This window comes from Saccostrea cucullata, unplaced genomic scaffold (assembly GCF_032062105.1).
Source record: "Saccostrea cucullata isolate Sc308-1 unplaced genomic scaffold, CSIRO_AGI_Scuc_v1 ctg928, whole genome shotgun sequence".
Classification (NCBI taxonomy): Eukaryota; Metazoa; Mollusca; class Bivalvia; order Ostreida; family Ostreidae; genus Saccostrea; species Saccostrea cuccullata.
In genome coordinates, this window is record NW_026925141.1 from 79,726 (window position 1) to 151,814 (window position 72,089).

Genomic DNA, 72,089 nt, shown 5'->3' on the forward strand with positions numbered 1-72,089 from the left:
ATGAATAATAATGCAAAAATTACGTTTATAAACATCAATAAATTGTGTGTAAATGGCACGATTACATAGGTAAGTCGGGTTACCCGAACCCCCTAATTATGATGAAATGTTCAATTAAATCTTAAATACAATGACTGACGACGTTACAGTCTTTAAAAGTGTTGACAGTAGAAGTCAACATTGTGTGTACCTAATATTATGAGACCTTAGGTAGTGTCTTAGACACTTCTGTTCATAACGTACCTGATTTTAATTAATACATTTTCATTAACTAGAATTAACCCATCATTATTAATTAATTGTTAAATATGTATGTGTGTTTGTTTTTTTTGTGTTTTTTTTTTTTTTACAGTTTTTAATTTAATAAACATGTATCAAAATGACACGGTCAATAATTAACAATTTATATAAAAAAAGATACAAATTCAGTTATAAATAGTTTCCCAACTGTCGTTGTAATGGAATTTCCTTTGAGTTAATTATACCTTTGGCACACCTTTTTTAATCGATTTCAAAATGTGACGTTTGAAAGGAACATGCCAAGAATCGCAGTGGAAGTTTATTTTATGCAAATGAAGGGTGCCCTTGATTTTTTTTTTTGGGGGGGGGGGTTTAAAATCGTCAATAATGTATTTGTTTAAAACAAGATTTTTACAAATAATAAACGTTTTATCTTCAATACTGATAGGTTCTTATCACAGGGTTATTTTTCACGATGTAAGTTTTATCGATTTATAACTCATACTTATTCGAGCATATCTCTAATTTATTCCCTCATATGAAACAGTTTTACTTACATGTACATTTTTTTTCATTAAGGTAGTCCGATCCTCAGGTTTATAAAATTAGCAGTTTAGTAATCATAAATACTCATAAAAGTTTCTCTGAAATTTATCCACAGTATTTCTTTAAAGTAAAAGATTAAAGTTAATCATATTATTAAGGGGAAAATGTCATATCTCCAATATTTTTATACTTCCAGGATTTTTATACTTATTGGGTATCTCGATCTTCTATTTCCGTCATCTATTCTATAACACTTAGTGTACAAGGCTCTTCCTATCATTGCAAGACACCACAAATCACTTTTCATTTCATATCATGCTAATAAACATTGGTATGTAAGGCTAGATTCAAGAAAATCGTATTTCTCTAAAACTGTATTAATTTTCATTTTCCTTTTATAGGGTACAATTTTCAACTTTTATTAGACCTTTTCTAAGACTTCCAAAAACCTTTGAATCTTATAAAGATGAATAAAATGAAAATTGTTGCATGAAAAAAATTCATTTTCAAGCTTCATTTTGATGCATTTCAAATTAAACATCAATTTTTGGGTTACTCTTCCTGGCTGAGGATGGGAGATCCTTAAATGAATCGGATATTCAGAATAATAACACAACTAACATTTTGATAAAATAAGTTTATGTGTCATAGGCAATCTTTAAATAATTTTTTATTGGTCCTCTTCCGATCGATTGACTAAAATGGCCCAACTCAAAACTTTTTTTACATTCCATGACACACTAGTTTTTTTTCTTTATTTTAATTCCTCTTATCCCGTCAATAAATATGTACCCGGTATATTTTGGAAAAATTCCTCTTACTTACCGACCAAATTATTTTACCCCGAGTCAGTAAGGGGCAAGCAAAAGATGGACTTAAAACAAAAGGGATTGTAAGCATACTATCCTTTCGCCAAAATTAAATGAAGCGACACTGGAATGCAGTCCATAGATAAATCAATACACATGAATAGGTGGCAGTCTTTTAAATTATACAGTGAAAGATAAACACTACCAATAAAAAGGCATGTTCCCCAAGCTCGATGGAAATTTAAATAGGTCAACGGGTATATATATACAAACGATGTCATATTCTAAAAATAAAGCCTGGCATAAAAATCACTTTTAAATTTTACAGGAAAGTCCGACACCAGAGACATGGTTACCCTAGAAGTGACAACAGGCTTATTTTTTGTAGGAGCCTTTTTAATTCCACATGGTAAGTCAGAAGGGGTGTACTGAGCAGAAAATGTCTATTAAATAACGAATTCATTAATACTTTTATTCGGTGAATGTCCGTTGTAACTGTTAAATGATTCGTATTTGGGGCGTGTTAAGTTGAAGGACGGATGAAACAAACCAAAAATAGATGTGTGAATTGTTTTATTAATATGTGAATATATTTTTGACCTATTTAATTTTAAATTAAATGAATATAAATATCTAAAAAAAATAAAGAGATTTTTTATCTCTCTAATCTATGATACAAGTGTTCAATATTTCACCTATTCATAGTCATCGTTATCAGTCTATTCCCTTTTTTCACCTTAAATCGCCTTATTGTGAAACTTTTAAATAGAAACTAAAAGTGTATGCGGTTAAACTTATTCGTTTCCATTATATAGCATTAGTTGTTATTTTGATTTTTAGCTCACCTGAGCCGAAGGCTCAAGTGGGCTTTTCTGATCACATTTTGTCCGTCGTCCGTCCATCTGTCTGTCTTTCTGTAAACTTTTCACATTTTCGACTTCTTCAAATTGGTACAAAGCATCCCTGGGTAAAGAGGAATTGAAATCATTAAAATAAAGTGCCAAATTCCCTCATAAGGGTAATTAATCAAGAAAAGACAAAAATAGGGTGGGGTCATTCAAAAATCTTCTTCTCAAGAACCACTGGGTCAGAAAAGCTGAAACTTATGTGGAAGCATTCTAGGGTAATGTAGATTTTAAATTGTTCAAATCATGACCCCCAGAGGAAGGGCGGGGCCACAATGGGGAATCAAAGTTTTACATAGAAATATATAGGATCAATCTTTGAAAATCTTCTTCTCAAGAACCACTGGGTCAGAAAAGCTGAAACTTATGTGGAAGCATTCTAGGGTAATGTAGATTTTAAATTGTTCAAATCATGACCCCCAGAGGAAGGGCGGGGCCACAATGGGGAATCAAAGTTTTACATAGAAATATATAGGATCAATCTTTGAAAATCTTCTTCTCAAGAACCACTGAGCCAGAAAAGCTGAAACTTATGTGGAAACATCCTGGTATAGGGTAGATTTTACATTGTTCAAAACATGACCCCCCCCCATCCCCCGGGGAAGGGCGGGGCCACAATGGGGAATCAAAGTTTTACATAGAAATATATAGGAACAATCTTTGAAAATCTTTCTCTCAAGAACTATTGGGCCAGAAAAGCTGAAACTTATGTGGAAGCATCCTGGGGTAGCGTAGAGTCTAAATTGTAAAAATCATGACCCCCGGGGAAGGGCGGGGCCACAATTGGGAATAAAATTTTTACATAAAAATATATAGAAAAAATAATTGAAGATCTTCTTCTCAAGAACCACTGGGCCGGAAAAGCTGAAACTTATGTGGAAGCATCCTGGTATAGTGTAAATTCCCAATTGTTCAAATGATGACCCCCGGGAGAAGGGTGGGGCCAAAATGGGGAATCAAAGTTTTACATAGAAATATATTGGAAAAATCTTTGAAAATCTTCTTCTCAAGAACCACTGGGCCAGAAAAGCTGAAACTTATGTGCACATGGAAGGATCCTGGGGTAGTGTAGATTTCAAAATGTCTAAATTATGATCAGTGGGGTAGGGTGGGGATGCATTATGTATTAGTAGTGGGAATTCTGGTAAAGAACAGACTGGTCAAAGCGGTGAGCGATGTGGCCCATGGGCCTCTAGTTTAATGTAAGTTGCTTGTATCATCTGTCAGTATTCCTTTCTTCCATCGATATATATGCGCCAACAAATATCAAGGTGCATCTTGAATAATGATATTCAGAAAGAAGATAATTTTTTTTTCAATTAATGTTCATTTTAATAAAACTCTTTTCATTACCTTACGAACTTTTCTCTCCTTTCAAGGAATATCTGGAACAATTATTAATTCTGATGCACTATCTGAAGGGAATTGTCACTCGGAGGAATTGAGAATTTCGATTTCGTTGGAATGTGACATTATAAACATCGTTTTCAGCATACTTTCATATATTATAGCAGACTGTAGGCTCATAAATGACGAGCTACGTTGTCAAACCGGGAATTTAGTGAATTATTCTCACAACACCAGTGGGATTCTAACCATAACAACTCCATTTAACCACACTATACATGCAGGAAAAATACTGTGGGTGAATACTACATGTTCTAACAGCAGCGATGTGCAGCAAAATATTCTTCTTAAGCCTTGTCGTAAGTCAACTAACTTCTATTGATTTGTTTTTGTTATGAATGCATTTTGTTATTTTTTACGATACACAAAGTCGTCGCAAACTGCGGTCAAATCCCATTCTGGCCGTTACTCATAAAAATAGTGACCAATGCGAGTGAAGCATAGTCGGAAAATGAACTTTGACGCGACTTTTCAATACCCAATCGTAGTTAACGAAATAAAGTGTATGTTTGTTAGCTGATGATGTCAGTTGTTGATTTCAATAGCGATGGAAACAAATATCGTTATTGCCTACTCATAAGGTCACAGCACATTCAAAATTATGACAATTTATGTGATCAAGCAGCACGGATAGGAGATATAGCTCTAAGTGGATGCCAAACCGTGGCTTGAGAGACAATGTCATGTAGTAACAAAACATAGTAACTTTGTTTTATGATACACTAAATAGTTCTCTCACTGGTTAAATATTTCGAATTCTTTACCTATTCTTTTTTTAAATCATAAAGATTCAAATCTTTTGATTTATATTAATGTCATACAAAGATGATTTTATATATCTATTTAATAAAAGATACCACAGAGTCTGACATATCTGTTTCACATTTGGATATTTTACTCGAAAAAAGACATTAATAGTGATCTAACAACCAAGCTTTATGATAAACTTAATGGCCAACTTTAGAATCGTCAACTTCCCTTACCCATGCAACAATATACCTTTACGTGGAGGTTATATATCTCAGTTGATTCGATACGCTAGAGCATGCTTTACGAATGAACAATGTCTTAAACAAGGTAATTAAATTACTGACAAACAAGTTGATGAAACAAGAATATCAGCAGTTATCATTTCGTAAGTTCTATGGTGGATACAAAGACAGCAAATACAATTTATGATTGAGTCAAATGCTGACTAACATTTTTCATACTAATTGTTAGCCATTATTTGAACACTGAATTGACACTGAATTTCTCATAGAAAAAGGGACATGTGTTAAATACATGTACGATAGAAATGTCTGGAATAATTTTGTAAACACTTTGATCAAAAGATATAGTTATTATAAGGAACAAGGCACCATATCTGAGTAGTCTTTTTGCGCCATACTAATCATGCAATCATTCTTAGGTCTTAGAAAAAAAAAACTTTTCAGTCCCCGTTGGAATTTGTGTCAAAGAAGAGAGAGTTATAGCAAAAACCCCCAAATGAAAACAATAAAAGCCAAAATAATACACTACAAGATATCGAAACCTACTCCGAACTTCAAAAAGGGGGTGGGGGGTATTAAATATGTTTTACTCGTATAGCTGAAAAAAAAATAGCACACCGGTTCCTTCGAGTTTGTGTCATTGCTTAGTTAAAAAGTAATCAAGCATTCTTAAATACATTAACCTCAATAGCAAAAGGTTTAATCCGTGACGCTCTTCCTAAGTTGCAGAGCCGATGTTTGTTAACTACCCCTAGCGTAGAAAAACACAGAGAATTCTATTTTGTTACATGTAGTTAACATGTTTTTTACAAAAAAAGTTAATAGTTTATTCTACGAGGGAGCTTTTAGACACATGCAAAAAGAAGTTGATTTATAATATGCACTTTAACTAATTCTTTGAACACACAATACCTATTGATAAACACGAATAAAGTGCGCGTGTGTGCCTTCATCAATGAAAATATTCGTTGCAATGTTTACAAGCCTAAATACATTTCTTTTTTCAGTTTCTGGGTTTCAAACAATGGCGTACTATAACAAGACGCACTTTACTATTTCCTGTGAGCATACGTCCTTCAATTTTTCCCTGACGGGTATACGCCTTGTTAACGACAACGAATTGGCACATTGCAGGTGGAATAAAACGAACAAATGTCATGCCACTTATGGAGATGTTAAAGGTATACATATTTATATTCTCCTCTGTATTCAGAGGACTCCTTAGCAAAATCCTTACAAAAGGTCTTGTTTTCTTAAAGAGCGACAGAGTAAGGAGTTCACATGTATCCTTGGGTTGCAAATTCGAATGTTGTCAGTGAAGACAGAAGGTTAACAAAGGTTTTACAGTTTAAGCAGAAAAAGTATCATCCCTGATTTTTGTCCAGTGCTGCAGATTTCCTTATTATGTACTATCCACACTTTGCGGAATTCGGGAGTTAATGTTATGTTAATACCCAAAAGAGTTTTAGCTTACCTGGATTGTAAATGCCCAGTAGTATCTCGTTTTAAGATCACCTAAGCCAACGACTCAAATAAGCTTTTCAGATCAAATTTTGTCCATCTTCCGTCCGTCTGTAAATTTTTCACATTTTCGACTTCTTTTAAAGAGCCACAGGGCCAATTTTATCCAGACCTGGTACAAAGCATCCTTACATGTAGGTGAAGGGAGTTTAATTTTTAAAAAATGAATGCCCAGGTTCCCTTTCAAATGGAGTTTATCAAAAAAAAGACAAAATAGGATGTGTCATTAAAAATACCTTCTCAAGAACTACTGGGCTAGAATTTTGAATCTTATGTGGAAGTATCTTAGGTTAGTGTAGATTCTTAATTGTGCAATAGAAAATACTAGTTTTACATCGAAATATATAGAAAAAATCTTTAAAAATCTACTTCTCAAAAGCCATTAGGCCAGAAAAGCTAAAACGTTTGTTGAAGCATCCTTCGGTAGTGTAGATTCTTAATTGCTCAAATAATGACCCACGGGGATAGGGCGGGGCAGCAATAGGAAATCCAAGTTTTAACATTGAAATATATAGCAAAATCTTTAAAAATTTTCTGTTCAAGAACTACTGGGCCAGAAAAAGCATCCTGGGTTAGTGTAGATTCCAAATTTTACAATCCATGACCCCTGTAGCTGGGGATAGGACGGGGCCACAACAAATCCGTTTTGCTTTTATTGAATTTGACAAATCTTCTCAAGAAATACTGGGCCAGAGAAGCTGAAACTTAAGTGGAAGCAACCTTGGGTAGTCTAGATTCTAAATTGTCCTAATCAAGACCCCTTGGGGTAGGGTGGGGTCACAATAGGAATTACGGTGGAGGGGGTCTGGTAAGAATAGCAATGGCCAAATTGATTCGGGTGACCGATTTGTCCATGGGCCTCTTTGTTATCATCCAAAGTAATCACTACTGATTCATACAAATGGAAAATCGAAAGATTAAATTTTAAAAGTCGTATGTTGTTGTATTTTCCATTTATGGTACATAGCGCGCATAACTGAAGTTGTAAGTTTTTTAACTTTGGAAATATGCTTGGCACTCGTGTACATCGAGGAAGGAATGTTCTTTATCGTGCCAACACTTACTGTTCTTAAAATCACTTCTTTTGCCAAGAACGTAACGAAGGGCGTCTTCTAAACATAAGGTCTTAACTTCGACGCAATGCTTTGAATGACGTACGAAGTCAGGCCTCTCCATTACTTTGCAAATGCTGTAACTGGACTACCGTGACTGAATGTTCAATAATAAATCAAAGAGCTTATTCCTCATTGGGTTAAAAATCGTAATCAAATACAGTCAAGTATGGAGAATATACATGCAAGCCTTGCACAGCGATTGATTTTTTAAAAGGCATATCCATTGCAATTGGTAAGGGGGAATAATTTGGCAAATTTTTCAATGCAGCGTTGTGGAAAATTCATAACTGGTTTTTGTATATAACAGAACAAGGCTGGAACTAGGGTTGTATCAATATTCAAGAATAATATCGAAAAATTAACTCCCAATACGTATCGGACAGACAGTTTTTTCTAATTCTGTTAAAAAGATGGGAAATTCAATCACCAAAGAATATATATATATATATATATATATATATATTTTTTTTTAAATTAAAACTTTCAATAATTACATAATTTATAAGGATATAACAGTTTTTATAATTATTTCAAAATACAAAGATAATTTTATTTGAACGTTTATTGTACTGTCATTAAAGGTTTAAATTGAAGTGTTATTTGTAAGAACTTTAAAATGGGTTATAAAACACTTAATTGTTATGAAATTCATGCATTAAAATGATTTGGAAGCCTTTTCTGATGGACTTGTTTTAGAATCCAATATCTCGCATATCGCTTTAAAAAAATATTGTTTTGCATTGTATCGAAATTATTGGCTCAATACACAGGCCTATTCACAGTCATTTAAAGTTTGAATTTGAAATGTAATTTGTTATGACAGCGAGGCAAATATTTGAAAATTGGATTTTATAACAATCAGTTTTTATAAAATTGATGCATTAAATGAATTATAGGACTTTTTTTGATAGACTTGTTAAAGAATCTAATATATCGGATATCGCATTATAAAATACCGTATCGTATTGATTTTTTTGTCTCAACACAGCCCTAGTTGTAACTGTATAGGGTCCTGGACGACTTAATTGCATCGTAAGCAATTTGAATGTCTCTTTTAAAAAAGAAAAGAACTACATTTTCTTGTATCTAAAAGAACATGAATATTTTAAGAACATAATAACAGCGGCATTCTTCGTAATTTTACGTCAAAGACAGGTGAAAAAAGCTTTTTGTTAATTATTTACGTTAAATCGGGTATGTTAAATTTGTTTAGTCTGTACAGATTTGAGTACGGACTGACAATACTAGAACTTCTTATACAGTTTTACTTTGATTTTTTTTAGTATAATTTTTATATTTTTTTCTTTGAATATTACCCAATTTCTTCCTAATGAAAATTGCAGTAGTGGCTGAATGAAGTTTTTTAAGTATGAAGTATTCTAAAAAGCGCTAGTGAAATTGAATGAGAAATGATGACTTATTATTTCGTATAGCTCTTGACAATGGTATGAAGTATACTTCTCCATATACCCCGGGAATGAACTTTACATGTAAATTCGACGGGCTGTCAGTGGAAATTGTTCCTCAACTACAATCAACAATAAACACGACGCCTAGCACCACCAGAACACCCTGTACGACATGGTTTACATTCGTAATTTGAATAAATGATTCTTTTTAGATTATTAGAAATACATTCTGAACGAATCGTAACAATTGTGAATGGGGAAGAGCTGAAATGTAATAATGAAACTGAGCAATTGAACAAAATAACACGAAAATAATTTTTATCGATGCAAAAAGTAAATACAAAAAGAATATTTTCTTGTATTTGCAGCGAGTTCAACTTCATCACAGAGCCAAGAGAACGGATCCACGGCCCAAGATAACGGACAAACTAAAGTGACCAGTCCCTCTTTGATGATCCTTATTTTGTGTATCTTGTATTTTCTTCAAAGAGATGTATTCATTTGAAAATTGACCGATCAAAAAGATGGAGTTTTATACATCCCTCGTGATGTGTACGCCTAATGAATCCTCAGCTTGGGGTTTCAGTCATATCCTTCCGAAATGATTTGTGATGATAATCGTGGAATCATTGTGCTCTCGAACCCTTTTCAGTTGATTCAAGAGGTAAGCTGAGTAAGAAGAGGGGCAATCTGAATATGCAAGATTTCTCTTAGAGAAGCTGATGTGAACCTTGCCCGGAGAGAAGCGTCAATTCATCAGCTGATTATGGAGCATCAATATTACATGGAATTGATCGTGCCGTTCACTTGTAGCACCGATTTTGATTATACACTCTTTTCAAATAAAGATAATCTCTCTGGATTTATTTTTTTTTTAAATTTATTATGAGGTACGCTTATCCCTCGCGTGATGCAAATTACATAGTAAAGTCTTAGGACATATTTTCACGATGATTACTAAACTATTGTACATATTGCAAAGAGATAAATATTAGCAAGAAGAAATTTAGTAAAAATAGATATAAGATTATTCAATTTGTATGAGTTTTCTATTTGATAACGCTTTGAAAGTTGATTTCTTTTCTGTTCTTAATATTTCAACCGGCCTGCAAATTTCGCCAAGCGAAAGATCATGAGCTTACGTCAGTAGTTTGGGACTAATGCAATTTATATGTTTTTTTTATCTATTAGGCTTCATGAAACCAAAATTCACAATTTTAATGCACATTGTGAAAAAAAATTAAGGAACCAGTTTTTTTGTTTTGTTTGTTGTGTCTAGGATAATAACGATCGTTGAAAACGAGGGATAATTTATGAATTACTAACTTTGCCGTTTTCTTTTATTTGCTTTTCCGTCATATGTATTTGGAATTTATAATATTCCTCACATTGTTTGATTAACTATTATGATTAACAGTAAAGAAATGTGTATCCGATAAGCATCCTACATACCCCACTCCTTTTAGGTTAGACCTGGGCCTCAAATGCACTTAAGCAAAATATTTGTTCTTTTCTTTGGTTTTAGATACATGATATAATATTAGTTATCCAGGTTCAATCAAGGGTGTACGGAGATTTAAAATCCCCGTACACCCTTGATTGGACCTGGATAACGAATTTATTTCCTTTGTACCAATAAAAAAAGCTTCGTAAACATCAGTGTGTCTCAATCTATCGATTAGATAACTACGTACTGAGAATGTATGCATTGTGACGTCACGTTTTATTTACACCCGGCTCAAGTCGGGTGCACGAATATTTACACCCGACTTTGTAACCAATCAAAGCTCGTGTTACAAGCTAGGTAGGAAATAAACAACATCACACCACTGTTTTGATCTCGTCCCTGGTATCAGCCCTCGGGTGGTCTCGGCCCGCGCCCTCCGGGCTTGGGCGGATACCAACCGCTCGAGCTGATACCAGGGCCGAGATCATAAGAGCAGTGTGATATTCTATATATCAAAGACGCGTGACATCTGATCTGTGTTTACACGGTAGACATACATCGATAATTGATTTACTGACCAGATATACTGTGTATCCTTCAATTATAGATGTTCTATTTATCTCATACAACTTTAGTTTGAAAACTGAGACTTCCCCTGCAAAACTGCATGAATGATTGCCAATTCAAATTGATGACGTATAACTTGATGACGTAGCACCGTTGATGTTGAAAGAAAGTAGATCGTGTTCATAAGTTATTTTCCATCTGCGTCTTTGAAAACGTATGAGACAATTGCTGGATCTAAATTACATCAAACGAACTTCTGACTGAAAGTTGTGGGATCGTAAAAATTAACTCTTTGTACGGTGGCAGTACAAAACGTGCTAGGCAAGACTTTGTAGATTCATTGTTGATCCATGGTAAGTTAAAGTTACACCTACATTACATGTACTAGGTAGGCTTAAGTTGAATAATATAAGAAAGCATGATTGAAGATGTTAAGGAATCTCATAACAACAATTTAACTGCTAGTCTTTACCTTTTCCGAAAACGATTTAAAGGGGGGGGGTGTAACATCTGTCAGATCTATACAGGTTCTTGATAAAATAAGACACTTCTTTGACATATACTAGTCTTTTTCTTGCTTTTATCGATATTACTGCTCTTTGTCATGCATTTTATAAGGGCAATAATTTTCACAAATAAAAGTTTCAATAAAATAAAATCTTGAAAAGAAGGATCGTGTCAAAACCGGCTATTGATAAAGCATCTACCCGTTGATAAAGCATAAGTTTATCCAAAGGCCTGTATCACCCACACGTTTGAGATAAAATTTATAATTCGACAATAAAAAAATTTCAACAACAATAAAATTATCAAAAATTCAGGTTTATTCTAGTCAACACAATGAAAAAGTGTAAAAAAAAAATCAAATTAAACATGATTTTGATATATCATGTGAGCAATATTATAATATCTAATTGCTGAGCTTATCTAACACTTATACCAGTTGTACACACTGTACCGTTTGATGTTTTACAGTTCAAGGAATTCATTCATGTGGTACGGAGGTTTGCGAGTAATTACAAACCCGCCTTGTGGAAGCCAGTCTTAATAAATTCTTCTGTTTTGCCCATTTCTGTATGGGTGTCAATAATCTATTGGGTGTAAATTGGCTTAAGTTTAGAGTGGACGACGTACGTGCGCAAATCTACCGCTTCAAAATCACCATCGTTTTTTCCTGCTCTATACAATTGATCACATGATCCCAGTACCATAAATGGATCGAGGTCTTTTAGAAGATTCTTTGTAATCGTAATTTACTGATTTATCAAACTGTTTTAATCGGTCAGTGCACGCTGCTAGTACATATATGTGCTTAATATTGGTTTCCGTTAATAAATTAATCATTGCTTGTGTACGATGGGCCTTGTAAACATCAAATATCGCAATTGCCGTCTGATTTAAGCGGTCAAGGGGTAAAGTCTCTCAAACCTCCGTAACATAGGGAATAAAGATTTTTTCAACATTGTGAAGCAACATATCTTCAAAATATTTCAATCATCACTAGCGACATTTTCCTTAATCAATCAGACTTACAGAATAAAGAATGTAAACAAGAGACATCTTAAAAGATGGTTTCAGCAATTTTGGGCGGGTGATTGGTGTCTGAATGATTAGTAGAGGACAAAAAGACCGAAAGACAGAAGATCGGACAATGTACGGACACGTTCAATGGTGTCTGACGTTGTCAAAAGAGGCGGACGTATAGAGTGACATGTGAATTTTTAAGTTTTTCTTATGCTGCTGTTCAAAAAAAAAATTTACAGAGGGCTTAATTATGAAAAGAGTAAGTGTATAATGGTACCAAGAATTCTTAAAGAAAGTGGAATTGGTGAAAGTGTTTGCGAATCACAAAAAAAAAAATAATGAAATAAAGGGGAAACACTTAAAAGTATGACGGTGTGTATCCGTCATATGACGTTATATTTAGGTGCGGCGACTACCATAAACGCGCATTGTTTAAAATCCGATATTTTGAAAAGAATACATCATATTCTTTTGAATTTTTCAGGTCTGATTTGAAATAAATTAAGCGTCGATCATGTATAATTTTCTTGCTTTACGTCGATTTATAGCAATTTTATCAAAGTTGTGACATTACTTTTGGATCAACCCTCGTACGTCAGGAGATGCTGTGAAATAAGTAATAATCTATCGCTCAAATTTGACTCTCTTTCGCTGAAAATATTGAGGCAAACCATTTTCCCTAGGTAGAACATACCAAACATATTTTTTTTAAAAAAATGACCCGTTCCTTCGCCTCTCCCCACACAACTCGTTAGTAAAAGAGGGGGGGGTTCAGCCAGAAAAAAAATTTACCTTAAAAAAACTACACAACCAAATAAAAAAAAATATGGGGGGTGTCGAAACTCGAATCCAATTTCGCTGTTGGGGAGGGGGTAGGTTTAGTCTTCTTCAGTTTCTAATTTTCCTTATCAAACATAATGCACTGTCTCATTCTTTTGGCCTACAGTGCACAAATTTGACTATGCTGCAACAAAAAGTGTGTATGTGTGTGTGGAGGGGGAGGGGCTTCAATGTAAACCCATTTCCCATTCCAACCCCCGTTGCTACTTGCGTGCGACTGTAATGGCCAATATTTTCTTTAAAAGAAGAATTAGTTGTGTTTGTTTATTTAAACAATAAAATGTTTTCTTTGTTATTACTGGAATTAACGGAAGCAGCTGTTGCAGAAAAATATGTAATTTTTTCTGCAATAGCTGCGACCGTTAATTCCAGTAATAACAAACAAAGAAAGACATTTTATTGTTTATGTTTATATCTGTTTAAATAATTATCTAAAGTAAGATAAAAAAGATTTATTTAAATATTGTATTCATGATGCGAACTTCTTTATACGTTTCATTAATGGAACGGACACTGAATAAGAAATCTGTACAGGCGACATACCGACTGTAGTTCATGCAGTAATTAACGCAATGGGTTTTCTTAAGATATAAAGGAGAAAAAATTCAGCAGATGTAAATATTAATTACTTACCGTAGAGTCATGTTAGGATTATGATATAAAGTCTTATCTCGATTTCGACGGAACTTTAAGAAATAAATGTCTAAGAAATAAATGTCGAGATATACGGGGTATTTTGATACATGTATTGTTTAAGAGTTGAAGATCTCAACGCAAATTAAAGTGTGACTTTTTTATTTCACATCATGAATTCAATAGTCAGTGATATATATTTTACGCTCATTCAAGTTTTTAAAGATTTCAAACATTTTCATAACTTTTGATGATTGATTGTATACTGTTTAACGTCCCTCTCCAGAATATTTTACTGATATGGAGACGTCACCATTGCAGGTGAAGGGCTGCAAATTTAGGCCTTTGCTCGGCACTTATGGCCTTTGAGCAGGGAGGGATCTTTATCGTGCCACACCTCCTGTGACACGGGGCCTCGGTTTATACTGTCTCATCCGAAGAACCGCCCCATTTAGTCGCCTTTTACGACAAGCAAGGGGGTACTGAGGACCTATTCTAACCCGGATCCCCACGGGGCTCTTAACTTTTGAAATTACACCCATAACAATTTGTCAAATACTTATTGCTCTATCATTGATCGTTTTAATCGCTGATCCAGAGCTAGCATTGTGCATGTCTAATGCCCCGTATCAAGTTAAATACTTAAACCAAATGATGAATAAATTTACGTACTAAATTGTAATAATATCATATACTTATTAAAAAATGTCCGCACCAAGTTTCAAATTATTATTACACTTTGAAATTCAATTATTTCTTGTTTACAAAATGCAGTCAACAAAATTTACTTCCGTGTGTACAATACAGCGAATTTGATATCGTTTTCTGAGCATTGTGACGTCAAAAGATAAGGGCCTTATTCTCATGACAACAGTCAAATTTTTCCACACTTACTAATTAACTTTGTGAGAAGTAATGCATGTCTCTCCCATCTTCAGTGGTGTAACATAATAATAAATGTGATAAACTTAACCCCGATTGTTAATTGTCATTTATGTTTAACTCCAACCGACAGGTCGGGGATGGCCGTGGGTGCCCAAGACAGGTGCCCCCAGATTTGCAGGTCTGTCGCTGGTTATTGCTGCCCTGCAGCTCCAGAACAATGTGTTCTGGAACAACACAGCGTGTTGTGGCATAAGTGAGATGCAACAATGGATGCATCCAACTCATGGTAACGATGATGTAGCATGACACTGAGGCTATGCACATGCATCGTCTGCCACCTGTTCTTTATCGGATGCTTGTAGCATACAACACCATACTTGTTGTTGCTGTTTCTAGCCCCCGTCCAGATGCGACACTGACCATTCAATCCAGGGGCAGAGCCCGAGTTTACCTTGAGAACATACTTAGTAAAAAAGGCATTCATAGTTAATCTTCGAGAAATGAAGTCAAAGTTAGCAGACGAAAGTCGGAAAACTCCTAGACCGAGGCCAAAACTAACGTCAAACATATCACGCTGCATCTCATTTGCATAAATTAGGTCAAACAGTTAATGTAAAGGAAACAGCCCCCCCCCCTTTTCATATTTTTCTTCCAAATATTTTTCAAAATCAGAATTAAAAAAAAAATATTGTCATAATTTATCAATATTAATCCCATAGTATACAAAAATGGCCGTAAAGTTGATTATCGTGAGTTTTGACATTTGACCTGATAGGAGACGGACTACCAATTATTTTGCTGTACATTCCTTTTTAATATAAAAAATCATTTTTAAAAATTCAAACCTCAACTCACCTGAAATTTGGCACACAGCTAGATCAATCCAAGGCCAAAAATATTCTTAAATCTCAGAAAATTCCGTAGTCCACAAACCTTGCTATTGCACCGCAATTAACCCCTACCCTGCATATTTCCATTTCCCTTTGAGAAACAGGTAAACTATGGTCTCTTTACACCCTTCCTACTACGCACTTAATAGCAAAATTCCCATTATTCTTAACTTTATATTTTTTTCAGACACTCTCCTTTCCATCTATGCCCTAAAATAACCCCATTCCAACCAATATATACCCCCAAGAAAAAACCTTGTCCACTATTTTTAAACTGGTACTAATTGCGTGGTCAATAAAATAGGGGTAAAATTAGTATCCTGTAACCTAACAAAATAAACAGGGAGAACAACTTTCCAGAGGCTATCCAAGTCCAACTTGCCCTTCATTAATAAACATATTTTGTTTCTGTAATGATGGTTTTCACTAAGAGCAAGGAATTAATTAGGTGTAGTTTTTTGAAAATATAGGCATTTTAAGAAGAATTTTTCTCAATTAATATTTTTTCCGAGTATTTAATTATCAAGTGATTATTTCTATCTTTTGATCAATGAAAAATTTATAAACTGTAAAAGTTTTAACTTTATACCTCACAAAGTTTTGGGGCTTTTGTAAAAATGAATTTTTAAACATGTTTACCTTTGACGAAACCTTAAGGATTGTGGCTATTACCACAGATCTTTATATTGGAACGCGTTTTGACAAGGATATTTTAGAAAACTTTTTTTCCTGGCTTGTAAATGGAACAACGGAAATTGCCTTTCTGGTTGCTCATTCTGTTTCCGCACCTGCTAGAGGGCAAATGTGCTTTGCGTCTAATGTTATCGGCAGAAATTGGACACCTTCCACAATATACTGCAATGGTGTCTGATCGTCCAACGCTTCTTTTTGGCTGGTTATTTATTGCGTATTCGACCTCTGTAAGACATTTTACCAAGTTTGATCCGCTAGGTTTTGTAACTTTCTGGAAATGCAGTTTTCTTTTGAGCAAGGCATTACTACGCTCTATCTTTCCATGGCTTTGAGGATGATATTGACTACTGTGAAGAAGTTTTACTTGTATATTGTTAGTTAGAATAATCTAACTGCCTTGCTAAGAATAAAGGAATGTCTCCCTGAAATTCGTTTCCGTTGTCACATTGTACAATGGAGGCATATCCATGCTCAAAAAATATGCTCTGGACAGATTTCAGAACACTTCTAGGACTCTTATTTGAGAGTGGCCGCACAGATATAAATCTTGACAAGCAGTCCATTGCACTTAGAATGTATGAATATACATTACCGTTATAAACCACGGATTCATTCCTCAATTTGAAGCGTTTCAAAAACCTTCGTTGATATCATACTTTGAACAGGTGCTTTATTTGTAAATTTCGCATTAAAGAAAGAATAGCTCTAGCTTCTTGATAAGATTTTTCTTACACGCGCTTCGCTTCAACCTGTAATTTTCTTCTTCATTTTGTAGTGAACACTTCTTGCCCCTGCTCCCATTGTATACTTAGCTTCCTGAAGGACTGTTCTCTTAAAATTGAAGCGTTTTAAAACTTGCTTCCCCTTATGAAGAAGAATATCTTCGTTCTCTTTTTTCTCTAGTTTCAATTTGTTTCTTATCCACCAAAAGTGGAGAATTCCTCTCCTCTGCTCCATGCAATGGCCTTTCCTTTACAGGAACATTAAATCTACCTTGCAGCAATAGTACAAATACCTCTCTTCCGAAAGAGAAAGTCCTCTTGACTTCGGAGGAACCATCTGAAACAGGATTTTATCTGATTAAAAATGATACTTTATTCTGACCCAATAATAATGGACATGAAACAATGTACCCCTTTATTAGTAGAGTGTTTGGGAAAATGTATTTGAGCATGCATACCCTAATTCATTTAATCTAAAAATAAATAATTTCTGTACTGACAGAAATTCATGCATTCAAGAACTTTATTTGATATTGATGTCTTTTACATGCTTAAAATTTTCACAGACATTAAATCTATGATATTTAGGGGAAGCATTCTTTTAAATACCTTTATGATTGAAATGCATTTGTAGTCTGAAAAGTTTCTTGAAATTAGTCTTAATGTGACTAAGCTCTAAGTAATTGATATGAAATATGAATTCTAAGTTTACTTGTATATTTTAATTACTTTTTTCTGAAGAGAAAAGTGACAATTCAGGATCTGTTGGATACACATTTTTTATCTCCTTCTTTTCAAAGCGTCTTCTTTATGAATCCTGTAAGATATTATACATTTATTGCATGATAGTGAGGGAAATCTGAAGACTTATTCAGCCAAGAAAATTCATATCATATTTCTTGGCTGAATGAGTCTTCATGTTTCCCGAATATTTATGCAATGAATTGTTTATAATACCGAAACATGCAAAACCTTTGAAATAAACATAAACTTTCAAATTCGGCACCGCTCTCAAATTCACTTTAATATTTTAGGTAAAGTTACTATAAAACCCTTTGGTCAACACATTATCATCAGTTTCGTGACGTAAACCAGGCTATTATGACGTCTGCATCTCTCTGGGGTTTTCTTTTAATGAACGATAATTAGTGCAGGAAAATGCACTAAGTATCCAAAGAGGTGGAATATGATGAAAAAAGTGCCGACGACCGGGAAATATGAAGTTTTACAGCCCAATCACGTGATGATCTAGAACCAATCAGAAAACGCCTTGTGTAGAATATTTATAATGAGTTACAAGTAACAGCTTTTTTAAAAAGCTTGCCTGACTAAATCAATCAATATCTGCAGGAGGAGTGATAAACCTTTGAGCAATACTTTTGTGGGTTTAAAACATGTCCTTACTTTACATTTTGAATACTTTGTGTAAATGAAATTTATTTAATTTACAGAAGAATCATCTTTACACTGCATACTGAAGAGTTGTTATTCTGGGGGGTGGGGGGGGGGGTGTCTGCAAGTGGAGTGATCTCCCCTTGGATGAAAAATTGAAAGCTGTATTACCGCTGTTCAGAATTGTTATTCCGTTGGGGGAGGGGGATGGGGTCTGAAAGTGGAGTGTTTTGCCATTGGATCTATTACACCTGTTATATATAATCTATGATATCTGTTATGAAATCATGCATTGTAAACAATTTAGAAGATGGATATAATTTAAAAAAAACATTTTGTCGGAGTGTATTTATCCACTGAAGTAAACAGTAGTATTGTGTGTTAATGTTTTTTTCTTAAAAAGGGGGGGTGGTGTAAAAATCATTTATTGAGAATGAAATAAGAAAATTCAATATTTAGGCCTTTTTGATAAGAAAAATCCAAAATTTTGTACTGGTTTCTTATCTATTGTGTGCATGTGAAACGGGGATACAAATATTCCATGACTTAATTGTTGAACTGCAATGTCTAACAATGGACTAGTCCATAAATAAAGTAAACAAACCGCGGGATCGGGAAAATCAGAAAAAAATTCCTCTAGTGTTACATGTCCATATACTGATATATACGATATGTTACTTAAAAGAATGAGATGGGATTTGTAGATAGAATTTCTGAAGTATTAGAAGGCGGTTAAAAAGAAAAAACTTCATTTTATTCCATAGACTATAGGTCCCTGTATAGACGTACGTTAGCACACCCATTCACACAATAGAACAATCCAAGAAAAAGGCACGAGCTTACTTTGACATTTGGCGCGAAAAGAGCGATTCACCCCTTTCGTACAATATAAATGGACTGATCCAGTAGTATCGAAATGCAGAAAAAAAGGATACACGGACATGTTGAAACGGTGAATCACATGGAATAATTGTTCCAAGCAAAAAGATAAAAGGAAGTAAACACTACAATATTTTGCATCAGCAATATCATTCTTCTTTCTGAAAACTGTTTCTTATAAAATGCTGGTAAATAATTCCAATGAAAAACAGCTTGCACAACATCTAGCTCTCTAGGTATGATCTGTTACTTTCGGAGCTTGCAAATATCAATCCTTATACAGCCTGACGCCGTGACGTCAGGCAATAATAATAATTTATAGCTTTAGGTTCTTTTAACACTTACCTCTGCTGATCAATATAAAGCGACTTCTCTTAAAAGCGCACTGCGATACTGAGGCTTATATATTCAAGCTGTTTACTAATAACTAATGATGAGTAGTAACAACTTCACTGGTTTATTCCTTTACTTTTATCTCAATGTCTTTGCAAAACAGATTGTGAAACATGATAAAACGGGTGATATTTTAACATATTGTTTTATTGCCTATCATTTTCTTATCTTTTAATATTTAAAATATGTATTGTAGTTAAATTTTGTTCTATTATTTGTAGAATATTTTAGATTCCTGTACTTAGGCATTGTATAATTAGGCTAATTGCAATGATTTCGACATGGTCTTATATATCGGGTCTGAAATATATTATGACTGTCTTCTTGAAGATAAAAATTTCTAATTCTTAACTTTGGTCTAATTGTTTATGTTTATTCATTAAACAAGTGAAAATATTGAGCTAAATATTTTTTTATAAAAACAGAAGATGGTTGCTAAGTAAATATAATTTCTTTTTGTAATTTTTTTTCGATGAGAGTAAAATTGAATAAAACAAATAAGATACAAGAATAAACAATTTGGTCCAGTGCTGGTATATGTAGACACGGGATGGAGATTGCTACCTCTAAATATTTGACCATTTGTACACAAAAGGATCAGTCTTCTTTCTTCTTTTGAATGTAGATATTCTACTTTCTACACCTAGATGTATTTTAATACTAATTTTTATTTGATACCTTCTTCATTCTAATTAAAATTTAAATTGAAATTAGTGTAATGCTTACCAACTAATGCTGTGAAACGTTAAATAACATCAACATAATCATACTTCAATTTCTGGAGGGTAAGCATGTAAATTTTATTTCGAGGATTTTTTTCCGTTTCAATATTTTACACCTCTTTAACTAACGATGTCAGTATTGCTCCAATATAAGATAGGCTTTTGATGTTATGGTAATTAATATATCACTAAAGACGAGGAGATGAACTTGTTAAGCGTTGAAAATTACTTGGAAAAATAAAAAGTTTTGGCTATGTGCTAAATAATCAACATTTATTCCATTTTAAAATGTACTGAAATTGTTAATATAGATAGTCTCTTGTTTGGCTTTTTTTCATTAATTGATTGTCTATTGAATTATTGCGAGGCTGTCGGATTCAGCGGACACTTGTTTGAAACATTTACATACATGTTTGAATTATAAGTAGGTTTGTTTAATAAAAAAAAAGTGTACATGTATTGATACAAATCCCCCCCCCCAAAAAAAAAGAAAACATAAAACAACTTTAGTTATCGTATTTTAAACTCAATAAATAAGTTCATTGTGTCTGAAAACGGAATGTGTAAGCCTTATTTTTTTTAATAACTGGGATATTTCTGTACAGCTTGTGTTGCAATGTGGTTTTGGTATTGAAATCGTTCTCAGCACTGTTAAAAAAATTATTTCAATATACAGTAGAACCTCATTTATCCGGACGCTTTGGTTCCCAGTGAACTTGTCCGGATATGTGAAGCGTCCGGATATCTGAATTACCCTTTAAACAAGACAAAATAACATTAAGACATTCCGTTCCGATGAAATGTCGTCCGGAAACTGAAGCGTCCGGATATCTGAAGGTCCTCTGTTGAAATCAATGATTAATCCATATTTTTTTTTTATTTTAAGGCAACATTATTTCAATAGTTGTTCTAAACCTATGGTTCTTATATTGAAATGCATTCTCACCCACTATTAAATAATTATTTTAATAGTGGTCGTATTTCAATAGTGGTTACTACAATGTAACTATGTTTGTTATTGAAATGCGCTTTCAACCACTATTGAAATAATTCTTTCAATAGTGGTCGTATTTCAATAGTGGTTACGAACTATGTTTGTTATTAAAATGCACTCTCAACCACTACTGATATAATTATTTCAATAGTGGTCGTTTTTAGCCGGGCTTATTGCTCAAAGAGCAATCGCCGGCTTATGTGATCCTGTTCAAGGCAGGATGTTGACCCCATAGTCGCCATTTTAAAGTTACGTGCAAAAATATAGTTCTTACTCTCAATCGCTTTTGACATAATACAAACGCTAAATAAAGCAACAAAAATAAAACGAAGATTTATCTATATTAAATAAACATTTGTAGTAATGACTTTGAAAACTTCATAAGTCAAAGAACATAGTTCATTAGCGTAAGGATTTTTGATAATCAATGTTACCGTAGTTCTCTACACATACGAGGTAAAGCAGGAGAGGGAACCAGACTGGCCTGTTTGTTTACATTCAGCTGCGGTACCAGATTAATTCTGATTATGACAAAATCGGACCGTGGTATTAGGAGTGAAAAACTCACTGTCAGTGTCTTATCATTTATATTGATAGTTTTAAAATATTTTTTTCATCAGAATATAAACGTGATTCATGTAAGAAATCCTTTCTACTCTGTAAATGAGCCCGACTCTCTGTACTTCTGAGTACTTTGATTTCAATAGTGGTTGCAACACTGCTATTGTAATAGCAAAAAGACGCTGTCACTGTCGACCGCTAAAATGAGATTGTCTGTTAGTTGACTGATTGTGAGAATACTGTCCATAACTTCATAATTATCTTTAAAAGATCCCATGTATGTGCCAGATTGGTACCTTAACTGGTTATAGACACTCACGTATGTGAATCAATGAAATGTTAAATTTAAGTGGGTTTTATCGAACTTTAATTTTAGCAAAGTTGTAACGTGACGCTGTTTTAGACACCTTGACGTTATCATCTGTGCGCCTTAGGGCGATACAATACATAACATAAAATCTAATAAATTGTTTATGTATGCATATATCTATTTGAAATTTGCTCTGTATATTCATAATATATGTACTAAAGAGTAGTGAAAATTTCAGAACGTAGTGTTGATTATTTTTCAAACTAGGCAACTTGTCAACGATTTTATCGGACAACCCTCGTACATGTACATTACCGTGTAATTTCATTTCATTAATTTCAAGTTAATGTTCCTATTTTTTAATTTAAGAAAAATTAATAAAATACTAACATAATTTGACATCCTGACTAATGGGTAACCATATTAAAAATGAAATCGACTTCCGGAATGAATCTTGCACGTTTCTTACACAATTCTTGCATGAGAGTCGAACGTTTCTCACACGCTTTTCGCACACTCGCTACACGGTTTGCACGAAACGCTTTGGAACTTACACGAAACGCTGCACGGTATGCACGAAACGCTGCACGGTTTACACGAAACGCTACCCAGTTTGCATGAAACGGAAAGCGCACGAAAGTTACAGGCTTTTTGGGTGTTATAGCACGTTTCAGGGTCTGTAATTGTCTTGAATAAATGGATCTTTTTGAGATGGTCGTCAAATCATTGATATATATGTATATAATTTGTATTTTATCACTTTCTGATCATCAACATCAAACATCATCTTCAGATGATCCTTAATGTTTATAAATCAGTGTACATGTTCAAGCTGTGTTTTTTCAAAGGTGGAAAATGACATATTTTATTTCTTCTTACATATTTTTTCTCATCTTCAGGAAAAGAAAACCTAATGATCAACAATTTGTCTTAAAGAAGGAAAAACATATGAGCCAGACATCAGTACATCAAAAGTGAACTCCTGTGTCTTTGAAGCTATACCTGGAAAGCGAGAATTCACTGGAGAAAAAAATATTGTGAAATCGAAACAACAGGACTGTCTCGCAGCAGCGACATTATCCAGCTAGCAGCTTTTGATGGGAAAGAAGAGTTAAATGTTTATGTTTCTTTTTCCCAACCAACCACAAACAAAGCTAGTGAAATCACTGGTCTGTGACCGTGGATGTATGTTCTCCTCGGCAAGAGAAGTACATGTAGAATGTGTGGATATAAGGTTTGGTCTCCTTCAACTGATGGAGTATCTCAGTAACCAAGGGAAAACAATTCTTGTGGGACATAACATGTTGGTATTAGACATAACTTATTGGCATTAATTAGACATTGCATTTCTCTGCAAGACACTCCAAGCCCTCAATCTTATGCAGTAATTCCTTCTTACAAACAGCAGACCTAGTACAGGTTCTTTTAAGGAAATCCTATCAAGAACATGATGCTTTTGGAGATGAGAAAACTCTTTATGAGCTCGAAACGTATCTTACCCGGAAATCTCAGACATGGGAATGTACGAAATTACCCAATTTATTGAATCTAAATTTCAACATGTAATTAAAATTTTTGTTTCATGGCAGATTTAGAGATGATGGATTCATAATTTTTTAACGGAAAAAAGGAAGAAATTCTTGAATATTTTTACATCAGTAACAGCTGTCAATTATCTAAAAACTCACGTTTGAAATAGCACACTCATCCATGAATTTCCTGGACACAACGGTTTACAAATACAATTGATTTAATCATTGTCAGAAATTTGATATCAAATCTTACATAAAACCAACTTATAATACTTAATACCTTCATAGAAACAGTGCACACAATGTCTTTGTATTAAAAGGTTTCATCAAAGAAGAATGTATTAGACACTCCAGAAATACTACGAACCTACAGTTCTTAAAACAATTCTACAGGATTTCAAGAGACATCTTTCAAAGAGAGGCTATTCGGAGGAAAAATTAACCAAATGGGTACATCTCTCTAATTACTTTTAGAATCGGTAGGAGAAGAAAGTAGTGCAGAAAAAATTACAAGTTCCTTAAATTGCAGACTTGCATAAAAAAAAATTGGGCAGATGTACTGAACTGAGCCTCACACTTGTTGATAAGGAGTATCTTTTCTGCCATAAAAGCTTTGAAAATGTAATTTATCAAGAAGATCAGTCGAATTTGTGTATTATAACTCCAGTGAGAATTCTGAAATTCCCCTACTTTCACTTTCATTTTTAGAGGTTCCCACAGACAGACGCATTTTACCGGAAAACGAATCTGACATGCCACCTCGAGATTTTAACCAAGGAAAGACAAGTTGATGTGCTTTGATTTGAGGGGTCACTCACTACCGAACGAAAATTAGGGACATCGCTATGAGAAGAAACGTTAACATTGTCGCCTATGGAAAACAATTAGTGGACTGTATCCAAATAGTTCAAGAAACAACACAGAATGAAAGACAACTCTTTTTAAGAAATAGAGAATAAACAAAGCCTAGCCATCCACACGTCATGGTTACAAAATTTAATCCTCGCGTCAAAGGATTTAAAAAGCATTGTAAAGTACTGGAATATTTTGGAAGCAGACCCAACACGCAAAGATTTATTCAAATAGGAACCTATCATTGCGTATGATAAGCATAAACACATAAGAGATCTATTGGTAAAATCAAGTTAACAATAAACATGGAATATCGTTATCCGGGCCCCTTATGAGGCATAATCTGTCGCCGAAACACTCTACTACAGTGGAGCCTTACATATCTGGACGCTTTGGTTCCTAGTCAATTTGTCCGGGTATGTGAAACGTCCGGATAAATGAATTACCCTTTCAACAAGATAAAATAGCGTTAAACAAGATGTGTTTGTAAAACACTGATGCCCCCGTATGGCAACATAGCAAAGATTAAGCTTTTCTTAAATGCTAATTTAATTAATTGGTACCAAACGTAGGGTGTTCTCACTGGAAAACAATTGTGAAATTTGAAAGTAAGCTAATGTTAAAGTTTTTTAATAAGTACAAAAATCTCCAAGGTCAAGGTCAAAGTAATTAGTATCAAATGAAAGGTTTTGCCACATAAAAAAAAAATTGAGTTGTGGTCAGCGCTGTATGTCACGGCTGCTCCCGCTCCTGCATTTAGTGTGTTTAACAATGATATACAGATTCTTATTTTTTCAAATTTTGTGTGGATCTTTACTGTGCTTTTGTGAGTACGACGGTCCACAAATATTTGTGGAAAAGGTTGGATTTGATGACTTTACTAGTGTTTGGAATCGTAACATAGTTTTACAAGGTGACCAACAGACCATGAATCCATTCAATGCATCGTATCGATCTGTACACGGTCAGATAGTGAACTCGATCTCACATCGCCGCAAGCGTGGAACAAAGGCTGGTCGACGTGTTAAAAGGAAAATCAGTGTTTTGACCGGGGTAAAAGACGTGTTTTACACTTGTCAACAAAAATGTGTAAATCCTAAAAATCTTATCAACTTGGATGATGAAAGAAATAAATTTGTCAAAGATATCCCAACAATGATATCATGAGTACGGAAATCTAAAGTTAATTTAAGGACTTTAGATACAGAAAATCTTATCAAAATAAAATTGGAACCGCGCAGCTCGCATCAAGATACTGTGAACATAAAACTGTTAACTATGAATTGTAGATCTGTAAAAAATAAGACTCTTGCTATTTCTGATATGATAGTTTCAAACAAAATTGACATAATGGCTATCACTGAAACTTGGTTGGGTAGTGATATTGATAATGTTGTTTTGCAAGAGCTAGTACCAGAGGGATACAAATGTATCCACATACCTAGAACAAATCGAAAAGGAGGAGGGGTTGCAATGATTTTTTGCAAAAATATTAAGGTAGAACAAATTAAGTCAGACATTGAATTTTCACATTTTGAACATCTTGATTGTATCATTTCTTCTCGTGCAACAGATTCTCGCATCTGCATTGTTTATCGCCCACCTATATCAAAAACAAACAATCTGAAAATGCGAGATTTTTTCGAGGAATGGTCCTTATATTTGAATCAGCATGTCATCGCACCGGAGGAGCTGTTCATGACAGGTGATATCAATTTGCATCTCGAAAAATCTGACGATCCGACTTCCAGACAATTCCATGCGATACTCCAGGAGTATGGTCTTGTACAACACATATCCGCTCCAACTCATAAGCATGGGCACACATTGGACTTCGTTATTACACGTGAAAATTGACGAATCCCCCTACTGTTGACGACCATTTTCTTTCCGATTTGCGGGGCTTATCTACAGTTGATCATAAAGGAATAAATTCATCGCTATGTCTGTCCAAACCACCTAAAATGCGGAAATCTGTGTCGTTTAGGAAACTCAAAAACATTGCTATTGATAAATTCGGAGAAGATGTCATAACTTCATTATCGAAATATCATCGTGATTTATCACCTGATGAACTCGCACAACGATATGACACAGATATGAGAGCTCTAATTGAGCAACATGCTCCATTACAAACAAAAACCATTGTTGTTAGACCAAATACAGAGTGGTTCTCTGAAGAACTTCGCGATTCAAAGCGAGAAAAACGCAAAGCTGAACGCGTTTGGAGACGTACCGAATTGACTGTACACCGTGACATTTTTCGAGAAAAATGTATCGAACACTCAAAATTGTTGTTTCTAAGCAAGCAGTCGTATTATTCGAACAAAATTATTGAATGTGGGTCGGATAGTAAGAGTTTATATTCCATTACAAATAAACTCATGGGTAATACGAATGAAACACCCCTTCCGGAATGTATTAGTGACAATATCTTATCAAATGAATTCAGCAAATATTTTGTGTCTAAGATTCAGAACATCAGATCATCTTTGTTGTCATCAAATTCCATGAATGACCATCATGCCGATGCACTGTCGTCTGATGTGCCATTTACGGGTGTCCCATTGAATTCATTTGAACCGACGTCTGGTGATGAGATCAGGAAACTCCTATTGTCTATGCCACCAAAATCATGCGCACTAGATGCGGTGCCAACATCGATAATCCGAAATTGCGCTGAACAATTCGTACCTTTCATCACTGAATTGGTGAATAAATCATTAAGTCTATCTGTCATGCCGAAGGAATTCAAACAGGCTATTATTAAGCCATTATTGAAGAAACATAACCTTGAAACGAACGAACTAAAAAACTATAGACCTGTTTCGAATTTATCATTCCTCTCAAAGGTTATTGAGAAAGTCGTTGGAATTCGCCTAGAACATCACCTAGATTCAAACCATTTGCACGATACTCTACAATCTGCATATCGTTCTTATCACTCAACCGAAACTGCACTGTTGCGTGTTCACAATGACATCGCTACCGCCTTAGACAACAACTCTTACGCTGTACTTGTCATGCTCGATCTTTCGGCCGCGTTCGATGTTATAGACCATCAGATTCTTTTCCATCGTCTTGAATACTCATACGGGATATCCGGTTCTGTGCTATCATGGATAAAGTCCTATTTAACTGACAGGAGTCAGAGAGTTTCGGTAGGTGCAACCTTATCAAATGCGGAATCGCTTAAAATCGGTGTGCCTCAGGGCTCGGTTCTTGGACCCCGGTTGTACTGTTTGTTTTCGAAACCTATAGGAAATATATGCAAGCGTCATAAAATGCGGTATCACTGCTATGCAGATGATACCCAAATATATCTCGTTATTGAGCCAAACGAAGACTTGAATAATGTGGCCTCTTCTCTTAATGGTTGTCTAGTCGACATAAAACAATGGATGTGCACCAATCTTTTAAAATTAAATCATGAAAAGACTGAATTGATGTTCTTTTGTCCAAAACATAAAATAAAAGACGTTTCTACATTCAATCTTGTCTTTGGAGAGAGCTCAATTAGTGACTCTCCTTTTGTGAAGAACCTTGGAGCCTATTTCGACCAGACTCTAAGTATGGAGAAAAACTGCACTTCAATAGTTAGAACATGCTTCAATAATATCCGGAAAATCGGTCGCATCCGTCCGTACATCACTGACGACGCATGCAAAACCTTGATAAATTCACTTGTGACTTCCCGGCTCGATTATGCAAACTCGTTGATGTATGGCATAAATAAGCAACTTGTGAATAAACTGCAAAAAGTCCAAAATACTGCTGCGCGGCTGATAACTCGTACCAGGAAATCTGATCACGTGACCCCAATCTTGAAAGATCTCCACTGGCTCCCTGTCCAATATAGAAGTCAATATAAAATACTTTTGTTTGTATACAATGCATTGAACAATCGTGCTCCAAATTACTTGTCTGAGCTTCTCAAAATATACTCTCCTTCCAGGTCCTTGCGTTCACAGTGTTCTTTTCTTTTGGATGTTCCTAAAGTTAGAACTGTTACGTACGGCAGTCGTCGATTTGACTACGCCGCCGCCTCACTATGGAACTCTCTCCCTCTGTGTCTTAAAAATTCCAAATCTGTTTCCGCTTTTAAAAAAGGACTCAAAACTCACCTCTTTGAACGAGCTTACGAGGGAATGTAAATGTTGTTTTTATAGTGATATATATATATACCTAATGTAAAAGGACACTGAACTGATCTTAAAGTTTTTAATATTTTTTATTTCGTGCTCTAGTGATCGAGTACAGGTTCCTTTAATATTTATTATTATTATTTTTTAAAATGTTTCATAAGTTGTAATTTTTTTAGAGTGACTCCCACGCAACGTAATTTTTTATGGCCTTTTAGTACACATAAAGTCTTTTAGATATCCTATTTTTATGCACAAATATGTATCATGTATTTTTTAAAGTAATTTGTTCGCCAGTTTGTAAGCTTATATCTATTTTAATGTGAAGCGCACTAGAGTGTCATTATTATAATGCGCTATAGAAATTATTGTATTGTATTGTGTATTGTATTGTATAAAATACTTATGTAGAGCATGAAAACCTTAGCCCTAACCGTTCAGAAGTTACGGTCAACGTTCAATTTTTTTTAAAAAATAGGCCAAACTCCAGGGTCAAGGTCAAAGTTATTGTTATCAAATCACAGATCTTGTCATAAGAATCAAATATGTAAAGTATGAAAGCAGTAGCCCTAACTCTTTAAAATTTATGGTCAAGGTTTACTTTTTTAAAGTAGGTCAAGGTCAAAGGGTCAAAGTTCTTGGTATCCAATGAAGGGTCTTCTCACAAGGATTACATATATGAAGTATGAAAGCCCTATCCCTTACCGTTTAAAAGCTATGGCCAAGGTTAAATTTTGTCAAACGTACGGAAATCGTCAAGGTCAAAAGGTCAAAGTTGTTGGTATCTAGTGAAAGGTCTTTTAACAAACATTTTATATGTGAAGTATAAATGTCCTGGTGTCTACTGTTCAAAAGATACGCCCAAAGTAAAATTTTAAAATTTTCATGTAAAAGTGGGTCAAGGTCAAAGGGTCAAAGTTATTGTTATCAAATGAAATATCTTGTCAAAAGGATCAAATATGTAAAGTATGAAAGCACTAGCCCTAACTCTTTAAAATTTATGGTCAAGGATTGCTTTTTTAAAGTAGGTCAATCTCAAAGGTCAAAGGGTCAAAGTTCTTGGTATCCAATGAAGGGTCTTTTCACAAGGATTACATGTATGAAGTATGAAAGCCCCATCCTTTACCATACAAAAGTTATGGCCAAGGTTAAAGTTTTTTCACAAGTAAGGAAATCTACAAGGTCAAGGTAAAAGGGTCAAAGTTGTTGTTATCCAATGAAAGGTCTTTTAACAAACATTACATATGTGAAGTATAAATGTCCTGTTGTTTACTGTTCAAAAGATACGGCCAAAGTAAAAGTTTAAAATTTTCATGTAAAAGTGGGTCAAACTCCAAGGTCAAGGTCAAAAGGTCAAATTTGGTGGTACCCAAAGAAAGGTCTTGTCACAAGGAATACACATATGAAATATGAAAGTCATAGCTCCACTAAATCAAAAGTTATGGGCAAGGTTAAAGTTTTTGCGGACAAACAGACAAACAGAGAGATAGACAGAGAGACAGACAGACAGACAGACAGGACAAAAACTATATGCCCCCGAAACTTCGTTTACGGGGGCATAAAAATTCTGTTCCCATGAAAAATCGTCCGAATACTGAAGCGTCCAGATATATGGCGTCCGGATATCTGAAGGTCCACTGTACTACCATTATAACTATCATTTTAATCATATCAATATCATCCTAATTCTTTCAATGTGGTTTAGAGTGTCGTTTTTGGAGAACATAGGAATATATAGGAAAAATCTTTAAAACTCTTCTGATCAAGATCTAAAGGGACAAGAAAGATAAAACTCATGTTTCTCAAGAACTCTATGCAGTATTGATATTGAGGCATTCTCAAGTAGTGTAAGAATTCAAGCCCCCCCCCCCCCCCCCCATGTACTCTATTTCAATTTGGATCCAATTTGAGCTTTTTCCTAGTTCAGTTGAGCGATGTGGCCCCTGGGCCTCTTGTCACTATTTCGCCTCAGCCGCAACTGCTTCCAGGTCTGTGCTGTTACCTAAGGTACCACACAAATTGCATAACAACATTTGTACAGCAGAGGCAATGGCTCAACCACCTCGTTTTCAAGGTTAAATTCATCCTATGTACCCGCCACGCTTTTCCAGCAGATGAGTGATTTTTTTTATCTTAGTTTCGTTTTTCTGGTCCATATCCCATATACAGTAGTTGTGACACTAAAGTGTGTAAAATTTACAAGGCCACCAATTCCCTCCAAATGCACCCATAAAATATTCCAGCTATAAAATTACCTATAACATGCAATCAAACCCTAGGTTTTTTTTTCCAGACCGGTACTTAATCCGAAACTATCCTCTGCATTACAGTTTTTCCAGAATGCACGACCGTGAAGCCGGGCATGCGTTTTTCTGGAATTTGGATTAACGTAGTTGCTAGCTCTAGCAGTAAAGACGTAGTTCTAAGTTTTCCTCGTCATCAATTTTTTGTTAATTCAAGACTAGAGGAAGTTTAGGAGAGGACAATACTATGGACCAATAACAAGTAAATTTATTCATAAGAATTAATATTTAAAATAGTTTTCAAGAAAATATGTTCAAAACATTACGGAGGAAAAAATGTCGAGTCGTAACTTGGCTTCGTTTATCAAGTTTCGAAAAACTGTTTAAAAGTTGGAACTCAGATTGAAGGTGCAGTTGTAGAAAGACGAACTAGTAAGAATTTCAGATGTCATTTTTTCGGGAAGAGGATATGTTTGACTGAATGAGAAAGTCCACTTGTGTCGGCTAGGAAGAAGCAGCCAGAGTTGTTGAAGAAGTGTGAGGAATTTCGGGCGACATAGAAATAGGAAAGATGGGTTAATTGCAGCCCGGAGGACCGGGCTGCTGTATACATATAAGTTACAGTACAGCTCACGAGTTTTCCGCAACGCCCGGTGGAAGAAACACCGCGTGAAATGCTCTGTGTTACACCGTGTACACGGTGTGCCACGGTGTGTGTATATTCTCAATATACAAGAAGTCCACCGTGTCCCTCCGTGTCCAGGAAGCTCGTCCGTTATACCCTCCGTGTTGCACCGTGTCGGTGCCCGTGTTACACCGTGTCTATTAAAGAAAGTTAGAAATACAGTACAGCTCACGAGTTTTCCGCAACGCCCGGTGGAAGAAACACCGCGTGAAATGCTCTGTGTTACACCGTGTACACGGTGTGCCACGGTGTGTGTATATTCTCAATATACAAGAAGTCCACCATGTCCCTCCGTGTCCAGGAAGCTCGTCCATTATACCCTCCGTGTTGCACCGTGTCGGTGCCCGTGTTACACCGTGTCTATTAAAGAAAGTTAGAAATATATCGCTTTTAATGTTTAGAAGTTAAAACATGCATGTAAATTTTAGATGAAGGAATAGGTAACGATGTTGCAATTCTGCTTTTAAGTCTATTTAATGAAACAAACCTTTAGTTTCCTTTTTTTTCAAGATTAAATAGTAGTCCGTTTGCCTGAAATATGAAAACGCTATTAAATCTTCAGAGTTCTCAAAATAATTTTCTCAAATAATTTTATCGTGGCAATAACTCTTTCAATATGTAGAGATTTATAATGACCTTTTTAAAACGAGCTCTTTGGCCTGTGTGTAATAAAAACACAATGGTTGTCGAATTGACATCAACATGTACTGCTTTTCATTCATAAAAAAACCAAATAATGAGTAAACGATACATGCTGCAGCAACTTAAAAAATATTTAGATTATAAACAGATTGTATTTTCGATACTTAGTTCAAGATATGTAGAAACAATTCTTTTTGAATTGTGAAAAAATAATTCTTATTTACAGATAAGAACATACACGGTCTGCCGGTAAATTTTTTTAATGTAATTAAACGTACTTGTAATTCTTCACTATTAATTTATCACTATCAAGAAAATTCGATTTACATATTTTGTTCGATTTTACGTGTAATTTAACAAGATTTATTAAATGATTTCTGTAGAACACTACTTCACCGGTAAAAACTGGATTTCTGAACAGATAACAAAATCGTGAAAATTAACCTTGAAAACCCGAAACAATTAGATTTCCAATTTCTTAATTTACATCCACGTGCTCCACCTGTCAATCAACTGAGGTATATATATCGGTCATGGATCTGAACACTTCTTGTAGAAAGGCATTGTCCACCATATATCCCGTTCATCAACGTTACTCCCTATACAACCCATCTTAACAAATATTAAATAAATGTATTATGCTATAGAAGTCCGACGAGTGTAGATGCACATGCCACGCTGCTTTGCTACTTGGTCGCGATGGAATTATCAAAATTTTAATTTTACGCAGTTTTCCCCAAAAAGTAATGTGAAAAATACATTGAAGTAAATAATCATAATCTACATACAAAAAGTCCACATAAACAAGGAATAAACGCAAAAAATCTAAGACCACAAAAGGTATACTGTTATTTCCTCTTGGCCATGACCTTCCCACTCTTAGCCCCAGGTCCCGACACCTATGCTGTATACATGTATTTAATAAACACCTTACGCAGGAAAATATTAAAACATTACTACTAAAATATCTCACTGAGTATTCGTTGGTTGTGAATCAGTGTTTGACCATGCATTAGTTGCAAGTTTTTTTTTTTTTTTTTTTTTTGTCCCTTTATATTTTTCCCACCATCCCCTTTTTAAAAAACGGGGGGGGGGGGGGGGGGGGTCCCCCACTTTTTTCCCAAATATATACTTACAATCCACATTGAATATTGCTTCTTAGTTTTAGCCCCCCCCCCCCCACCCTTCAGAAATAAAAGCAGAATTTTCATGTTTGGAAATGTACTTTTTTGATAATTACTGTCCCTATTGTTTTCGCTCTCGGGGAGGTTGCAGTGGTGTGAAAATGACTATGTGTTATACTTTGTATTTAAAAACAGTCTTATTTTAATGCTTGAAAAAAAAAATCCCTAGCAATTATTTTTGTAATCTAAATATTAGTATTATCTTTAAAATAATTCAGAATATGAATTGAAATTAACTTATGCGTAAATCAAGTTTAAATTTATGTGTTGAATATATCTATCCCGCTTCAATTAAAGAATTAAAATTAATTAATCATATCTGTACAAGTCATATAATTAATGTTACGTGAAGCTGTCACCCATCCAAGGGTTAAACAGGCTTGCCGTTGCTTAACTTGCCTGAAGACTCTACCGCATCACCAGAAAAGCTAGCTCACTATATATAAGTTCCCTATATACTGTCCGCTACCCCTGTTACCCCTGTTTAAGATTTCCGGTTTCATTTGCTCATACTGGAGTTCCCCTATTGAACAGTGCAGTGCTCAATATCTAAACTTGTACTATGCCTTGTTAATTTTGTCACTTAAAATATTATATCTAAATGAATGGTTGGTTGATCGATGACGCAGGGTTCAATACTCGATATCTGTAAGTCCGAGACTAATAAATAATTATCAGACTAGTAATAAAAATTCATGCACTATAGCAATTATAGTAATCTTAAGTAAAATATTTATATTTACTAGGTCAGCGGTAAGACTAATATTAGCAGTAGCACCATTTTTCTCCAATATTTTTCTTCTCTCTCTCTCTCTCTTAAATTCACATTCAATTTGCCGAGGGGGTTGGATCACTATTTATTAGTTTTTGAACTTAATTTTAAAGTATTTTTTTAATCATGATTCAATTTTAACAAAAATATTACATGTTTCATAACTTCCAATTTCCTCCTGTAGCTATCGGTGAATTGGAATTAATTTAATTTTATGTGCTGAAATTAAATTTCATCTCATTAAAGGAGGTAGGCGTAGGGGGTGTTATGATGTTAACGTAATAAAAAGGTAGAGGGTGGACTTGTCTGGTAAACTATTTTACGAAGTAGTGAAATTGGAAGTCATTAGTCAGTCGAACCAGTGCTCAAAAATATTTATTCCGAACCCTCTAGCATACATGTATAACCCCCCCCCCCCTTACACACACGTTACACGAAAAAGTATATAGTACACCGGTACTTAAATATGAATTTTATAAAAATGTGCAAGTTTTGTGAATGATGCAAATTTCTTTGTCCATTTGATCAATTTATACCCGTAATCATTATTAATTTGATTTATGTTTCATTAACATCTTTCCTTTTCATAAGAGTAAGATTATTCGCTAACTGTAGGTGCCCATTATCTTCCGTGTTGAGTAACCATTCATCTCTCTCTTTCGCTCACTCCTCTCTTTCTTTTTCTCTCTTCTCTCTCTCTCTCTCTCCAAAAAATCAATATCGACCAAGGCAAAGTTTTAAATATATTTTAACTCCAGCTGTTTTTTTTTTTACTGTCATAATATTCTGCATATAAATTTTGTTTGATTTTTATTCTTAATTATTGATAAAAAGTTGAGGAAATAAACTATGAAATATTTTTTACTTGATTTGATAATCAAACAAGTTCCTCACTCAACTGTCCCACCCACACACACACTATCACGACTTGACAAAAAATATAAGGTATCAGTAATTTTTACAAAACTTTGGATGTAATGTATCCCTTCTCATATTTAATTTTGCTTACATCTTTAAACAATTTGTGCCTTTCCCCGGTTGGTTTTTACATCAATCTTCTTTTTTCATTAATAGTTAATTTTTTCTTACGTCGGTATATTAAAAAAATATATTTATTTAATGTAAGAAGAAGTTGAAGGTTTGTAGATTGCATATTACGGATATGTTGGTGTTGAATTTCTCAAATTCAGTCTGTCTTGAAGAAGAGTCTACCTGTCGCCGTAATGTTGCGTAACTAACTTCCAGTGAAATCCGGCGAATGGTCTTCTGTGTAATGCTGCAGTGACACCTATTGTCCTCTTTACCCCCTACCGTACACACTCGGATCGCCTCAGACAATTTCTTTTAAACACAGGTGCTTCACCAAGTTTACGATTGTATGTTGAATGATTATGTAATTCGGCTGGATACCAGCTAAACGACTTGAATAATTTTTGACGAATAAGAAGCACAGTGTTACTGTAAAATCATGATACTGGTTTCGATACCAAACAAAGCTATGAAATGTCGATTTATTAAGTTAATTTATTATGTTTACTTTAATTAAATTTATTAATTTTTTTTCCTAAACAGATAAAAATGAGTACAAACTAAACACGACAGTATAAATTGTGTGTTCTACTTAAGTAAAATAAATAAGGACGTGTTCATCGTTCTACATTTAATTCGCACGTACCCCCCCCCCCCCCCCATTTTAATTTGAAAAGAAACTAGATCCATGTGAACGTCTACCGATACTCTAATTGGAAAGAACATTGATATTAATTTCTATCAAAGTTTTGTTTCAGGAGTATGCATTAGACAAATGATGATTATATAAAAGGTCATAGTTTTACATATATTTGAATTAAAATAACACTTTCAGGTGGGGTTCCAGAAAATCCAGATTCGAGAATCAGCTAAAAGATGTACATTATTTCAAAAGAATAATGCGGACAGTAACAGTGTAAGAGATTAAATATGTGATTCTAGGAATTACATACGCAAGAATTATTATTATTGGGTATGGATATTTTCCAGATTTGTGTTTGTATATTTCAGAAGTAATTAGGGGGGAGGTATCAAAAAAAATTAATTTGAAAAAAATAATCTACCAACAGAGTGGTTTTACACTCACACACACACACACACCCTTACATACACATAAAAAAACAGAAACAAAGATAAAACAGAAAAAATTAACATTTGTTTTAACTTTTTTTTTTTTTAACTTTTATCATCGAATATAAAATGATCTTGATTTAAACTACTTTATTATAGACCACCTTTTGCATAATCAATGCAATACAATGATGTGTTCACGTAATATATTTATTTAATAGACTCAGACTTCACTATAATCCATAAACAGCCTAAGGCATGTTACCTGACCAGTTGGCTGTGTGCGTTCAAGTTTGAAGCGATTTCCTGTCACGAAAACATACTTTGGATGCATTAAAAGCATCTGAAAATGAGTTGCAAAAATGGGATTATTCAGTCTTGACACTGCTAGGCGATTTATTTATTACTTTAAGGCGAGGAAAATGGAATGACGTCAAGGGAAAAAAAGCCACGCAAAGCTAGCTGACATCGGATATTAAAATAAAACTATAATTTGTAACACATGTTCGTGAGTTTAAAAAATAGTAAGATTTCTTGGTCATAAACTCCGTGCGACACGGTGGAGACACACCGCAACACTCTGTGGACACACCGTGGTGCACCGTGGACACACCGTGCTACACGGAGCGCTGAAACCGCTACTTCAAAGGTGCCGACTATTTTCAAGGCCCACGCTAAAGCGTGGGTTCTCGGTCCACGGTGCCCCGTGTTTTATGCGGAAAACTCGTGAGCTGTACTGTATGTCATTTTCTTAAATATTAGTAGTCTTGTTGTTCAAATTCTTATTTGGGGAGGCAGTCAATTTCTGGAGGAGTCTAGAAAACAAATTTTTGCAGAAAATCGAAAGGTGGAACCAGAATCAGGGATCCACTACCTTAAATTTCGTCATGACAGCGTCCAAACCCACAGGCCATGAAGAGTTAAGTAGTTTTGGGGATAAGCAGAAAGTTAATGTCTTGTCAAACCAACAATATTCGCCAGATCTTTCACCCTTTTACTTGTTTCAATTTCCAAACATGAAAAAAAACCTTTCAGAGAGAAGAAACAAGGCAAGGAAATTATAGGATTTGCCATATTCCAGTATACGAAGGGCAATACTTAACAAGAGGCCCACGAGCCTTAAAGGTCACCCGAGGATTATGGAACAAATTTTGACAATTGAATTTATTTCTTGTTTTAAACCAGAGGCCATGAAATTCATAATTTTGAAAGAAGTAGTATTGCTTATCATAATTACATACATGTCCAAGAACGAATTCGATGTCGATATCGACGATATCGACAATATTATGTCGATATCGTATCGATATCGATCGTGATCAACACTATTAATTGGAAATACCTGGTACCATATTTGAGACTCTATATTATGTCGATGTCGTCGATATCGACAATATCATGACGATATCGTATCGATATCGATCCTATTTGCACTTTACTTTCTCTGCCTCTTGGATACTGTTCGTTATCTCCATATGTTGCCTTTAATCAATATGACGTTTTTTTTTTGCAATCAATGATTTGTTTATAACCTGCTATGTTGGATTTAACAAGCGACTATTTTTAATGCATAAGCCGCATTGATTAGTTTCGATAATGTTTATTATGCTAATGCTCGTATCATACAGTTGCAAATCATTTCAATTTCGGGCGTTATGAGGAATAACTATTTTGTGTGATGCCACAGTAAACATTTCACGTATAATTTAGGTCAAGGCCTTTTTTGCAGCCTTAACAAAGCTGAGTGGTTATTTCCATTCTTATGTTGAAACGATATATACCAGAAAGCTTAAAATGAAAAAAAAACATCGAAGGTGCCATGGAGGAGTGAGCATCCCCTGCCGAACGGTCACTCTCACCGTGTGCTCCTTGTCATGATTTGATGCAATAAATATGTATTGGTACAGAAGAAAAACAAGAGAAGTACAAGTAAAGATTACCTTGACACATTCAGTTTTTAAACTATCCATAAGCGTCAGTGTTGCCATGAGCTTTTTGACGTCTTCTTCTTTGTTTCCTGTTAAAGCATTTATTCTTGCTGAGATTCCGCTCTCAATATTTTCAATCGTTAATTTAAGGAATCTACAATTGAAAAATATGGAGATTATTTTGTTTGTTTGTAAATATCCTGAGCTATATGTTCGGCACAATGAAATGTTTCAATGGACGAAACAACATTTTAGCAATAACGTAAAGAATGTGTCAATAAATTTCATTAAGCAACCGCGGGCGTTAAGTAATCTTTTATAAGCAGCTTCCAAATTTCAAACTTCTTAAAGCCACAATTAGGCTTTGTTTTGTTACTTGTAATATTCAAGTAGTCTGTGAACAATGTCTTAGCTTTATTTAGAAAAGAGTTATATTCAATTTACAGTTTTTCCCATTTATAAAAAAACATTTTTTTAATTCTAGCCATCGTGAGTGAACTCGATGACCCTTAATTCAGAGGTGTATAGTTATGGCATAATACTTCGAGTCGGATTCTTTATTTTCATACCAGAAAAAAATCACAGGCAATATATTTATTGTCAAATAGATTATCAAGTCTCCTAATCATGTATTCAAGTATATTAGTTTTTTTAAAAATATATATTTCATATGGGAAGGCAGCGGATTAATATTCCAACTCTGTTAGAAGAGTCTTCAAATGTACACTTGGAAACCTGAAATTGTAAATCATACTTTCATAATTTGTCAATTGTTCTCTCATATTTCGTGAATTTTAACTATCAAACGTAATTTGACAAGTGTGATATGTAAACGGAAACTGCAAATATATGGAATTTTTCTAACTTCAACTGGCATAACTCTGTCAAAAAAAGGCGCAATTGTACCCAAAACAGAAACTTGACCTAGATATTTATCAGACAGATCTGTATACCAAATTTCATTTTATTGTGCAACCTCTGCGAGAAAATGAACGAAAACTGCACATACAATGTAATTGGAATTTGTCTAAGTCAAAGGGGCATAACTCTGTCAAAAATGGCGCGATCGTATACAAACACAGAACTTCACCTAGATCTTTTTCTGGTAAATCTGTATACCAACTTTCATTTCAGTATGTGCAACCTCTGCAAAGAAAATGAACGGAACTGCGAATAATATGGCATCTATCTCGCCTATATGCGAATAAGATGCTTTTATCTTGGCAGCGCAATTTTTTTGGCGCAGTTACCTCTCCTTATTTTGGCACGAGCTATCTAACCTTCAGTTATATATAAAGAAAGCACTCATGCGGCAAACTCTCTCTTTGCCGGCTACACGCTAGTTGCAAGGTTGGTGTTATTCAAATTTTAGAAAACGACTAAGTATAGAGATTTAAAATAGATTTTTGCTTAAGCCTCGATTGCTTTTAATTATTTGTTGAATTTGTACTGCTTATTTATATATTCGTTGACAATACAAAGGTTTTAGACCAGGTCAGACGCATTTCAATTTTTATATTGTGCTCGCCGCCATCTTTGTCCCTAGTAATCGAACATGTATTTGATAATGATTTATAACTTTAGCTTATGATTAATAAACAAATAAATAAGAACAATGCAGCGGAGAATGTTTATTGGTTCCTTACTAAAATTTAAAAACGTGACTTAATCGGAGGTTGATACCACTGTCTACAGATTTCCTAAGAGTTATCGCCCGTTGTCGGCGTAACGCTCAATTTTACCACTTTGTCATTTGTAAGTAAGCTGTTGATATTTCTTTTTTCGTACCTGTATCGCCACAGGACGGGTCAACATGCAAATTGGAAAACATAATGAACATATTTAATACAGATTTTGTTTCTAGGATACTGGCCCATAGAGTTGGTAAGGTTATAGAGGGAAAATAGTGCCTTGAATTTATTGACCCTGAATTGAACTCGCAAAAGGGGGGAATAATTTCTTTTTTTTTTTTTTTGTAAATCATTAAATGTCAAAGTCAATTTTTAATTTTTTGTATAATTGGAGAAATTTTGTTTTAAATTAACTTTTCATTTTTGTTTTTTGGGACTCAACATGCCACGCACAAAGCGATCAACTAAAGGTAGACCACCACAACGATTTGATCCAGCTGAAACAACGATGGAGAATCGGGGTCGCACAAGAAGGCGGTTGGACCGAACCCAAGCAACCCCAACCCCGAACATGCAAACCCATCCAGAAGCTACGTATATACCAGGTCCATCTAGTCGACCCATGCAGCCTCTGCAGCAGACACAACATGAGGCCCAACCACTGCCTGCGGCCACAACACAACATCAAGTCAGCCAGCAGTCAATAATGCAACCTGCTCCAATACCTCAGCAGACCCAACATGAGGCCCATTCACTGCCGGCTGCCACAACACATCATCAAGTCAACCAGCAGCCAGTTGCGCAACCTGCTCCAATACCTGCACAGTCACTGCATTACACGATCCCCCAAGCCCAACCACAGCAGACTTTCTTGTCAGGTCCATCGCATCAACCCATTCAGCCTCAGCAAGCCCAACAACAGACTCCCACGACACAGCAAGTACAGCCCCAGGCCCAAACAAGCAATGATCAGGAATCCGTACCAGTGCATTCGGTTCATAATCTAGGTATGCATATTAATCAATCATTAAAACAAAAAATAATTGAAGGTCAGTTTGTAGAATTACACTCTCTGCTTCCACCTAAACCTGGGGGTACTGATAAAAAACTAACCCTAAGTGCTACAGGAGAAATTGTAACAAAGGAAAATGTGGCTAAAATATATACAATTGAAAAATGGACTGATGTCATGCTCATGTTTGCATCTGTTTACATATCTGCCCATCCAGATAAAGCAGTAGATATGCTAAAGTACATCCATACAGTTCGGTTGGGGGCTTCAAGGGGGGCCACAGGGTGGTACCAATATGACACGCAGTACCGTCTGCGGAAATCAATAGATCCCTCTAGTTCTTGGGCATTAGTTGATTCAGAGCTGTGGTTGTTATACATGAATCCTAGTTATCAGCTTGGATTTCCCCAGACTCAAAACACGCAAGTAAACAAATGTTGCTACGATTTTAATTTTCGGGGGTCCTGCAGTCGATATCCGTGTCAGTACATGCACACGTGTACACGTTGTGCCGGCTTGCACTCAGTCATACATTGCAATTATCAAAGAGCCCAGGTAAATACCAGTAGCTCATCAAACTCCACAAACTCCTTTCGAACCCAGTCCATGCAACCACAATCACAATTTAGAAATGCATATACAAGACAACAAGCTCAACCAAACTCCTACCAAAGATCTCAGTCCCACTTCCAAAATTACAGGGGAAATGGTCAGAGGTATTTGGGTCCTAGGAAAAACACCAATTAAAATTCCCATATTAAAGAGTTACCTTGATCTTTACCCAAACAAATCTGTAGCAAACAAATTGTTAAGTGGCTTTTCTGAGGGGTTCAGACTTTATTACTCAGGTCCAAGGTTACATATAGAAAATAACAATTTAATTTCAGCTTATGAACACAAAGCAGAAATAAAAGAAAAAATTAACAAAGAAGTTGAATTAGGCAGGGTGGGGGGACCCTACAAAGAACTACCAATATGTAATCTCAGAGTGTCGCCAGTAGGAGTGGTACCAAAGGGGGATAACGCTGGGTGGCGTTTGATAACACACCTTTCATATCCTGCGGTTAACAGTGTAAATTGCTATATAGACCCTAGTGAGTCCACAGTTCATTATACATCCTTTGATACAGTTGTACAAATGTTGGCAAAGGTTGGTAAAGGTGCTTTTATTGCAAAAGTAGATATTAAATCAGCATTTAGGCTACTACCTATCTTCCCTGGGGATTTTGACCTTTTAGGATTCAAAGTTGAGGGTCTATATTACATTGATAAATGCCTTCCAATGGGCTGCTCTCTCTCGTGCAAAGTATTTGAAGAATTTGCAACATTCTTGCACTGGATTACTGAAAAAAAGAGTGGTTTTGATACTTTAGATCATTATTTAGATGATTTCATATTTGCAGGGGAGGATAGGGATTCGTGTCTTAAATTAATGAAAACATTTCAAGGAGTTTGTACTGAACTGGGGGTCCCCTTAGCCGATGACAAAACAGTTTATCCCACTCACTGTCTTGTATTTTTAGGTTTAGAAATTGACACAGTGCAAATGTTAATCAGAGTACCTCATGAAAAATGTATTGAATTGAAGTACATACTGCATGAATACTTAAGCAAAAAACAAATAGTTTTGCGTCAGTTACAGTCATTGTTAGGGAAGCTAAACTTTTTTACAAAAGCTATTTCTGCTGGCCGAGCATTTGTCAGGAGATTGTACGATTCAACCCATGGTGTGTCTAAGCCTCATCATCATATTAAGCTAAACAATGAAATGAAGCAAGATATGCTTATGTGGTTAAGTTTCCTAGAGCAATTTAATGGTCAAGTTTATTTCCAAGAAAGTGATTGGTCATCAAATTTAGTTTTAGATCTGGATACAGATAGTGCTGGTTCTGCACACCTGGGTTGTGGAGCATACTTTCAAGGGCAATGGTGCTATTTTCCTTGGCCACATGAATGGGTCACTTCAGATATATTGCATGACATGACAACACTAGAGCTTATCCCAGTAGTTTTGGCCATTAGCTTATGGGGTAGTCAACTTGCAAATAAGAAAGTACTGTTTCATATTGATAATGCAGCATTGGTTTCGGTTTTGAATAAACAGTCCTCAAAATCCAGTAGAGTTATGAAATTAGTTCGCCCATTTGTTTTAGATTGCATGTTAAACAATATATTTTTTCGTGCTGTTCACATTCGTACAAATGATAACATTATTGCCGATTCAATTTCTCGTCAGCAGTGGCACCGTTTCCGGCAGGCTGCACCACACGCACAGACCTCACCACAACCTGTACCAATCGAATTCCAGAACCTCATATCCAGCATGAAATAAACAAGTTGTTAGGGGCAGCATTATCCGAAAACACTAGCAAAGCTTATCAAATAGGCATGAGAGCATATTTCAGCTACTGTTCACAACAAGGATTAAATACCCCTTGGCCACCCACCTGCGATTTGATTGTTAGATTTGTTGCGCATTTGTCACTTAAAGGCCTTGCATTTTCTACAGTTCGTTCCTACTTGGCTTCTATTTCTTACAATAGCAAACTTCAAGGTCATAAAGATCCAACAGAAGAGTTTATAGTTAAAAAGTTGTTACAGGGTTTGAAACGCACAGCTCACAGTAGTGACAGTAGGTTGCCCATTACAAAGTCCATATTAGAGCAGATTCTTAAAATTCTACCAAGTGTATGTACAAGTTCATATGAGGTTTCATTGTTTTCAGCTGCATTTTCTATCGCATATTATGGCCTGCTTAGAGCTGGAGAACTGGCAGTCTCCGGCAAATCCTCAGATAAAGTTGTTGCTTATACAGACATCCAATTTGACGACAATAGCACTACACTATTCCTCAAAATAAAATTTTCAAAGACTGACCAATATGGTAGGGGTACAATTTTGCAGATATATGGCACAGGGGATGTAACTTGCCCCTGCACTAATCTCAAAAGGTTTTTAGAAAATAGACCTACTCAGGGGGGTCCATTATTTTGTCATTTTTCCGGAGCTCCCCTGTCTAAGTACCAATTTACTTCGATTTTATCCAAAGCAATATCAGCCCTAAACTTTGAGTCTTGGGGCTACAAATCCCACTCCTTTCGGATTGGGGCAAGTACGGAATTAACCTTAAAGGGGTTTTCATCTCAAGTTATTCAATCCTCAGGAAGATGGAAATCTGATTGCTATAAAACCTACATACGTATTCCAAGATTTTAATTAACCCAGAGTTGTTATTTCAGATTCTCAAGTCGTATGGTTGTTTGGGTCATCAATTATTAAAAGGGCTTTTGCAGAAGCTAAGAATAGGCCTGGTAGGTGTGATTTAAATTTGCAAAGAATAAATATTTCAATTTGGTGGCAAGGTTACAGTGGTATAGAATTTAAGAATGCTGTAGCAAAATTGCGGTTGCTGAAAAAAGTTGGTCCAAACCCTAACGTCATCCTTGTGCACTGTGGTGGAAATGATATCGGGAAAACATCAGTAAGAAAATTAAGAATGTTAGGTATAAAATTCTTGGAATTTATTAAGGAGGAATTTCCTCTGGTTCACCTAATATGGTCTCATATTCTGCCCCGCATTAGTTGGCGTTATTCGTCAAATAACCTGGCAATGGAGAACACTAGAAAAAGGTTAAATGCATTTTTCTCTAACAAAGTTTGTCAAAATGGGGGTTCTGTTATCCACTACCCTGACATCAAAAATCATGCCCGATTTTTTGAAAGGGATGGGGTTCATTTATCTAAGTTAGGAAATGAAATTTTTCTAAACACAATCCAGGGGGGTATCGAAGCAATTATTAGGCATGGATACAGGTTCTATCCATCACGGTAATGACTGATATCTGGAGAGGAAGGGTCACGGCTGTTTCAGGCCGCTCAGGACCCCCACCACTAAAGTGGCGGCGCCACCATTCGTAGATGCTTTGTTCAAGCATATACGACTGGGGTCTTGTGGCGAACTGAGCGGCATACATCAATTTAACTATCATATAATATTTGTTCATTATTGGACCGCTGCACCACCCAGGGTCAAAGTTGAATACCATGTAAATATTGTGACAGTGTAAACAAAACTATGTTTATTTGCTTCCTTGACTTCTGCACCTCCCAGAGTCATGGATGTGTGAATATTATTCTTGCATTGCAAGTTTTTATTATGTGACCTTGACCTCTGCATCTCCCAGGGTCAAGGTCACCTGATATGTTGTATGTTGATGTTGTACTGAAATGTTGTTGTTGTTGTTGAAATGAAATGTTGTTGTTGTTGCTGGGCCTACCCGTTGCTTTGGAGGCCCGAAATAATATTTTGTGTAATTCAGCCGTGCCCAATAGCGCCAAATAAATATAAAACCCATGAGAATTTTTGTTTCATTTATTGCGCCTGTCCAAGATAATATGGCATCTATCTCGCCTATATGCGAATAAGATGCTTTTATCTTGGCAGCGCAATTTTTTTGGCGCAGTTACCTCTCCTTATTTTGGCACGAGTTATCTAACCTTCAGTTATATATAAAGAAAGCACTCATGCGGCAAACTCTCTCTTTGCCGGCTACACGCTAGTTGCAAGGTTGGTGTTATTCAAATTTTAGAAAACGACTAAGTATAGAGATTTAAAATCCCTCCCTCCCCTTAATCCCCCAAATATACATTGTTGAATAGATACTGCTGGTGTTTCTGTTATTTCTTTTCAGTGGAAAATACAAGGCAAGAGGTCATCTGTACCTACATATCCGGCACGGCTGTCATTTTGAAGATTGTCTGTGAACTTGTGAACTGAGCGGCATACATCAATTTAACTATCATATAATATTTGTTCATTATTGGACCGCTGCACCACCCAGGGTCAAAGTTGAATACCATGTAAATATTGTGACAGTGTAAACAAAACTATGTTTATTTGCTTCCTTGACTTCTGCACCTCCCAGAGTCATGGATGTGTGAATATTATTCTTGCATTGCAAGTTTTTATTATGTGACCTTGACCTCTGCATCTCCCAGGGTCAAGGTCACCTGATATGTTGTATGTTGATGTTGTTCTGAAATGTTGTTGTTGTTGAAATGAAATGTTGTTGTTGTTGCTGGGCCTACCCGTTGCTTTGGAGGCCCGAAATAATATTTTGTGTAATTCAGCCGTGCCCAATAGCGCCCAATAAATATAAAACCCATGAGAATTTTTGTTTCATTTATTGCGCCTGTCCAAGATAATTAGAATTTTTCATAGGCCAAGGGGCATAACTCGGTCCAAAATAGCTCTATCGTACCCAAAACAAAACTTGACCTAAATATTAATCTGTTTTGTCTGTAGACCGAGTATGTGCAACGGTTGTGAAGAAAATAAACGGAAACTAAGTGGAACGACAAATCGACCGACAGACAGCAGCAAAGCAATATGCCCTCCTTCCTTCGAACGGGGCATAAATATTGGTCAACTGAGTGAATCAGGGGATCTAATAAAAATAGAGTTCAAGCAATGTGTTGTCAAACTTTGTTTTGGAAACATTATAAGATTACTACATTTCACAAATCCTTTTAGATATTTATATATATATCAGCATTTTGAAAATTATTTCGAAATACGAATAAATACGTATAAACTAATTAAGAATGCCAGGATAATGCATATATACTTGCCTCATGTGTGTTTGTTTTCTTTTGTTTTTATTCTTTTCTAATATGGTAGTGAGAGCGTTGCAAAATTTTTCGAATTCAGCTCTTTCTTCCTCTTTGTCATATTCTTCTGTCTCCTATATTTAAAATTTCTTTAGAAGATTAAAAAAATCTTAGTGTCTGCATCATTGAGTTTTCATTTTACTATCAAGTTCAAACCAAGTTCTTATGTCAATACTAACAGAAAAAAATGCATGATTTCCTCTTTGTACCTTTTTAAAAAATAACACTATTAGAATAAAGCATAGAATGAATAACCAGATAAATTAACTATTTGTGATGCCCCTTCTACTTTTATGAGTCGTCCGCTTAGTGGAGTGGTTAGAGCATCTGCTCCAGAGTCGCGAAGCAAGGAGTTGATCCTTACATCGCGAGTTCGAATTCCACTGTGGGACGTGAAGACCGGTCCTTCGGATGAGACCGTATGAAACGTAAAATTGACTTATAAAAGTCACACTTAAATATCTTAATTAGATATATCGAAAAATTGCCGACCGGATGAGTATCACAATTAAGACAAATATCTAGACAGTTGGAACATAAATATGAAGCAGTGTATATAGATTTACACATTTATTTTCAACATTAAATTCTATAAATGCTTTAATACATAAAAATATTGTATAAGAATCTTTCACATTTGAGAGAAGAGAATTAATAGTATATCAATCTAGTTGTATTCGGCACGTCGGTGCACCTGCAAACCAAAATTATCGCTTATATAACATAGGGTAAGACATTTAACTTTTGGTTGGTTTCATTAAATGCAAAGTGATACCCATGTCAACCCTGTATTATTAAGCCGCATTTTTCAAATTTTCAGACATCGTTGATCATCAAAACTATACACCTACATTTGATTTACTGCTTTACATAAGGTTGATATAAGATTTATATAGGATCATGCTTAGACATGCAATTGGACTCAATGTTATTCTTTATTTGGAAGTTTGTGAAAATACCTAAATACAATCACAGGTACTTGTGGACAGGATCCCCCCTCCCGATATTCAAACCCATGGCTTATTTGACATTTTTTCACGTATTACAATTATTCAACGGGTGTACAATATGAAAAAAATGTCAAACCCCCAATGTGATCGCTCCACAAAAGAATACCCCACTATACATGTATATTATAGATCTCTCTTATAATGTATAGTTGGGTATTTTTTGGAAGCGATTATTTTGGAGTTTTAACGATTTTTTTCATATTGAAAATGAATAACTATAATAAATATAATTTGTGAAAAAGTCAAATAAGCCTCGAGGATGAATTTGGGGGGTGGGGGTTCCTGTCCACATGTACTTGTGAACACAATGTAAGTAAAATATGTGTCATTGGTATAAAAGCAAAAAGAGGCTAATTGGAAAATATAATATCTAAATTCAGCAATCAGAAGACGGGTTTTAAGGTGCTTTAACTTCATTTGCCATCTCTTTACCATCGAGAAATAGTTGCGTTTTTTTTTTAATACTAAATAGGTATTATAATTAATTGTTATATACTGTATACAGGGTAATTTTTGCCCTCGTTTTTTTCGCTCCTTTCGCCTTTGTCACAAGTGGGCGAGTTTAAAACGGGACGAATTCGAAGACAGTATAAATTCTTAAACAAGACTGGGACTGGGAGAATTTAAAATGGGACAAACTTGTAAGCAAGTATTAAAAGACGAAAATAACCCTGTTAACAGTATACATGTAAGAACAATATTTAGGAAAAATAAGTTTTTGGTCAACAAAATATACTTGAGATAAAAGCATGATTTGTTCGTATGAAACAAAGGTTTTGAAAGGTATTTTATTTAGAGGCTAACGTGGGTTTCACTTGTACACCATTCGATACATTGAAAATCAATTCAACGCCTTTTTCATCCTTTTCTGTTTTTGTTTTCACGTTATAAATAAAGCAAAATAAATGCTTATAACCCGCTGTCAAACAACTGAGAATTTCTCGGGATCAAAATTCCGAGATCGGAGAAATCAGGAAAATCTGTTATACATGTACATCTACGTCAAATGTACAGTTGAATTTTGGAAAATTTATCAATGTTCTACATAATGTCACTGTACAGTGTACATGTATCGATCGACGCATAAACAACAATTATCGATCCACAATCCATTTACTGTATCGGAATATACAAGGGGCGGGGCTTAGTGGCGGCGAGATTAAAGCGGGGTCCGCTTCACGCATCAGTGCGTAAAACGGTCCCAGAAAGCTAACGCCGGGTTCGCTCTAGCGGACCCAGAACTGACCCCGAGCGAACGCGGAGCGCACCCAGAGCGGTCCCAAAATTTCTGAAAGCGGACCTCGAACGAGCCCAGGAAGCGATCCCGGGGTCCGCTTCGGGTTCGCTCTGGTGTTAGGTTGTGTCCAGTCGGTACTGTAGTTAGGAATTGTTCGTGTGCTGATTAAAAAATTGTAAAGGGATTATGTACAATTAATTGGAAATTGTTATGATAAGGTAGGTCAACTGCAACATACAACGTGTTTAAAGGTGCATAGACACAGATCTGAAGGTAATATTTTCTGTATCATATCACGACTTATATATTGTAATAGCATTTCACTCGAAAATAAATGAAAAAGTCTTATATTATCTAAAAGTAATACCACATGCCGAAATAGTATAATGCTCTATTTTTAATTGTTTAAGTATTACGGACGCGGATCTGCCCACCAGTGTGATTGAGAAAAATGTACGATTTTTATATTTACATTTCCAGTCTTTGTCCGAAATAAAATTACCAATAGTTTGTTTCTACATAAATCTACTGGTTAATCGATAGGCGTGGTAAACAAAACGTGCTAGGCGGAACAAAAAGAGACGGAAGCGGGGCTTAGAGCTCATAGATTTGCGGAATCAAGAGCATAGGAAAAACTATCAGATTTTTGTCATGTAATTATCAAGGCATGCCAATAAATTCTGTCCAGTTTCCACAGCAATGGAGTAAAAAGATGTAGTTTTTGCCAATCACTCATATTTGCTTAAAACTACATGTAGCAAAACAATTCAGCAGCAGATCCATTTGTCAATTTTCAAATTAAAGAAAAATAAACCTTTACCCCGGGAAAGTTGCCTTCTATACCCTGAAAAACTACTCCTGTCAATAATTTTACTTGTTTAAGTGTAAATTTCAACTGCCAAAAGAACTTAAGTTTAAAAAATAGAATGGAAGGAAATTTAAATACAATTCAGAAGATCAAAGAATTTCCTTTTTTTAGATAGTGTCTTCTGGTTTTTCTGCTGTGAAAAGGGACCTCGTTTTTAAGGTTTTATTCGAAAGACCCATGTGAAAAATATATATCTTATGGTCTTCCCCTATATTAACGACTGAAATATGACGCATCTCAAGAATCGAACCCGGGCTCGATCACTAAGCAAACGCTTCACCACATGGCCACCTTGATCGGTCAGCGGTGGAGAAAGAAGTAGTTGAGATTTCTGAATATGCAGAATATAGAAAGAAAGGTTCAAATTTTATTAATAATTTTATTCGCAGAATGAATTTTTTTGTCCGAATTTCAACCCCATAATTCAGGAATTCAGGAACCTGTTAAGGTACAATATAGAACAATTGCCGTAAGGTGTTTTATTTTTTGCTCAAAATTAGAAAGAGAACGAATGATTTAATGTTTTACGCCAAATCAGCACTACGTCGTCCATAAAAGTGTATTTTTTATGTTATTGGTTTCTCTGTCGACCCCTAGTGAGCCTTTTCTTAAAATTAAAACATGGGGCCCAAGGGGTCTTGGATCAGTTCACGATAAATTGTACAATTTAACGCTCTGTTTGAAACCCCTGAAACCATGCCTAATTAAATAAAGCCTTGAAATTCCAAAAGTAGGTCATCATGACCTTCATTTTTTTTAAAAACACCCTGAGAGCCAAGGGTGTGCGGTGAATCTATGCCCATAATTATATATCTGAAAAATATTTAAGATAAAGCTATAAGATTTTAAAAGTTGGTCACAGAGAACTACACATACTTAACTTTACTGAGACCCACTAATGCGTAAAATGTTAACGTTTGATTATTTTAGATTTATTATTTGAAATACTTAAATAATGCACCGAAATTCCAAACGCAGGTTATGATGACCGAGTTTTTATTTATCATGCACATTCAAGATGCATTAACTGAATAAGTTTGATGATTCTTGTATTATACGAAGTATTTTAAAATTTCCAAATAAATTGAAAAGTGAGAAGTGCTATATTTAGTTGACGTTATTCGAAGACCCGAGATGCCTCAACGGATAAAGGATTGATTATTCTTACCCAATTAGGACTGGGTATATTTAAATATAGCCAATAAAATTAAAAAACTAGGTCACAGTGACCTATTTTTTCATTGAAATTTCCAGTGGACTCGAGATTCAATAATTGACAAAGATTAGTGATTCAATACCATTCAGGACCTAAAATATTTAAATATGTCCATAAAGTTTTCAAAATAGTTCACTATGACCTTTTATTTGACATTTCAAAGACCTAAGATACATCAGTTCACAGCATTGTTAAGGCTGGGAAAAGGGGACAGGGCCTTATTTATACGAAAAAAATTTTGACATCACACAAATATATGTATTCCTCATAATACTAGAAAAAAGAAATAAGTTTGCATCTTTAAACTGTCTAAGCATAGTAATGTACAATAATAAATTTATAATGCATTAAAATAGTTGCTTATTTAATCTCACACAGCTGGTTATATACTAGCTACGAGACGCAGATCGAGGATTTTTTTAAACAGTTAAAAATGCATTTTAGAATTAAACAGAATATTATTTATAGATTTAAGATAAGCTATTTATATTAATGTTAAACTTTTGTTTAGTGCGATTATTGTATGATCATGGAGAAACAGTGTGAATACAGTGTTTAATACATTTTACCGTGTTTTGTGTACGTTTTGGCATGTTTAAACCGAGGTGCGTAGTTAAATCGTCTTTTCGCAAGGGCATGTACATGTATATAAAAAAAGGATATTTTCCTTGACTTCAATGGTGCTTCTACTTTCCTGAATTCGAGATTCAGAGCAATCAGCATTTTCTAATAAATGCATGATGTAAAGGTCACAAATATTTCAACCGGGACTTCATTACATGAAAATTATCCTTAGCCCAAAAATAATTTATTGAAAGCTGCAGCAGTTTTCAGAACACAGTACAAATTATATAGAAATAATTTAGAGCTTTTTTTGTGTAAACTAGGGTTTGCCCTTGCGATATGAAATTTGTTCATGACCTCCATGTAGTACACATTGTACACACATTTATCACATGACTTTCAAATAAGTTGACCCAACAAGATATAGTACAGAGCGGGATATACAATGTTATTTCGATATATACTCAGGGACTTTAAAAACGCCTATTGAAATTGTTTTTATTGTCATGGGTATATAATGTTACATGTTGTAGGAAATTTATTAAAAATCTAATTTGTTCATTTAAACTCTTCATTTCCAATACATTCAACAAATTTGGTAACCGCGTTTTTTCAAGGCAAGCAGTTAAAATATCCTTGTCAATATTTTTGATCAGTAACGTGTATGACCACCATTTGCAACTTCACAAGCTCTCAAGCGGGACCTGATGGATTGGCCTACAGCTCGAATTCGTCTCATGGGAATGTTATTCCACTCTTCCTGTAGAGCCTGTGCTAATTTTGGCACGCTTGCGGGTTGGCGTTGACGTCTTTTTAACCGTCTTCCCAGTTCGTCTCACACGTGTTAGATGGGATTAGGGTCGGGAGATCTAGCTGGGAAATCCAAGATGTTAACTCTGTTAGCGTTCAGAAAGTCCATAGTAATGCGGGCTGTGTGTGAACGCGCGTTGTCCTGCTGAAACGTCAATGGATTATTGACAGTCTGATGACGTTGGATCAGTGGAAGAAGTTCCGGACGTAGTACCTGATCAATATAGCGCCTGGCTGTTAGAGTGTCCAGCAAAATAATCAAAGATGACTTGAAACTTTGATTGATTGCTCCCCACACCATAACGCCACCTCCGCCGAATCTGTCAAGCTGAATGACACAGTTTGCAGCGAAACGTTCATGACGCCGCCGGTTAATCCGTTGTCTGCCATCAGCATGGCATAAGTTGAATTTCGATTCATCGCTGAACACTACATCACGCCAGTTTTGATAATTGGCAAGCATATTCCGTGCCCATATGACGCGCAATTGTCGATGACGTTGAGTAAGGACATAATCTTTCAATGGACGTCCACACAATATTCCATGTTCTTTCAATCGTCATCTCACGGTTCTGGGATGGATGTGTCTCCCATGACGCCCTATAACATTTTTCGACGTTGAAACAGACGTCAAAAACCTGTCGCGCAGATGACGTTGCCTAATAATGACACCACGACGTCTCGTTGTTACGCGTGGCTGCCCACTTCGCGGACGGTCCTTGACACTTCCTGTGGCCCAATATTTCCTAAGCAATCTTGTTATTGTAGATTGGTGCACATTTAAGCGTCGTGCGATATCGCGTTGGTTTAACCCAGCGTCGACAAGACCAAGAATTGCATACCTCTGTTGCTCAGACAGCCTAGGCATTTCAGTCAACGGTTGGAATGACGTAAATTCTTGATATTCTAACTGCAATGATGTAAGTTGTACGTATACGTGAGGATATGTGAAAAAAATTCCTTCGTAAACCACGTGGATGGCTTTAAATAAAGTGAGCACGGGTGAGACGGGCTGAGTAACGGATGAGTGATTTCGTTTTTCGATGACATGGATACATGCCAAAATGTTTAAAACACAATACATTGGCAAAATATTAGATAATCAAAATTGAGAATTTGTTTTATTACACATTTTTATTTAGGCGTTTTTAAAGTCCCTGAGTATATATTAAACTAGACTTCAAGCACGGTTTGATATTGTTTGATGCATCCATGTGCATATCGGTTATTTACAAAACAGCAACATCGACACATGTATATTGTAAGATGCTTTTGAAATAAACAATGGATGTGAATACATTCTGTTTTGTGTTTGTTTAATTTTTTGCAAAATTGTTGCGTAATGGCGTAGCACAGAATGCCCCCCCCCCCTGTTCGCTTTAAATCATGAGATCGAGTCATGCCGCAGCTAACATACATTTCACCCTTTCAAACAAGTATCAAAAAATAAACTAGTGCTAATTGTAACGGGGACCGTTACAGATGTTCCCCAAACGCTCTCCAACTCCCTTTCATAGTCATATTCCCTGTAAGCGTAAGTAAATAAGACAAACTCTATGCATTTGAGACTTTAACAATGTTTACCCAGAAGTGTACCATGTTCATTCAAATTTTATCATTGCACACTTGCGCATGTGAATGCATGTGCGTAATGACAATATCCTATTGTCTACACAATCTATGTATTTTAATATGCTAAATATTAAAGTATTTAATCCAAAAGTATAAAAAAAAAACGCTCATTCAAGTGCATTTTTGATTTTACCCAATTCACGTGCACGCACGCGCATACATGAGCATGGTGATCATACCTTCTTGTAGAAGTCCATTACATCTATCTATGTTCTAAATCCCATCCCGTTTGGTTGAAAACCAATTGAGTTATAGCTGTTTAAAGTTTCAGCCAATCAGATTGCAGCGCACGTTCACGCATATGTATGCATGTACATGGTGACCAAACCTTCTTGTAGAAGTCCACTATATATATCTATGTTCCAAATCCCATCTTGTTGTTGAAAACCAAGGGGGTTATAGCTGTTTAAAGTTTCAGCCAATCAGATTGCAGCGCACGTACACGCACGTGTATGTATGTGCATGGTGACCATACCTTCTTCTAGAAGTCCATTACATATATCTATGTTCCAAATCCCATCCTGTTTGGTTGAAAATCAAGGGAGTTATAGTAATTTGAAGTTTCAGCCAATCAGATTGCAGCCCACGTGCATGCACGTGTTTTCGTGATCATTGCTATATATTATGTTGTAGGATATCCTAATGCATGGCTATGTACAAAATTTCAAAGGATTTAGTAAAAAAAAACAAGAAAGAAATGGAGACCTAAGTTTCAGCCAATCAGAGCGAAGCGCACGTGCATGCGCGCGAGATCTTGCTAAATTGACCATGTCATCTTATTTATACTACTGATATATCCTTACATTAAGAGTTTCAAAATGTTTCATCAAAAAATAGAAAAGTTACGGCAATATACATTATATTGATCATTTCACGTGTTGCACGTGCCCGCTCTTGCAAGCACGTGCGCGCAAAATGACCTTCGTTCGGCAACTCTACATAACATGCCTACTGACCCTAAAAAGGTTTCACCTAAGTCGGATGAGTAGTTTACAAGATCACTCGAGGACAAAATTTTCCCAGGAAGAAGAAAAATAATAATAACTAGATGCGTTCTTGTTGCTAGGGCAACAAGTAGGTCTTCCGACCGACTTTTCTTTAGAGTTCTATGCACCATCATGCCATAAAAAAGTTTTCAGAATGTATTTTTTCGTTTACATTCATTTACAGTAGTTTCTCAACACAGATCATGATTGTTCCAGGTATTTCACAAAATATCTCCAAATATAGCTTTTAAAAATCGGCAAAATGTTCCACACATGTTATAAAAGAGTGAAAAGTAATTTGCAACTGAAAAAAGACAAAAACAAAGAAAAAATTTGGGGAACGCCCCGAGCGGGATTCGAACCCGCGACAGTAAGACAAAGTTTGGTTTGGTCATATCTTTGCAATAAACACACGCATGAAGAAAATAAAAAGATGTATAGATATCTTTGAAGACGCTCTATAAACCCTGTAAATCCGAAAGAGAAATATTGAAAAACAAAAAAGTTGAACAATTGGACTTTTTGAATTCACTTCCGTTTGCGACCGGAAGTAGAAACGACAAAAAATGAAGGACGTTCGGCACATCTACATTTGATGTTCTTTCATGTACATAAGTTTCAATGTCATATCTTTAGCCGTTTTCGAGAAAAGTAGTGTACAAAAATCCATTTAAAAAAGATAAATTTCCCCAAAAATCGCGAACGGAGAAAAATTTTGAAAAAATTAAAAACACGTCTGGAGATATTAACCTGCTGCATCTTTTCTGTAAAAATCTTTGAAATCCGTACAGTCACAGCTGAGATATCGCCATAAAAATGAAAAAAAGAATAATAATAATAATAATAATAGGAAACCGACGGAAAACAATAAGGTCTTCCGAAGGAAGTCGGAAGACCTTAATAACTAGAAAGGATCTCGTTGCGAGCAACGAGTAGGTCTTCCGTCCGAATTTTCGAATAGACGATATATTTTCACTTTGATCTTTGTTAATACTTGATGATATAAAGACTCCTTAATTTAATTTATTTTGTTTGATTTATATATAGTACGTCTACAGATGAAAGTCTGTTGGTCCCTCTAGGCCCTTTATTTGAAGGGTCAGTCCCTTTTTCTTCATATGAAATGATGAGGCTCTGGATTTTAAAGACTTTTTGTTCAAACAATTTTCAGAATTTCTTCTCGTTTTTGAGCTATGCAGAAAAGAAATATTTAGGGGTCAGCCCTTAATAGGGCCTTTTTTCGAAAATATTATGGTTGTATATTTTTTAGAATGCGATTCTGAATATCTTTTATTAAATACTGCTTATCAAAATATTTTCCCTTTGGAGATATAAAGAATCAAAGATTTAGCATTTTTCCCCCTATGACCCCTAATTACGTAACTATGATCACAATTGTTCAATATATTGTTGCAGATCGTAAAGATAAACATTTTTGCTTCAGTAATTTATAACAAAATATTGTTCATTAAAGAGATATCAATAAAGGACTTTTGGCCCTTCTGAGACCCTAATTTGAGGAATCAGCCCCCTTTTCTTGGAATAATATGAAAGCTCTTAACATTCTGCTTAACTTCTCTTCAATATGTTTTAACAAATTGAGAACAGGTAAGACGATATGAAACAAAAGATATCAAATTTTGTGAGATGTTTCTGAGACATTTTTTTGGCCCGACCGAGCTCCGGTACCTTTTGCGCCAGAAAAATTTAGAGACCCGTATACAACTCAACAAACCTTCCTTTACTTTCACTGTCAATCTTGATTCAATATCTTTAGTCGTTTAGGAGGAGTTATCTGGACAAGCCGACCCTCTTAAAATCAGTAAATCGTTCATATCTCACGAACGGAAGGGACGACGTATTTATAAAAAATTTCCAATAAGGTTCAGATCAATATCTATTAGATCTGAAAGTTTCGTGAAAATCGACCGAGCCGTTTCCGAGAACTCGCGTGCACAAAAATCGGTAAGAAAAAAAATAATAATAGGGAGAAAGAAACCGAACGAAAACAATAAGGTCTTCCGTTGGAAACGGAAGACCTTAACTAGATGCGTTCTTGTTGCTGGTGCAACAAGCAGGTCTTCCGACCGATTTTCGTTAGAATTCTATGCTGCGATATCCCATAAAATTTCAGAATGTATTTTTCTCGTTTACGTTCATTTACAGCAGCCTCTTAACATATCTCATGATTATTACAAGTATTCCTCAAAATATCTCAAAAATAGCTTTTAAAAATCGGCAAAATCTTCCATATATGTTAAAATAGAGAGAACAGTTATTTGCAACTGAAAAAAGATAGAAACAAAAAAAAAAATTTCAACGCCCACAGCGGGATTCGAACTCCCGACAGTGGGACAAACTTCGGTTTGGTCATATCTTTTCAATAGAATCACGCATCAAGATACTAAATACATATTTAGAATTCTCATAAGACACACTATCAACCCTGTAAATACTAAAGAAAAATATTGAAAAACAAAAAAGTTGAAAATTTGGAATTTTTTATTTCACATCCGTTTGCGGCCGGAAGTCAAAACGACGAAAAATGAAGGTCGATCAACACATCTACAATCGATGTTCTATCACTTCAGCAAGTTTCAATTTCATATCTTTTGCCGTTCTCGAGAATTTTTTGCGACAAAATTCCATTTAAAAAATACAAATTTCCCCAAAAATCGCGAACGGAGAAAAATTTCAAAAAAGTGAGGGACACCCCTGGAGATATTGACAAGATGCATCATCCCTGAAAAAATCGTTAAAATTCGTCCGCGCACAGCTGAGATATGACCTGTACTATGAAAAGTGGAATAATAATAATAATAAAAAACAGAAGGAAAACAGTAAGGTCTTCCGAAGGAAGTCGGAAGACCTTAATAACTAGTGCTAATTGTAACGGGAACCGTTACAGATGTTCCCCAAACGCTCCCTAACTCCCTTTCGGTGCCATATTCCCAGTAAGCTTCATTAAATAAGACAAACTCTGTGCATTTTTGACTTTAACAACGTTTTCCCAGAAGGATACCAATTATATTCAATTTTTAGCATTGCATCCAAGCGCATATGAATGCATGTGCGTTATGACCATATCATCTTGTCTACACTATTTATATATTTTAATATACTATATATTAAAGCATTCAGTCCAAAAGTAATAAAAATCACTCATTCAAGTGTATTTTTAAATATACTCGTTTCAAATGCACGCACGTGCGTGCACACTCATGATGATCATACCTTCTTGTAGGAGTCCCTTACATCTATCTATGTTCTAAATCCCATCCTGTTTGGTTGAAAAACAAGGGAGTTATAGCCATTTAAAGTTTCAGCTAATCAGATTGCAGCACACGTGCATGCGCGTGATTTCGTGATTTTTTTTTTACCATTTTGTAGGATATCCTAATGCATGACTATATTTTAAATTTCAAAGAATTTCGTCAAAAAACAAAGGAGAAATAGCCATTTAAAGTTTCAGCCAATCAGGTTGCAGCACACGTGCATGCGCGTGATTTCATGATTTTTTTTTTCTATATCATTTTGTAGGATATCCTAATGCATGACTATATTTTAAATTTCAAAGAATTTCGTCAAAAAACAAAGGAGATATTGCCATTTAAAGTTTCAGCCAATCAGCTTGCAGCACGCGCACATGCGCATGCTTTCATGAAAATTCTTTTATATCTTGTGGTAGATCTTCAAAATGTAGGACTATGTTCCAAATGTCAAAGGATTATGACAAGAAACAAGAAAGATATTGAGACTTTAGTTTCAGCCAATCAGAGCGAAGCGCACGTGCATGCGCGTGAGATCTTGCTATTTTGACCATGCTATCTTGTCTATACTACTAATGTATCCTTACATTATGAGTTTCAAAAAATTTCATCAAAAATAGTAAAGTTACGGCAATATCCATTATATTGGTCATTTCACATGTTGCACGTGCGCGCTCTTGCAAGCACGTGCGCGCAAAATGACCTTCGTTCGGCAACTCTACATAACATGCCTTCTGACCCTAAAAAGGTTTCACCTAAGTCGGATGTGTAGTTTACAAGATCACTCGTGGACAAAATTTTCCCAGGAAGAAGAAAAATAATAAGAACTAGAAACGAAACTCGTTGCGAGCAACGAGAGGTCTTCCGTCCGATTCAGAAAAAAACAACGTAAAATCAAACTGAAAAAGTGATTTTAAAAATCGGACACACGGGGGATCGAATCCGGGTCGCCAGCGTGAAAATCCATTGCGGTACCCATTACACCTTTGGGAACCCGCTTCAAATTTAACATTCGAATATCGCGAGATTGCTTTTTTTTTTATTCCAACATACATTACCGGTACATTTTTTTTTAAAAATTCAGTTTGGAATTGTAAAATGACAGCCAGCTTGCCAAACTTTTGTCAAGATGATCACATCGAATTTGTAATTTGAATTTTAACAGTGATTTTTAGGATAGATAATCTATTAATGATGAACAGATGATACAGTTTTCTTTCCTTTTTTCGATATGTATTCAACTTTTTATTCCATGCAACTTCATATACAGGCATGCCAATGTTATATATTTCTGCACTACTGTCGCCATTTGTCTACTACTAAGTCGGGTCATGATGAATTATTTCGTGCCAAACGTCACAAGTAGTTCTTAACGCTATTCCTATGAAATGTTTGATTTATTTAATGGATGTGATAGCTTCAATGAAAATTAGAAATGTATGTTCTTATAACCAGAATTTCGAGCGTTAAAAAGTACGAGAATATTTATCACATTATACAAAAATAATTTCGTATACGGCCAAGTAGCAATAAAGCTGTGAATTCGGTAAGATTTTCCACGAATTTTGTATCCTGTTTACCCCCAAAGTGGAGATGAGTTACACGTTCATGAATAGACCTGATTGTTTCACAGAAAAAAAAAAATCACACGTCCTCCGACTGTCAAGGAATCTGATACTATTTATGTCAATAACTTATAATAATTTATTACAAGTATATTTTGAAACCTTTAAATAACAATCTTTTGAAAATGTTTTTCTTATTTATGTCTTTTCATTTAATATGTCACAAGCCTGCGTAAAGAAAAATAAACAGAAGTCAATTCATACTTCAGAAACATAGTGAATATTAAGTCAAGCAAGTTTCTTTAAAAGTATTATAACCATGGTTTAGGATAAGTTTTTACCTGGTGCAAAATAAAAGACATCGTATTTCCACTTGTAGTCATGTTGTATTCTACTTTGAGATGCAGACAAAAGCGATTTCAATAGGAGTTTGAGGAAACCTCATGTTAAAAGTATACTCAATGCAACGTAATTGCGATGTAGCAATCAAAAGAATCCTTTACATTTCATAAATCTTTTTGGTAGAAGTTTCGTTCATCTAAACGCTCAGCTGACCTTCTAGAACCCGACTTGCTTAATGGTGGAGTTTACCGAGACCGCCGCCATCTTGGACACGCTTCAGATTTTTAAATGCGAATATCTAGTGTGTGGATTGATCAATTCTTAGATAAATTATATATTTGGCCTTTCCAGTAGGGTCTTAATTACCATTAATTATATCAAAGAAAAATATTTAAAAACAAAAAAAGTTGAAAAAGTGTACATTTTGAATTCACTTCCTGTAGCAACCGGAAGTACTTACGACGCAAACGAAGTCAAAATTGCACATCTATAACTCATGGTCTATCATCTCTAACAAGTCTCCAGTTAATATCTTTAGCCGTTTTCGAGAACACTCGAAGACAAAATTGCATTTTAAAATCAGGAAATTGCCCATAACTTGGCACTGGTACCGAATTTTCGAACAAACGGAATTTTATATAAAATTCATATAATGACCTATAATTCCTGAAATTTTCATTGAAATCCACCGAATAGTTTACGAGAAATCGCCTGCACAAAATTTTGTCTAAAAAAAAAAGAATAATAATAATAATAATAAGAAACAATAGAATCACTATAAGGTCTTCCGTGAAGACGGAAGACCTTAACTAGATGCGTTCTTGTTGCTCGGGCAACAAGCAGGTCTTCCGACCGACTTCTCTTTTGCAATCTATGCTGTGTCATCCCATGGAATAGATTTCATAATGTATTTTTTTCGTTTACGTTCATTTACAGTAGTTTCTCAACACAGATCGTGATTGTTCCAGGTATTTCACAAAATATCTCCAAATATAGCTTTTAAAAATCGGCAAAATCTTCCACACATGTTATAAAAGAGTGAAAAGTAATTTGCAACTGAAAAAAGTCCAAAACAAAGAAAAAATTTAGGGAACGCCCCGAGCGGGATTCGAACCCCCGACAGTAAGACAAAGTTTGGTTCGGTCATATCTTTGCAATAAATGCACGCATGAAAAAAATGAGAACATAAATAGATATCTTTGAAGAAGCTCTATAAACTCTGTAAATCCGAAAGAAAAATATTGAAAAACAAAAAAGTTTAAAAATTAGACTTTTTGAATTCACTTCCGTTTGCGACCGGAAGTAGGAACGACAAAAAATGAAGGACGTTCGGTACATCTACATGTGATGCTCTTTCATGTCCATAAGTTTCAATGTCATATCTTTAGCCGTTTTTGAGAAAAGTAGTGTACAAAAATCCATTTAAAAAATACAAATTTCCCCCAAAATCGCGAATGGAAGCAAATTTTGAAAAAAGGAGATATTAACCTGATGCATCTTTCCTGTAAAAATCTTTGAAATCCGTACAGACACAGCTGAGATATTGCCATAACTATGAAAAAAGAATAATAATAATAATAATAATAATAATAGGAAACCGACGGAAAACAATAAGGTCTTCCGAAGGAAGTCGGAAGACCTTAATAATAATAATAAGAAACAGAGTAAAAACAATATGTTCCCCAACTTCGTTTGGGGAACATAATAAGAAACAGAGTAAAAACAATATGTTCCCCAACTTCGTTTGGGGAACATAATTACGGATATTTATCAAAATATGACGAAGCGTTAAGCACTCATATAGTCGAGCAAAGTAATGAAAATGAAGAAATGCTTAGCTGGTATTTTTTTTACAATCAGTTATTAAACTTAAGCTGTATCAAGTTTGGCAATGAAACATATGGAGATAACGAACAGTATTCAAGATTAAAAGTCCATAAAACAATACAAAATATTTTTCATTTTTTTAATAGTCAACGAGTAATATATGTTAAGTGTCTCAATTGGCCGCTTAAAATGAATATCTTAATTTTACTTTATTTATAGCTTTATTTTGGACAGCTATATATGCGACCTTTATTGGTCATTTTCATTTTGATCAAATTGCCGTTATTTTAGAAATATGAAATCACGTTTTCCCGCCATTTTAGCATATTTTGTATAAAACGGCTTATTTTCAAGCAGTTTTTCTTCCAGAAAATAAAGAGCGCAGCCTAGAACAAGCTTTATATTTTTACCAAAGATGTATCTATCCAATACTAATAAGTGACAGAAAATAATGTATGTTCTACACTGCGTGCTATGTTTCCCATAAGAAACAAGATGTGATAGTAAAACACTGATGCCCCCGTATGGCAACACAGCAAAGATTAAGCTTTTCTTAAGGTGGCTCATTACATCCACAGTTTATTTTAGATTTCAATACAGCACCACTTATAATGTAGATGTCAAATATCCAGATGGGGGTATTGATATCATAAATATTTTTTAAAGAATTTTTAGTTTTTGTTTTATTTTAGTGAAATGTTTTATTTCAGGTTTATTATTCACATAATTTCAGAACTTTCAGTGTCAAATGATGGGCATCTTCTTAAGACAAGTACACAAAGTGAAAATACCTCATAATACCTAATGAAAATTTTATTAGAAAAAGTAATTTTCTCCTAGAAAACAATTAATGTCATTATCTTTTTAATCTATGCATAAAACATTTAAAAAATGTGTTCTGAAGAGACAAGGAATGTATTTCAATGAATTACATGTGTCAAATTGAATGAAGAAAGTTTAAACGAAATGAAAAATCCAATTTAAAAAATATTTGGTATAAAAAGTCCACTTTCAAGAGTTATCTTTCCTAATTAGCCAAGACTCAAAACACTATGGAACGTTTGACATTACATCTAAAATTCAGAATAAAGCTTTAAATTGCCAGAGTATACATTTAAATCAATAAAACAAATATATAAATTAACACCAACACAGTAAATAGCGCAATTAAATAAAATTTTAATTTCAACAAGGTTGTAGATTTAAACTCGAATTTCCTCCATACATGCATGTCAGTGATTGATAGAGTTCACTGCATGCATGGCTATGAAATTGACATTACTTGTTTGGCGAAGATTTGACTGTTGCTTTCTTGTGTTTCTGCCTAAAAGCAATTCTTCTTGGTTTATGCATAATGAATCCGTTACTTTGTTTTCACTGTTTACAACACCGCATGTTTCATCTATTTTTAACGCGTTTTAAAGGTCAGGGTCATATTATAGAGATACCTATACAACTCTTCCCCTGAGCAAACCGGTCGACACAATGGAGGTTTATTTTTTTGTGTAGTACGTCATCAAAAAGTGGTGTAATGAGCCTCCTTAAATGCAAATTTAATTAATTGGTACCAAAAGTAGGGTATTCTCACTGGAAAACAATTGTGTAATTTGAAAGTAAGGTAATGTTAAAGTTTTTTTAATAATTACAAAAATCTCCAAGGTCAAGGTCAAAAGGTCAATGTAATTAGTATCAAATGAAAGGTCTTGCCACATAAAATACTTTTGTAGAGCATGAAAGCCCTAGACCTAACCGTTCAGAAGGTATGGTCAACGTTCAATTTCTTAAAAAGTAGGTCAACTCCAAGGTCAAGGTCAAAGGGTCAAAGTTATTGTTATCAAATGAAAGGTCTTGTCATAATGATCAAATACATGTTTGTAAAGTATGAAAGCACTAGCCCTAACTCTTTAAAAGTTATGATCAAGGTTTGGTTTTTTAAAGTAGGTCAATCTCAAAGGTCAAGGTCAAAGGGTCAAAGATCTTGGTATCCAATGAAGTGTCTTCTCACAAGGATTACATGTATGAAGCATGAAAGCCCTATCCCATTCCGTTCAAACGTTATGGCCAATGCTAAAGTTTTTTCACAAGTAAGAAAATCCACAAGGTCAAGGTCAAAGGGTCAAAGTTGTTGTTATCCAGTGAAAGTTCTTTTAACAAACATTATGTATGTGAAGTATAAATGTCCTTGTTTCTACTGTTCAAAAGATATGGCCAAAGTAAAATTTTAAAATTTTCATGTAAAAGTGGGTCAAACTCCAAGGTCAAGGTCAAAAGGTCAAATTTGGTGGTACCCAAAGAAAGGTCTTGTCATAATGATGAAATATATAAAGTAAGAAAGCACTGGCCCTAACTCTTTAAAAGTTGTGGTCAAGGTTTGCTTTTTTAAAGTAGGTCAATCTCAAAGGGTCAAAGTTCTTGGTATCCAATGAAGTGTCTTCTCACAAGAATTACATGTACAAAAGTTATGGCCAAGGTTAAAGTTTTTTCACAAGTAAGGAAATCTACAAGGTCAAGGTTAAAGGGTCAAAGTTGTTGGTATCCAGTAAAAGGTCTTTTAACAAATATTACATATGAGAAGTATAAATGTCCTGGTGTTTACTGTTCAAAAGATATGGCCAAAGTAAAATTTTAAAATTTTCATGTAAAAGTGGGTCAAACTCCAAGGTCAAAAGGTCAAATTTGGTGGTACCCAAAGTAAAGTCTTGTCACAAGAAATACACATATGAAATATGAAAGTCATAGCTCCACTAAATCAAAAGTTATGGGCAAGGTTAAAGTTTTTGCGGACAAGCAGACAAACAGAGAGACAGACAGACATACATACAGACAGACAGAGAGACACGAAAAAAACTATATGCCCCCGAAACTTCGTTTACGGGGTCCTAAAAAAATCAAGAAAAAGGCATATTTTTGGCTGTTTTATTGGATAGCAAAAAATAGTATTATTTCTCATGTCATTACAGCTAGTGCGTGCATATATATGTGAAAAATATATTGGAAATATTTCTAATATAATCTCTTCTACAAAATAAATATAAATTTAGACATATCTGAATGTCATTCTAAGATGTTGATTTTAAGGGGGCCTGAATTCGCTCTTATCATATATACTCCTTTAAACAAAACTTTTTTTTTCAATCTATGAAAAATGTTTTTGAACAGCTTAGAATAGAATATTTTACTATTGAAAAAAAAAACTCTAAAGGAAAGATTCTTGCAAAAATAATATTGTGTTTGAAATACGAAATACTACTTACCTTTTGTAAATTAAGTCTGTAAACTTTGTTTAAGTCGAAAGTTGGCCAAATTTCCCTCAATTTGTTCACAATAACATCCCATGTTTTTTCTCTTTCGCTTTTCTTTTCTATGTCTTCTTCATTACTTTCATCATCACTATCTTCCTCGCATTCGAAATTCTCAACATCTTCTTCTGTTTCTTCACATTCATCATTCTCGTCTCCATCATTCTCTTCGTCAAAGTCTGTATGCTTTTGCGCTTCCACTATATGGTTCCATTTGTTCGTTACGAACAACACATCCTCCCGTTCAAAACATGGCATCTTTGAAATTTGCTCCTCGATGGTTTGTAGTATTTTCAGTATCTAGCAAAAAAATCAATATAGAAAAGCTATAGCAGATATAAGCTTTTTCAAATGTTATAAATGTTGACTATACTTTAAGGAACAATAAATGAAACCTCTTATTAAAGCTACCATAAAAAATTATTGGTACCTTTATTTTTTTTACTTCCACGATTTGAACACTAAAGCATACATAAGTTCACATTTAACAATTTTTTCTCTATCAGAAGAATCTTTATTTGCGTACTAACCCGGTCTTTGTGTATACCACCGTATCTTGATACGTCAATTAGAACTATAAAAGCAAACGAATTAGGGATGTAGTCCAATAACAATTCTGTCATCTGGTCCGATTCTCCTATTCCTGGCGTGTCAACAAGCATTACATTACCCTTCAATACAAGAATTACCACAAATGTATGAGTAAAATGTGTTTAATTTGATGGGAACTTTTAGGAGACTTTGATACTACTGTATTTAATACTTATGTATTTAATTACTGCTGGGGAATTAAGATTGTAATCAAGTAATTATGACTACTTTGACAAATAAAAGGTTATATTACAACACATATTGTTTTTGTTTTTTTCTATTTATGAATATTTATTAATATCTTATAATTTGATACAGTAAAACTCGGATAAATTCGTTTTATCCGTATAAAAAATTCATTAAATTTATATGTCTGGGGCTCCAAGATAACTTCGTTATATCCGTAAATTCGCAATATCTGTGTTCGTACTAAACAAGTTTCACTGTATATATAGATAGGATCTCCCATGATTTGTTGTTTGATATGATTTTTATTCATCGATGTTTTTATCTCCAAGTCATGGCGAGGGGATAAAAACAAACAAAGAGTTTGATAAAAGTCATATCCAACTTCAAATCAACAATTCATGGTAGATTTTTTTATCCAATTTTTAATTCTTCGCAATCAAAATGTCAAACTGTTCTTTTATCGGCCTTCACTTTAGTTAATGCAAAAACACAATAATTTCTTTACGTTTTTTGTTTATATCGTTAAACAAAAAAACTGGTTGCCCTTGATTGCAAAATTATTGTACATGTATATTATTTAACTTTATCTCTTACCAAAAAAACTATAGTTATACGAGTAGTTACTATAATTTACTATAGTTAGCTATAGTAATCAAAGTGTCAGAGTTTTCTCCAAAGTTTTTTTTTCAAAGTGTCAAAGTTTTCCTCCAAAGTAACTATAGTTTACTGTGGTTAACCATAGTAAAAGAAAAGGTCAAGGTTTTCGGCAAGTTTTTTCAAAGTGTCAAATATTTTGATAAACTTTGACAAAGTGTCAAAGTTTTCGATAAACTATTTCAAAGTGTCAAAGCGTTCGCCAAAGCTTTTCAAAGTGTCAAAGTTTTCGCCAAAATTTTTCAAAGTGTCAAAGTTGTCGCCAAAGATTTTCAAAGTGTCAAAGTATTCGCCGTGGTTTTTCAAAGTGTCAATGCATTCGATTGATTGATTGATTGATTGATTGATTGTATATTGTTTAACGTCCCTCTCCAGAATATTCACTGATATGGAGACGTCACCATTGCCGGTGAAGGGCTACAAATTTAGGCCTATGCTCGGCACTTACGGCCTTTGAGCAGGGAGAGATCTTTATCGTGCCACACCTGCTGTGACACGGGGCCTCGGTTTATACGGTCTCATCCGAAGGACCATTCGATAAAGTTTATCTAATTGTAAAGTTTTCGCCAAAGGAGATGGGTGAATAAGGCGGGCAGAATGCCTATAGTGCGACAGATAAGAAGTGAAAATTCTATTCCCAATTGAATCCAAATTTTACTTGATATTTCATCTAATATTAAAGTATACTTTATGTAAAATCTCTACATTTAACAAAAATCTCACAAAGACTGAAAATATTTGCCTATGAAAAAGCTTACACACACTAAAAAGAACAAAAACGATCATTTTCTCATACTTAAACAAAATTTTTCAATATGGGTGGGTCTTCTCTCAATTTTTTTGAAAGATGATCCTAAAAATGTGCAATAAAATACACATTTTTTGGTTTTCAAAAACATGGAGAGAAGACCCACTATACCTTAAAAGTACACTTTTATGACACAACATCAGCATCTTTCCGAGAAATACTTCAAGTCCATTTAGTCGCGGGTCATTACCGTCTTCCTTGGAAGACGGTATTGTATAGTTGAAGTTTTTTACAGTCTTCGGACTATGCACTTCCTCTCTTTTGTGATTGGTAGAAATTGCATGATGAGAAAATTTTCAATTATTTCATTGGTTGAAATGCTGTTCAAGGCAAGGGAGATAACTTTCTGATGATCTATTTTTCGTACGACTTAACAATTTTGGAAGATTTCGAATCTTAAAAAAATGACAAAACGAACAACAACATCAGCAATAACATGATTTTTTATAGCAATGAATAAAAAGGTCTCTTTTATTTCATTATAAATGAAATTTGATAGTTATTGCTTGCAGGTTTTACAATTTGTTATTATTCTTTTCCCCTTTCTTGTTTGAAGAGAGAATGGGAATCAGCCGAGGTTTGCCGAAAGCTCTCGGCCAGTCAAAGTTTACGGAGATGACCGAGCGACAACCGTGGTAGGGCTAATGCCCGTAAAAAGCTAATTTAGAAATACAAAATCAAGAAATTCAAAAGAATTATACGGCCTGATAAGTGTAGATCTGTTTACTGTTTAAAATTGTTGCTAAAGACGGTAAGCTTTTTAAAAAAGCTCTACTTGTATCACAAACATGATTTAAATGCCTTAACTCACCATGAGCGGTGTAGCATAGTGGTTAACGCGTTAGTCGCAAAGCAACATGCTATTGATACGTCGGATTTTTATTGCTAGGGTTCGAATCCCGAGAAAAATCGAGATTTTTTCTCTCTCAGAAAAGTTTTTTTTTCTCATAATTTCAAAAAGTGTAATAATTATACGTTAATTTAAATAATCAATTCACATATTTAATATGATTTCTTAATATCTGACGCTATAGGCATTCTGTCCGTCTTGTTCGCCCATCTTCTTTTTCAAAGTGTCACACTTTTCACTATAGAAACCAAAGGTTTCAAAGTGTCAAAGTTACACCTAAAGTTAACTATAGTAAACTATAGTAGACTATAACATTTTTTTGTAAGCGAGGTATCTCTCGAGAATTTTTTCTCGTACGCATGCATTTCATTGCCGATGAAATTCCTGCAGCGTGGGTAGGTTAAGGTTTTTGTAAGGGTCTTGTTTCCAACAGAAGACCTTTTACTGAGTCTGATGATTAAAGCTGACTTGAATTCTTAAGGACGCAACATTTTCATCAATTAACGACTTGTTTCATACCAACTATAGCCATATTCCGTCAAAATGTCTTTCAGAAGCCGCATCTTATTGCAATGATATATACCCTAATGCGCCAAATATTTTTGGGGTCGGCTATCGATTTGTGCATATCTCCGAAGGTAAATCATTTAGGAACACATGAGCTGATCAAGACATTTCAAAGACAATATTAAACAGTCATAATGAAATCTATGAATAATTATTGTTTTAAATCACAGATGTAAAAAAAAAAATGCAAAAGTGGAAGTAAAACTTAGTTTCAAGTGTATGTATTTTTACAGTACGCCAATATATGCAGAATGAACTTGAAATAAAAAGCAGCAAAACTCCTAAATACAATTTAAAATTATTCAGGATTAGAACAGAATAAACTACCAACATTTTTGCTTTGCATGTCTATACATGTATATGCAGTTGATGCATGTCGAGAATACGGATCGAACGCTATAAACGTATCCGTACCTGGTAATAAGATCACTACATCGAAGATGTGCACAAGTCAAGTAAATATTCCTTGAATTCCATTATTTTTAAAAAATATACATCACAAAAAAAAAATCCATAAAAACTCAAAAGTAAACACACTGTCACACTTAGTCCGTGCTGGTCAGATTTTGGTCAGGAAAACAAGCAAAACAATTTATTTAATAGGAGTTGCTGTTCATAAAGTATAACTGAAAATGATCAAGTTCTAATAAACATAGTCTTATAAATTATTTTGAGGTTGGTTTGCATCTCAGAATTCTTTTTATCAATTTTAACTGATTATTTAGTACTAGTTATCGCACATCTTAACCAAGTAATTTGATATACGGAAATTATACGGAAATTATTTAGTTCAAGACTTGAAACATTTTACCAGAATACAAATTTTAATTTAATGCATACATTTTAATGTTTTTAACCTGTTATGACGCACACCGAGAAAGATAATCCCTTATTAAGACCGACATTTAGGCATTTGCTTTTTTTTTTTTAAAGCTGCGGGGAGCAGAAATAATTGACATGATCCTTATCAAAAAATTCTTTGAAAACGAACATTTCTGCCAAATCCAATTTCGCCATTTTTGAATGATCTACACTACCTACAACATAAGTACATTTTAAAGAATCTGACTGTTTTATAAATGCACAGGAAGTTTTTCGAGATATGAGTATCCCTGCCTGACGGTATATATTTTTATTTATAAAATTTGTGTAGGACTTTAGGAGGAGAATCTTAAAAGCTAGGGTACATGTAAGGCTACTTGAAATCCGGTCTATAATGAAGAAAATTTTTAGTTATTAGTACTCTTTTGCACATTGAACTCTCACTCTCTTTCCTCTAAGAATCCGTTGGTGCAATAATGGGTATCAAGTCCTACACACGTTATATGCATTCAAATTAAAAATCATGTATCATCAATTAGCGTGATTGGCAGATGAGGATTTCAGGCGGAGATGTCGAAACTTATCCAAAAATGGAATCATCAGTTTACTTTTGACCAGGAAAATAAATAAACGAAACCTAAACGCCCCAAACGCAAAAATGAAAAGGGAAATGACCATGAAAACTACATCACAGGAATGGGAATATATGGGTCGACCTTTCTTTAAACCTTCTCGGGTAAGGAAGGAGGGAGTTCAAAATCAGTTTTGTATCAAACATGTATTTATAAATCTAAGAAGATCCTAGAGGAGTCTGGAAATATTTATAGACAAGAGGAAAAAGAAAGAAATGCTAATTTTTGATAGAAGATAGACAATCTGCTCTTCCTATACGCTTTGGCTTATGATCATTAATATTATATGTTAAGAAATATGAGTAATTCACATTCAATTCAATAATTTTATAATTTATGAACCGCTGAATCAGACTCGTTTATTGTGTATAAATAACTTGAAATCAAGTGACATTTATTCTGTATATAAAGCAATTAAAGCCAGTATATAGTGTATATTTGAAAAAAAAGTGATCGTAAAAAATCGAACCTTTGTTTATATTATTTTAGGAGAGTGTCTTGCATGTTTCATTACCCCCATCCCCACCCACCCCTCTTTATGAGACATTCTCTGAAAGAATTCTAATGATGCATTTATATAATACATTTACTGTAGTTAAGCCGTGTTTTAAATTATAATTTACTACATTGAAGGACAAGAGTAATTCTGATTTGTGAAAAAAGTTATTTGTATTTTATTCAATCAAACAAAATACCAGTGAGATATCCACCTTTGAAATGTTCCCTTACCTTGAATAAATTGATCAGCAGGGACCACGTGTATGCAAGTGCTATGCAGTGACATTTTTTAATCTTTGAGTTATCGATAAATTACATGACTGCTGAGATGCATATTTCAATAAAAGTAAAATAGGATATATTTCTTTCGACCTGTGCGCATCCCAATAACAGTATTCAGGTAAATGTGTTTATACCTGCGTTCGACCCGTTTTCTCGACCTGCATGCATGCATGCTTTTGCTATTCATGAATGCATACCGTGTTAGTGTTTTTCTACATTGAAGCAAATGCATTCTAAATTTTCCACTTCTCAGTATTGTTTAAGTTTTTGTTGGAATGTTACATGTACGTTTCAAACATGTATTTGGTCAGTTTATGATGTGTCTGAAAACTATGCTATTGGAGTAAGTGCGTATCGACAGCCAGGCTAGAAAAGCACTCAAGTGAAACAAATGTTCTAGGGTTTATATAGCAAGTACAGGTAGCGAAAGAATTTAGAATAGATATGGGGGATTTGAAGAAATATGGCGGACAAAATGCGTACAGGAGTGTATTAAGTTGTACAAATATGAAAAATATTGCCTAATTAAGTGTTATTGTCAGCTTTAAGATAATTAAGGTCTTTCATCATCGTTGGAAGACCATTCTTTTTATCCCCTTGGGCAACTAGTTGTGAAGGGATATAGCATCACGACTGTGCATATGTGTGAGAGAGGGAGGGTGATGAATGGTGTGTGTGGGTGAGGGTGTGTGTGTGTGTGTGTGTGTGAGGGTGCGTGCGTGAAGGGTATCAAACGGGGACATTTGTTTGTTTACACACCTTCCAACCGGGGACGACCTTCC

General features: G+C 34.8%; 1 protein-coding gene and 1 pseudogene across 1 annotated transcript; both read left to right on the top strand.

The window, feature by feature from the left end:
- The first annotated feature begins 1,919 nt into the window (after positions 1–1,919).
- Positions 1,920–9,806, top strand: LOC134268170 (uncharacterized). Its single transcript, XM_062750365.1, has 5 exons — positions 1,920–2,004; positions 3,880–4,206; positions 5,907–6,080; positions 8,969–9,109; positions 9,313–9,806. Exons 1-5 carry the CDS (start codon positions 1,944–1,946, stop codon positions 9,447–9,449), a joined length of 840 nt encoding a protein of 279 aa, XP_062606349.1. The 5' UTR covers positions 1,920–1,943; the 3' UTR covers positions 9,450–9,806.
- Positions 9,807–23,328: 13,522 nt separating this feature from the next.
- Positions 23,329–23,962, top strand: LOC134268169 (uncharacterized; annotated as a pseudogene).
- Positions 23,963–72,089: the final 48,127 nt, after the last annotated feature.

Bases quoted from the DNA above. Each gene is read 5' to 3' on its own strand.
- LOC134268170 (XM_062750365.1), top strand. From the start codon at position 1,944: ATGGTTACCCTAGAAGTGACAACAGGCTTATTTTTTGTAGGAGCCTTT. The intron at 4,207-5,906 runs GTAAGTCAACTA...TTCTTTTTTCAG, and splicing joins TATTCTTCTTAAGCCTTGTC to TTTCTGGGTTTCAAACAATG. The intron at 6,081-8,968 runs GTATACATATTT...TATTTCGTATAG, and splicing joins CACTTATGGAGATGTTAAAG to CTCTTGACAATGGTATGAAG.